Source organism: Semicossyphus pulcher, unplaced genomic scaffold (assembly GCF_022749685.1).
Source record: "Semicossyphus pulcher isolate SPU_LCO1_2020_fin unplaced genomic scaffold, fSemPul1.0.p SCAF_10, whole genome shotgun sequence".
NCBI classification, from domain to species: Eukaryota; Metazoa; Chordata; class Actinopteri; order Labriformes; family Labridae; genus Semicossyphus; species Semicossyphus pulcher.
This window is the reverse complement of record NW_027211604.1, coordinates 3,368,506-3,439,011: the sequence shown is the minus strand read 5'-3', so window position 1 is coordinate 3,439,011 and position 70,506 is coordinate 3,368,506. Positions and strand designations below refer to the sequence as shown.

The 70,506-nt window shown below is 43.4% G+C and overlaps 7 protein-coding genes across 8 annotated transcripts in view; 4 read left to right on the top strand and 3 right to left on the bottom strand.

The window, feature by feature from the left end:
- The window catches only part of serpinf1 (serpin peptidase inhibitor, clade F (alpha-2 antiplasmin, pigment epithelium derived factor), member 1), an 8,951-nt gene extending 1,176 nt beyond the window's left edge, over window positions 1-7,775 (top strand). Inside the window, exons 2-8 of the mRNA XM_069671705.1 lie at window positions 3,570-3,630; window positions 3,749-3,944; window positions 4,449-4,604; window positions 5,005-5,208; window positions 5,420-5,559; window positions 5,688-5,898; window positions 7,234-7,775. Of these exons, the coding sequence (XP_069527806.1) occupies window positions 3,571-3,630; window positions 3,749-3,944; window positions 4,449-4,604; window positions 5,005-5,208; window positions 5,420-5,559; window positions 5,688-5,898; window positions 7,234-7,484 (1,218 nt within the window). The 5' untranslated portion in view covers window position 3,570 and the 3' untranslated portion in view covers window positions 7,485-7,775. The remainder of the gene's footprint in view (window positions 1-3,569; window positions 3,631-3,748; window positions 3,945-4,448; window positions 4,605-5,004; window positions 5,209-5,419; window positions 5,560-5,687; window positions 5,899-7,233) is intronic.
- Window positions 7,776-16,369: 8,594 nt separating this feature from the next.
- slco2b1 (solute carrier organic anion transporter family, member 2B1) lies at window positions 16,370-42,157 on the bottom strand. 2 transcript variants are annotated; one of them, XM_069668159.1, is made up of 15 exons: window positions 42,073-42,157; window positions 38,852-38,965; window positions 37,885-38,022; window positions 37,390-37,552; window positions 35,528-35,752; window positions 34,285-34,383; window positions 29,387-29,517; window positions 24,429-24,516; window positions 24,017-24,181; window positions 23,710-23,899; window positions 22,844-22,988; window positions 21,022-21,182; window positions 18,900-18,964; window positions 18,500-18,620; window positions 16,370-18,065 (listed from the first exon to the last, which is right to left on the bottom strand). In XM_069668159.1, exons 2-15 carry the CDS (start codon window positions 38,936-38,938, stop codon window positions 17,870-17,872), a joined length of 1,974 nt encoding a protein of 657 aa, XP_069524260.1. In that variant the 5' UTR covers window positions 38,939-38,965; window positions 42,073-42,157; the 3' UTR covers window positions 16,370-17,869. The 2 variants fall into 2 exon arrangements, with proteins under 2 accessions (XP_069524260.1, XP_069524270.1); XM_069668169.1 differs by having other exon boundaries at window positions 22,844-22,985.
- Window positions 42,158-50,596: 8,439 nt separating this feature from the next.
- LOC138597938 (olfactory receptor 5B12-like) lies at window positions 50,597-51,526 on the top strand. Its single transcript, XM_069669542.1, has one exon. The coding sequence runs from the start codon at window positions 50,597-50,599 to the stop codon at window positions 51,524-51,526; it is 930 nt and encodes a 309-aa protein (XP_069525643.1).
- A 3,220-nt stretch (window positions 51,527-54,746) lies between these two features.
- On the top strand, window positions 54,747-55,697 carry LOC138598529 (olfactory receptor 52E8-like). The gene has a single exon (XM_069670327.1). The coding sequence runs from the start codon at window positions 54,747-54,749 to the stop codon at window positions 55,695-55,697; it is 951 nt and encodes a 316-aa protein (XP_069526428.1).
- A 4,250-nt stretch (window positions 55,698-59,947) lies between these two features.
- Window positions 59,948-60,922, top strand: LOC138597962 (olfactory receptor 8G17-like). Its single transcript, XM_069669579.1, has one exon. The coding sequence runs from the start codon at window positions 59,948-59,950 to the stop codon at window positions 60,920-60,922; it is 975 nt and encodes a 324-aa protein (XP_069525680.1).
- Window positions 60,923-61,910: 988 nt separating this feature from the next.
- On the bottom strand, window positions 61,911-65,573 carry or6at1 (odorant receptor, family 6, subfamily AT, member 1). Its single transcript, XM_069671449.1, has 4 exons — window positions 65,531-65,573; window positions 63,692-63,879; window positions 62,944-63,606; window positions 61,911-62,075 (listed from the first exon to the last, which is right to left on the bottom strand). The coding sequence occupies exons 1-4, from the start codon at window positions 65,571-65,573 to the stop codon at window positions 61,911-61,913; spliced, it is 1,059 nt and encodes a 352-aa protein (XP_069527550.1).
- A 3,437-nt stretch (window positions 65,574-69,010) lies between these two features.
- On the bottom strand, window positions 69,011-69,955 carry LOC138599656 (putative olfactory receptor 52L2). Its single transcript, XM_069671411.1, has one exon. It carries the CDS (start codon window positions 69,953-69,955, stop codon window positions 69,011-69,013), a length of 945 nt encoding a protein of 314 aa, XP_069527512.1.
- Between the last annotated feature and the right edge of the window lie 551 nt (window positions 69,956-70,506).

Here is a 70,506-nt window from a genome sequence, read left to right as displayed (position 1 = left end):
CACTGCAAGCTGAATTCAAATTGTCAGACTTGATCCCACTTGACAGCTTTGTTGAAACCCTTAGAATGAAGGAACTCGAAAGCATTGGGCTTTGTCACTGTTTTTAAATTAGATGGTACGCTCATTTAAACTATCTGATTCTATATCTCAACAAGCTTTTACCTGGTTAAATAAAGGTTAAATAAAAAAAATAAAAAATGCAAACTAACACCAGTCGTGGGCAGAAACACAGCTGTGTCACTATCAGTGGGAAGCATTTGTTAGTTTGAGGTATTTGCAAAAAGGGGGAGGAGCCAGATGCAGAATATGCAGATTTATTCCAACAAAAAGTCAAAATCCTGAAGGCAGAAGAAAACAAAGTTAGACTTTGTTTTGCTTTTTGGATTTTGTCCAAGAGATGCAAGCGAACAATATCCACCAGAAAAACAAGGTCCAACAAAACAGATGAAGAGCCACGAGGAAAATCTACACCACGAAGTTTCGATGAACGACAAACATGCATGGAAAGAGACTGAATACACACAGGGTGATCAGACACAGGTGAAAACAATAAGGTGGGACACACAATCACAAAGGCAGGAAGTGAGCAACACAACAACACAACTGTGTACGTTACATTCAGACTGAGTCTGAACAGACACACAGAAATGTGTCCACCATCAGAGATCTTCGAGGCGTCCGTCCCTTTAACACCTCTGATTGTTTGAGTTCAGCTCATCAGGACTTTGTGTGTGTGTGTGTGTGTGTGTGTGTGTGTGTGTGTGTAATTGTCAGGCACTATATTCAGTGGATAAACCAGAACCAGACATTTCCATCTCAGTGTAATTTTCAGAAAATGGTTGTTATAGTGATTTCAGATCTCCAGGCCCGCACTCATCGCTGCTCCCTGTGTGCTCCAGTCGGCCGGAGACATGTCCTTATTTCTGAGGTCTAACTCTTTAAGTCTAACGTTTATAACTCTTTCCTTGTGTCATTTTATTCATCAGGAAAATGCTGGAAGCTACAGGCTTCTCTCTGTGACACATGCTAAGGCTCTGCTGCAGGAGGATGTTGGGTCTCTTTAAATCTTCTTAATTGAAGGTGTTGGAGGAGGAGGCATCAAGTTGTAGATGCCTTGACTGATGACTATGTGACCCAGAATATGTTGACTTGTGTCTCTAATTGTTTTGTATTGTTTGTCTGTAACTTTGTTAAATTGTGCTGCTTCAGCTTCAGAGAGTTTTTGGAGATGATGGAAAGAAAAGATCAGGAGAAAGAAGAAAATGCTGTTTGGACGACACCGGCCTGCCGTGTGTGTGTGTGCATGTGTGTGTGTGTGTGTGTGTGTGTGTGTGTGTGTGTGTGTGTGTGTGTGTGTGTGCGTGCGTGTGTGTGTGTGTCTGTGGTCCAGGTTCAGATCGCAGACTTTTGTTTTGGTAAAACCACGGTAACCAGGTCCAGATGTGTGCAGAGGAACAAAGGAGGCATTGTGTGTGTTTAACCCAGACTCAGTCTGCAGCAGTGCGGCGATGCAGAGCTGATGTCTGAGAGGTGAACGCGGCGACCTGCTCACAGCTGAGATGATAAACTTCTTACCTTGTTACAGGTGAAGCTGTTTGTCAGAGAATCCTTATGAAGTCCTGTGTGTTTGTGAGCTGGTCTTTCTCCTGGTTTGTTTATCAGTGTCAGCTGCTTGTGTAATTTTCTGGCGTTTCCCTACAATTATAGAAAACACTGCTTTGAAACGATGTGGCTCCGACCGTCCTCATTGTCTCTGACTCTGAACGTTTCACAAAGATGGCTTTCCTCTCAGTGTGTGTCTTTGTGTTTCATCTGTTTTAGTCGTCTTGGACGCTTAAGGTGAAGTTGGGAGCGTGTGGTTTGATGCAGCACATACTGTACATTTCTCCCTCTGGGTAGGGAGCGAGTCTCTGATCCATGCGAAGGAGTTCATGTATCTCGGGGTCTTGTTCACGGTGAAGGGAAAATGTATCGTGAGATTGACAGCTATGGTGGTGAAGAGGGAGCTGAGCCTGAAGGCAAAGCTTTTATTAAACAGTCGATCTCCGTTCCAACCCTCAGCTGTGGTCACAAGCTTTGGGTAGTGACCGAAAGAATGAGATCGCGGACACATGCAGCCCAAATGAGTTTCCTCTGCAGGGTGTCTGGGCTCAGCCTTAGAGTGAGGGTTCGGAGCTCAGATATTCAGAGGAAGCTCGAATTAGAGCTGCTACTCCTTCACATCCAAAGGAGCCAGCTGAGGTGGTTCGGGCATCTGATTAGGAGGCCTCCTGAGCGCCTCCCTGTGGAGGTTTTCCAGGCACGTCCAACTGGGAGGAGACCACGGGGCAGACCCAGAGCCCACTGGAGGGATTATATATCCTGTCTGGCCTGGGAAGGCCTCAGAATCAGGAGGAGCTGGAAAATGTTGCTGGAAAGAGAGACGTCTGGGTCACCTTGGTTAGCCTGCTGCCACCGGGACTCGGCCCTGGATGAGCGATAGAAAATGGATGGATGGAAGCCAGCATCAAATATCTGTTGTGACTTTTTCTCTGAACTGATACTTTATTTACTGTAACTGCAAATTTAAAGTGGCTATAATGGATATTATTTAAAATAACAGTGTGTGGAGTCTGTTGTGTGTCTGAGTCTGCAGCTTTATGGAGCTTTATACGGAGGTTCAGCTCTATGTTTAATGTCAACCAACCATATTTTATTTATGAAGTGCAAAATCACAACAAAAATTACCTCATGACACTTAAGATCACGTCTAGACCGTACTCTTTATCATGTTATTTACAGCGACCAGACGTTAATCCACCACGAGCAGGAGAAACCTCCTTTAACAGGCAGGACTGGACTCTGGAAAGAGCTAGTAAAATGTATCAAAGGGACATAATAGCATACGGATAAAGGGAGAGCGGGAGAGAGAGGAGCTCGGTGTCTCAGGTGCCCCAGCAGTCTCAACCTATAGCAGCATGACTCTGGTCTGGGCCCAGCCTGAGCCAGGCCTAACTATAAGCTTTGTCACTGAGGAAGGTTTGAACTCTTAAAAGTAAAGAGGGTGTCTGCCTCCCGGACCCTGACTGGTAGATTGTTCCAGAGGAGGGGGCCCTGATGATTTAAGGCTCTACCTCCCACACTACTCTTAGAGACTTTAGGTACCACAAGCAGACCTGCATCCTGGGAGCGCAATGTTCTAGAGGGGTAACAGGGCGCTATATCCAACCTAGGAGTAACGAATGCATCGACTAGTTTTTCTGCATCGTTTCGGGACACAATGTGTCTGATTTTAGTTGCCAAGGTGAAAAACGGCTGTCCTCGAAATGTCTTTTATTTAGGAGTTGAAGGACAAATAGAGCTCAAAGTATAATTGAATGTCATCTGTGAAACGGTGAAAGCCTTGGAGTGTTTCCAACCGAGAACTTAAGTCGCCCGAGCAATGAACCTTGGGGAACTCCATGACTTACTTTTATTTGAGGGCGCTGCCTCCCATACTACATTTGGAGACTCTAGATATGACACGTTTACGCTTCTGTCTCAGCGCCCTCCTTCATCATCGTGTCTTATTGTTTATGTTTGTCTTCCAGGATGAAGCAAACAACTTTCCTGCTGGTGTTTGGAGTCGTCTTGAGCTTCTGTCAGGCTCAGGTATCTGTTTCCACATCTCAAGATTCAATAAGTGTTATTGTATTTCTCTTTCATGTACACATATATTTGAATACATCCAGATGTCAGCAGTTCATTAGACTTTATTCATCTGTTACAGTCCGAGACAGGAGGTGAGGACACAGGTGGGGACGAGGAACATGTGGAGCTCTTCACCACACCCACAACTAAGATGGGCGCCGCCACCTCTGACTTTGGCTACAACCTGTTCCGCGCTCTGGCGAGCCGTGAAGCCTCCACCAACATCTTCTTGGCCCCGATCAGTGTGTCTGCAGCGATGACGCAGCTGTCCATGGGTGAAGACATTAACACACTACAAACTAAACCCAAACTGCTGCTTTGGTTTTGACTAACACAGTGTGTATGGGCTAAACAGGTGAAATGTGTCTCAGTTTCTTTTGCCCCCCACCCCCCAAAACACCGTCAGGGGGGTCAGCCGTTTCACGAGATTCATTTTGCATCTCATGTTCAACACGATCACTTTCTTTACTTGCTTATTTGGAAGTATCGGAACTATTGCAGTGAATGCTTTAAGCTTGGAATAGTGTTTTATAAAGGGCTAAACCTCTGAGCCTGGAAGCTTAAACTCTAATCTATACACAGATATTGTTGGTTAGAGTCAGGACAAGAACCTGCGAAAAGTAAAGATCTTTGGATTTATGGATAAAGTTCAAAACGAAAGTTCAAAAATAGTTTAAAAAGTTGGGAATGAAATGCAGTAGAAGTTTTCTTAGTGGTTGTAGTTGTTTACCCCCCTCCACCCCTCAAAAGAATACTCATAGACTCTTTCTATCCTCCAGGAGGGTCTGAGCGTGCTCAAAGGCAGCTGTACAGGGCCCTGAGGTACCACACCCTGCAGGACCCGCAGCTCCACAGCACCCTGAAAGACCTGCTGGCCTCGGTCAGGTCACCTGGAAAAGGCCTGAGCACCACTGCCCGCATCTACCTGGCACGACGTGAGTTCATGTGTCGGAGGTTTGGGCGACTGGATGTAAACATCAGGGGTCTACATGTAACTATGTCACAAGAGTGTTTGTTGGTGGTCCAGATTTTGCCCGTGAATGCTGAATGTTCTTATCAGCTGGTGTTCTTGTCTTTCGAACTCTTTATCTGATTTCCTCTGTGTGAGACCTGAGGGTGTAGGTGGATGTTTGTTTAAATAATCACATACTAATGACCTGTTGACTGACCAACAACAGCCTTACAGGTGTTCTGATTGGCTGCACTGTAAGAAAGTCATAGAGAGGGGCAAGACATCCACAGTCTCTCATAAAAGACATGAATGGGGGTGGACTGTTTTACTTTATCTTGGTTGTGTTAACTTGTAAGGTGTGAACCTTAAGCTGCTGTTCCCAGGTATTCGTGTGAAGCCGGAGTTCTTCACCCTTGTTGAGCAGCAGTATGGAGTTCGTCCGAAGGCCTTGCAGGGAGGACCAAGAGATATGAAAGAAATCAACGACTGGGTGTCTCAGGAGACGGGCAAGAAGGTCCTGCGCATAATTACCAAAACCCTCCCCAGGGCCGTCGGAGTGAACGCTGTGAGTGCCGCCTACTTCAAAGGTATGTCAACTTTTTAAGGATCTTCCCGGAGCGGGGTCGCCAGCTGTTGGATTGGTCTTAACGTCAGAGTGCTGCTACTTGCATTTGGGCAGTTCAACTTTGATTGTTAGATTGATACCCAGTTTTCATTCACCGTAGTGTTTTCTAGAAGTTCAGTAGCTAGGTGTAGGTGCACAAACAATGAATGATACAATTTACTGTCTGTAAACAGGGAAGTGGGTGACTCGCTTTGGTCAGACTGGAGTGTTGGAAAACTTCCAAGTGGATGGCAAGGCACCCGTTCGCATTCCCATGATGCAGCAGGACAACTACCCCATGAAGATGGGCGCTGACTCTGATCTGAGCTGCACGGTGAGCATTAATGACTCTGAAGCATGTCATCAGTACGTGATGAGCTTTAAACAAAATGTACTGAAATTCATTTCTCAGAATCCAATCACTAGCTTGTTGACCTCTCTCCTGAATGTTCCCACTTCCAGATCGCTCAGATCCAGATGCAGGACGACATCAGCATGTTCATCTTCCTGCCCGATGACGTGACTTCCAACATGACCTTGCTGGAGGAGAGCCTGACTGCTGAGTTTGTTCAGGACCTCTCCATGACACTCCTTCCTGCCAAGGTGTCCCTCACTCTGCCCGTCCTGAAGCTAGGCTACTCCACAGACCTGCTGCCGCTGCTCGGCGATGTGGGTGAGTCCAAGTCTGCGGAGCCAAATCATTCAGCCTGTTTTGATGAGTTATGTTGTGTTGTGTATCCATGTCCGTTCATATTCCAAATACTAGATACCGGCAGGGAACACTGAACAACAGTCTGGTCATAGATTGTTAAGTTGATAAAAAGTGTTCTAGCCACCTTTTTCAGACCTTCTCACTTTAAAGTTTTTTCCTTAAATTTTCAGTGATCTCAAGAAAGACCGAAGGCAACAACGGCTGTATCCTCAATAAAAGCAGTAGAACTCCATCGTTGTCCAAACTCTATTAAATACACATCAGCCTTGGTTCCAAACCTGACCTTGGGGTCGCCAAACAAAAACATATGCAAACGTCTTGCCGTTATAATGTTCACTATGCGTACAGTTTTTCTGTACATTTTTTTCTTATGCACTGAATATAATAATAATAATATATCAATAAAATATGTCTCTTAGGGATCTTGACAGGCTTTTTCACAAATTGAAGGGGATCCCTGAAGGAAAATGGTTGGGACCAGTGCATGGGAGCGCTGTTTCTCAAATGGTTGTACAAATACCCCTAGTGGTACTTTGGAGAACTGCAAGTGGCACTTAATCAGAGGCTAAAAAATATTACAAAGGGGAATATTGTTGAAAAGTTTTATAACCACTGCACAGAGCACCAAATGTGGATTAATTCAGCGTTGAAAATTGTCACCAGCAAATTCCCTATTTCGTCCTGTTTGATCAAAACTACAGTGAGTGGATGACGAAGCAATCTTATTTAAACATAACATCCGATATGTGAGAGATTCTTTCCCCAGTCTTCAGTAGAAACCGATAGGCCTGGAACTCACGCCACAGACAGGAAGTAAGACAATATTGAGGGATGGATTTTTTTGTTGTTGGTCACAATAAGATATTCAATTCGCAATAACATAAAACAGAGAAAACCAGCAAATCCTCAAATTAAAAAATCTGGAAGCGGAAATATTTTGCATATTTGGTTGAAAAAATACCTGTGGGACATAATTGATGATTAAAAAAGGTGGTTATTAATTTTCTGCTAATGAAATAATTGAGTGGCTCATTTTTTTTCTCAAGTCGAATATCGTCTGCATACTGGTTTATAAATGATGCAACCCATGTTCACTATGTTAGCTGTGTATGGCAGGGCTCACTGTCTGATCCCATCACTTCTTTCATCTTCTCCCACAACATTCTTGTCCTCTTTCTTATCCCTCCTTCTTTGTCTTCCTACCTCCTCTCCTCTTTCCTTCCTCCCTTTACTGCTGCTCTTCTTTTCTGTGTTCTGCTCGTCCTCTGTTTTTACTCTACTTCTTCCTCCCTGCAGGTCTCTCTGAGTGGCTGACGGACACAGACATGGAACAAATCTCAACTCAGCCCATTAAGCTCATCAGCGTCAATCACAAGGTCGTCATGGAGACGGCACCCGAGGGGAACCAGTACCCAAGCACGACCTCGGGAGCGAGCCACCTGACGTACCGCGTGGACCGACCCTTCCTCTACCTGATCCGAGACGAAGCGTCGGGGGCGCTGCTCTTCATCGGCAGGGTGGTCAACCCCAAGGACCTGTCGATATAACCCACACACACGCGCGCACGCACACACACACGCGCTCGCACACACTCTTAACAGGTCCTAGGACGGATTTCAGGTGTTTGCTTTGCGTTTGTGGTGGCAGATTTCTTCGAGGATATTTGATTTTTAATTTGATTTTACATGATTTTTTTTACTTTTCATGTTGAAACATGTTAGCATGATCATGTTAATCTGACCTGAACACAATGACGACACTCTGAGCTCACCAAAGGATTATTTTTTATGGAATCAAATATTGTCATTTGTCTCATTAGAAATAAACACGACAATGAAATAAAACTGTTCGTTTGGTGATTTCTGTGTTGTTAGTTTCATTGATGTCTTTTATCATTTCCAGCCCAGTTTCTCTTCATTCTGCAGACACACCTTAAATACCAAACATAGTGTCACATGTGTGTGAGGGGTGTGGAGGTCAGAGTGTTTCAGCTTCAGGGAGCCGAGTTCACGTCTCATTTCAGAGTTACACATAAAAAAGTGTTAAATATTAAAGCACACAGTAAAGACGAAGAGATGCAGAAACATGTTTTATGAACCATTTGTTTATCACACGAGTGTGTTTGTGTCTTAAAGATTTCACTATAAAATTGTCCCAAACTTTGGAGCAGCAGTGTACGGAAGCCCGAAGTGGACATGCATCCATACATGTTATTTACTCAGTTTTCCTGCGATAGCGACTCATTTCAGTTGGGTTTTTTTTAGATCTCGACTTATTTATCTCGTAATTTCAAAACCAAAAACCGGAAATGACTCGTTATCACAGGAAAATGGAGTGACTAAAATGTACGGATGCATGTCCACTTAGGGCTTCCTTAGCAGGGGTTGCTAGAGACTACATTTTTTTATACCTTACTTTATGATATGAAAACATTTTATTTTACAAACCCTTTTAAAAACAATATTAAAAGTGCACAGATGTTGTTACGAGCGTAGGAACATTTTGAGGTTTTCCTGCAGCTGGAAAAACACTTTGACTTTAGCTCTCTGTGTAGATTCAAAGGTTCAGAGCAGACACACTTTAACATCAGAAAAAGATGCACATTGTGATCAGCTGGGGAGAAGACAGAACAAGAAAGTGAATCCAGAAACCCTAACAATGCAGAGAATGTGGATTTTATTTTGTGGTTGTTTTTTAGGCAGAAAACACTAAAGACTGTAATTTAATTCAGATGACTCCGACGTTACTCTGTCCAACATCGCCTTCATCCTGCAGCCAGAAGACAACGTAAAGAATCTCATCCAACAGTCTTAAACTGGAGTCTTTCTGCAGACAGAAGCAGCTGCTCCGATCCTCTCTGAGAAACTGATCACATGACTCTTCTCCCGAGTTCAGCAAACACTTTCTTCAGGAAAATATTCAGCAATTATGTCTTCTGCATTTCCCATGATTCCTCACTGAGAGTAAACGCACAAAATAAGGATTCAAATCAGGAAGTATTGGATGAATTAACAACAGAAAGAATCTGAACCTAATGGAGATGATTGTCGTGTGTGTGTGTGTGTGTGTGTGTGTGTGTGTGTGTGTGTGGCGCACATGTGGTGTCAGTTTTCCTCACAGTCAGAGATTCCTGAGGTTCCTGAATCGCTGCCCAGGAGAAAGTGAGCTGCCGGAGAGGAGAACTAGAGACAAAGAAGAAGACGAGGAATCAGACGAATCTTCTTCATGTGTTTGTGTCTTATTTCGTAAAGCGGTCAGATGAACACGTAGAACAGTAGAAGTAGAACGAGAAGAAAAGACTCGACTAAGGTACAAGGACTCACGTTTGTAAATGTCCTTCCAGCGCTGTTGTCCCTTTATAAGAGCACTGACAGAGTTCAGAGTTACACTGAGGTACGAGCTCACAAGAGGGAGACAAACTCTCAGTTAAAACTCTTCAGGTCTCACCGTGAACACACCAGCGTTTAACTTCAGCAGCTCTCGACTTTAACACAAATACACCAATCATACGTTTTCACAACAACAGGTGATAAAACAAACAGATGTTGAGATTTAATGACAATAAACAGGTTGAAAAGATGCTGAAATAACTACATCAGGATGCTCTTTGTAAAAAGTTCATGCTTTGTCAGGTCTGTCTGCAAGACGACGTGAACACTTTAAAATGCTTGTTTTTTTTAATGGGGTTTGGTTTGCTGATTTTTAGATGTAATGTCAGGACGTCTGAGAATCAGGAGCAGATCTGGTGATTGTGTGAGTTGCATTTACTTTTTTATTAAACCAAAATGTCGCTTATCTTTTGCACTAAACACCTCATTTTTATAATTCTTTAAAATGTTTCCACAAATCGGAGTCTCTGCGATAAATACTCCTGAAATCCTCAAAGTAACAGAACATCTACATTAGCACCGCTCACTTCCTCTTCTTGTATCAGCAGACTCTTCATGATGAAATGGACCTTCAGACTGAAACACCGCTTCCTGTCTGTCTGTGACCCTTCACTTTACGAGACGTCAACGTGTTAAACTGTTATTTATAAAAATGATGAAGTGTGCGCCGGATGATGTGGTTAAATCATCACATCAACACAATTCAGTCGACCTGAAGTCAGTCAGCCTTTTCTGTTTAACCAGACACGACCTGCGTTCTCTGAGTCGTGGTCCGGGTACCATCGGATAATCCGTCCTGTGATCAGATAACTCAAAACGAAACTGCTGAAATGGTACCGGGACCAGTCGTCCTGTTACACCTTATGTTTAATGTTTAATCCATGCACTGACATTAAACTAAATCATGTGGTTGTTACAGCGTTTCTCCGTCACGCGGCTAACGGGAGCTGTTTTTGCTCCTCCTGTCACACAGCTGCATCTCTTCTACACAAACGGAGACCTGTCTGTCTGTCTGTCTGTCTGTCTGTCTGTCTGTCTGCCATCACAGTGCAGGACTGACTCATAAATACTGTGATGAACACTGTAGGAACTGTGGTAGAAGTTCTCTGCCTCTGAGGATGAGGTTACGCTGAGGCCTTCGGGGTCAGGATCAGAGTCACCTCTCACTCCCGTCACTGTAACTCACTCACCCGACGGCTGCACAGATAACGTTAGCTGTTTCTAAACCACGGCTACCGTCAGACTGCCCATCATTCGGCCTTGGGTTTATCTCCACTCACAGACAGAGAGGCTCCAGGCTCACATGTCTTGTCCGTCAGTGGCGTGTAGGTTGGAAAGTGATCGTCTTCCCGGTGTTTAGCCATTTAACATCTTGGATGAGCGTGTTTCAGACCTGACTTGGCATTACACTGTACGCACATGTGCACTGTTCATGTCATTTCTTCTCGCTCAAGTTATAAACGACTTCAACGTATGCCATCAGTCTCCTGAGTCTCAAGCTTTCCTCAACAACTTTGCGTCACAAACAGGATCTCAACACAACAACGACTGGTAAGTGCAAACATTTTATTTTTGTAATTACCACGTCAGAGTTTGACGAGATCCAAAACCAAACTGTGTGATCAGGTAAAGCTCGACTCCCGTTCAGTATCTGTGTTCGCCGGCAGATTAGTCGTCAATAATCGCTCATTATGTGACACGAAACCGCAACACGCTAAAGAAATGAAATCAGATCAGTGACAGTTCAGAGACTCTTGATGCAGCTGAAGTGTTTATGATGTGCATGTTTGTTTAATGTCTGTTGTGCTCGGTAAACACGCGCTGTGTTTTGGCTGATTTGAAGTGTTTGCTGTAAGGATGGGTAATCATCAGTCCACCACAGCAGGTAAAGTAAACCTGAGCTCAGTCCTCCCAAACGTCAAGGTCTAAGTCATTGATTTGTGTTTAGCTTTCGTCTCTGTTCTTCTGCATCCAGACAGCCAGTATCTGTTTGCATTCACATTTAAAGGCCGTCAGCTGACTTGGACTCTGCTGCCATAGGACGGTTGAGAGCTCCGGTGTGTACACTGCTGCGGTAAAGCGTGATCTACAAGATTTACACCTTTCTGGTGGAAGAACTCTGCTGCAATATGTTGACAATTTATTGATCGCTGCCCCATCTAAGGAAGCCGGCGACATTGACTCTGTTGTGCTCCTGAAAAGCCTGGCTGAATGTGGTCACAGAGATTCTCTGGCAGAGCTGCAGTATTGTGAGCCTGAGGTGACGTATCTGGGTCATGTGTTGAGGGATGGACCGTGTCTTTTGTCCACTAAGAGAGTGAAGCTTCTAATGATCATCCACCAAAGACTGAGAAAGAACTCCTCTCTTGTTTTGGCATGACCAATCACTGCTGCCACTGGATTTATGACTGTGCTCTAATGGATTCTGGTTTGGGTACGGTGCAGACAGCCCCTCCTACCGTGCGGGGGACGGAGAGCATGCACAAAGTTTTCCAGGACTTAAAGAGCATCCTTGTCTCGGCCCCCGCTTTGGGGCTGCTGGATTATTCACAGCTGTTCCACCTCCATTCAGAAACCGGTCGCATTGCCATCCGGTGGTGTATTACTCTTCAGGCTCTCCTCGGTAGTCCTTGGCATGCCGGGTTGTCTCAGGTCTGTTGTTGTTGCAATTATAATTGAAAATGATCCCATTGTACTGGCCAATGACTGTGTTGTATTTGTTTCACATTCAGGGTTGCACATTTTAAATACATCTGCCACCCGACACACGACAGCTGCTCGTCGATCAGGTTATGAGGCAATGACTTTGTCCTGTCCACACGTCACCTTACAGCGGTCACCACCTTTGAACCCTGCAATGCTCCTCCCACACACTGAGACGGAGGATGAGGATGAAACCAGATTAGAGGGACGATGTCAAAACAGTCACAAATGTTTGATAAAAAGACATGGTCCCTCGTTTCGGGGTGCAACCCACTAAACCAACAAAAGACTTTCAATAAAAGATAAAAGCTGAATAAAATGTTCTCAGAGACCAAAAGAGTTCAGCTTCTGCTGCAGATGTAGTCTCTGTGGTTCCTGTTTTACACTTGACTCCATGTTTACACCAAACTTCAGCTGAGAGTCAAATACTGTTCACTGTATCTTCTATTCAGACATCTTCTCCATGGATCATGCTGGCTTCGGGTTTAAAACAGTCTTCCTAAATCATCATTAATTCCTTAGTTTTTGTCACATTAAGATCAAGGTAGTTATGCTGATAAGGCACCGTCCTGACCTGATTCTTAACCCTGAAGAAGTGACAGCAAGGCGGTTCACAAGATAACTGCCCTCTTAGGAAGTCCTGCCGCTGTCTGTGTACATGATAATCAGAGTCTTGCAGCAGTGCTTGGGTTTCTGTTGCTGTGTGTTCATGCACAGAGCTCAGGTCAGGTGAAGAGAAATGTGGTTCCTCACTTCCTAGAGTAGGATTTCTGTTAAACGTCCTTTGAGGCCTATACGGACTCAGAGGTCAGGCTTAGGGTCATAGGTTTCTCCAGAGACATAATAACTACCACTTATTCAAGGTGAGCCCTCATGATGTTTAGATGGGGAGGCCGATGTCCACAGGGGCAAGTCCACCTTTGACACCCCACAAAGCTACCTTGTTATTGTTACGGCTGGCTAGTGAACCCAAGTGCAGAAGCAGAGGCTGGAGGCGGAGAGCAGGGCAAGGATGTTAGTTTATATAGAAGCCTGAGTATGAGCTGCAGGGGTCCAGTGCAGAGGGAGCCAGGGGAAGGAGCAGAAGAGGAGGGCAGCAGGAGGTCTGGAGACAGATGCAGGAGTCGGCTGGAGAAAACTGCAGAGACAGGAAACAGGAGTTAGGGTACGGAAAATACTGGCAAAAAGAGGAATACTTTCTTTCTTTGGCTTGAAGGTGACTGCATAAACAAAGTCTACGATCTGGCAGCTTGGAGGAGTCAGGAATGGATCTTTATAGCAGGCTGGCTCCCGCACACCTTTTATTTTTTATTTAACCACATGTAATTATTATCTCTTTTTAATCATCCATGTAAAGGAAGGAGACGACACACTACCTGGTCAACCTCTGAGCCAGTGACCTCTCCAAGGTGAGCCCTCACCTGTTGGCAGAATACAAATGTTTAATGTCTGTAGCAGAACAGATGTTATCTCACGACACTCTTTGTGCACGCTGAGCGAACACACAGGATGAAGAGGAAGACGCCGTCCCTACGACCTCGGGGGGTCGGGGGGGTGACTGAAGTGGGGAACATGTATGATGATTTTTAAACAGATAATATGTTGACTTCTATTATTGCATTGATTTTTCATCATTATCATGTTGTATTGTAGTTAACTGTATAGCATGTGTTACTGTTGGAGTCACTGTGCTCATCATTACTCAATAAGGTGTTTAGATTCTGTGTGTTTGTAACTGACAGAACGTCACCTGAGGTTTCACCTCTGGTTCTGTCTGGATGTCGTCCTGACGCTCCTGGTGTTAAAAGAATCTTTACCCTGATAGTCGTCCTCCCTGCGGCCCCTGTTGGTCCTAAAGGCAGAACTTGTAGGTCGTAGGTGTTCTGGGTGAGACCTTAATCTTTGTTATTTAAGGTAATCAATAATGTTTGGTGCATATTTAGATGATAGATTGAAATTGGAAGTTAGTCAGAAAGTCACTTTTACTGATTTCTTTTCCATCTGGTTTCATTGTGTGAACTTTCTATTCTCCGAACATGGTTTCAGTTATTGACCTGCGTTTGTTTTGAGGTTATTAAGAGTTCTTACTGCAGGTTGTTGTGTGTTCTTTAGTGTCTGCTGTTAAATCAGAAATATGTCTGTAACACAGAACGAGTTTGAGTTTGTGTTTTGGGATAGATTTCACTCTAAATGTTTCTCATGTCATTTCAGGTGTATTCGTTTCATTCCTGTGGGACGTTCATTAAAGCTCCTGTGAGGAACTTTCAGTGTGTGTAGCTGTTGGCGCCCCCTGTGGACAAAGCCGTACCTCTTATCTGTTTGCTGATTTTGTGCTGTACATGCTTCGGTGTGGTTTGTATGTATCACTCACTTTACATATTTGCACTGAAAAATGTAAACAAAGGCAGCATGCAGGTAAACGTCTGACACCTACCCCCCCCCGCCAGCAGCTTCAGCCATTTAAAAAAGCTACACAGAAATAATCCGTCTGGTCGCTGATGGTCTGCTTTGCTTTTGTAGCTCATATAGAGGCATCAGAATTACTTTCAGTCTGTTTCATCTGTGGTGGAACTTCTCTGCCTCTGAGGATAAGGTTACACTCAGGCCTTCAGGGTCAGGCTCAGGTCAAAGGCTTCTCCAGGAGCAGAGTAACCTCTCGCTCTCTTCACGGTAACTCACTCACTGTGCTGCGAAGACACCGCTGTGATGGAATTTTCCTCATTCTTAGATCATTCCTTGGAGTGAGATATGTGAAACATCCACTGAGGCCCGAATGGACTCAGAGGTCAGGTTTAGGGTGAGCATGACCTCCAAACACTCTGAGTCGTAAATGCACACTGTTAATCATAGATTCCTTCTGTGCGTGAGGAAGCCTCTGGTCCTGTATTCAACCTTCAGGTTATCTGTTGTTGGGGACAGAGCGGCTCCAGCCTCGCACGTCTTCCATCTCCGGTTGTCAGGCTTCACGGATTTCCTCAACAGCCACTGAACCCAAAGGCTGCACAGATAACGTTAGCGGTTTCTTAATCAAGGCTGCTGTTAGACTGCAATCATTCGTCCTCTGGTTTACCTCCTCTCACAGACTGAGTGCAATGAGCACTCAGGGAGGGGGAGGAGATGTAGAGGTGCAGGGAGAGCAGAGCGGGGGAAGCAGGCACACACGCAGACAGTGACCTCGTGGAGGATGGGTCCCCCACACAGGTCTCTCCCCCAGCATGTTTTAGATCGCTTGGTTTTGTTGTTTTAGTTTGGGCTGGAGATCTCAGGTAGTCTAGTTAATTCGTCTTTTCTTTTATGATATTTTTTTCCTGTTAGTTTAGGGGGAGGTGTGGGAGCGACGGTCCATCGCGTGGTCGGCCCAGCACCTGCCATTTTTGTTCATTTTGGCCGGGGTCTCCGGCTCCTTTTGTTTTCTCTCAGTTCAGTCGGGATCATTTTCAACATTTTTGTGAATAAAAAAAACTGTGGGTTTAAAAATCTTTTGTGTGGCGTCCTTCTTCAATATGTTGCAGCCCTTTAGTTTCTTTGTCTTTAGTTAGAGAGGCTGTAACAACAGGAAGTCTCTGTCAGAACTGACTGGCATCACACCGTACAGACATGTTCTGTTTGTCATTTCTTCATCATGTTAGATAAACTTCTTCACCCTAAGCCATCAGAGTCTCCTGAGTCTTCTTCACCTTCTGCGGTGTCACTCTTTTATTTAGTTTGTAATGCTAACACAGCTAACGTTACAGCGAGCAGCTGTGGACATAATCTGCTTCTGCTCCTTTTTTCTTCTTGTAACTTTCCACCAGGAACATGATGGTATATTTTATTATATATTTACAGACTACAGCTAGATCCCTGGTTTTGAGAGATCGTATAATCTGTGACTGAAATGTCTTCGTCTACAGCCATGCTAGCTGCTCTGTGATGCCGTGTATAGGCCACGTTTCCTCTTCAGAAACAAGGAACGATATTTTAGCCCTAAAAGGCTTCTGGGGGTTGTATTTAGCCAGAGGACTTTGCAGCGCTGAACATTCTGGTACATTCTGAACATAACTCGTACAAATAGCTGTCGCTCTTCATATTTAAGAAATCATTCCTTGGACTGACGTTTTTGTTTTCAGTCTCTCGTGTCTCATACTCAGAGTTCATCCTGTGGTCAGCTTTCAGACACATTTCCACTGAGACGAACGACTTCCTGGAAACACGAGCTGCTGCACACGAGCAACTTAAACTCTGCTGATGAATATCTTTGCTTGCACAGAAACAGACAGCTGGCTGTGTGACAATGTGAACAGGAGGGATATCGTTGATCGTGACAATAAACAATGTGGAGGAAAAGAAACATACTAAAGTTCATCTGTGTTCAGAGATTTATTAGCATTCACTCAGACTTATTTTCAGTTTTAAGGCTCAGTTTTAGATTTATAAAGTTTTATTAAAGTAAAAATCACACCAGCACTCACGTTCAGCTCAGGACGAGGAGCAAAGATCCAGAAACACTTCAGACTGAAGCGAATAAAGCTTATACACAAAACATGCCCATAGGTTTGTAGCTAGCCTGTAAGCTAGTTAGCTTCTCTTTTAGAAAACAATCCACACAGTTATATTTCAGTAAAAACAATAAGAATATAAAACAAAGGAACAAAACCAACAAACATCTGACCAAAAACAAATCATGTCGTTTGATTTCATGAAACAAATATTTTTGTTATTTATATTTAAAGATGCTGAAATCTTCAGGATAATACAAAAGTAAATTAATCTGTAAAAAAATCTTAAAAATATATATTTGTGATCATTTCAAAGTAAAAGCTCTGTTTTAATAATGTACAAAATTATAAAACACAAAGAAAAAAAAAAGTGCTTTTACTGCCGAGAAACAAAACATTTCACATTTTTGGTTCTGAAATAAGTCTGATTCTATAGAGGTCTATGAGAAAGTGCTCCTCCTCCTCTCCTGATGTATTCCCTCAGTAAACATGTTCTAATGAGTTTATGGTCTCAGTCTCTAGTTTCTTCTTCAACACAGCATGATGTTCATTTAGTCACTGATACTCCCATTTAGAGTCACACAGACCAGGAAGAGGGGAGGGGTTAGGGCGGGGCTACCTGTGATTGACAGGCTGCTACAGCAGTGAGCTAAAGAATAACTTGTTCTTTGCACTGAAAGACTCTGCGGAGTCGGTAAGTTTTTTGTACAAGTTGTACTTCGTTTAAAGCTAGCCAAGTTAGCAATCAATTAATCTCACAGTTAGAGTGAATTACACTATGCTAAAAGGCTAGCACTAGCATTAGCTAAGAACTTAGTGCTAGCAAGCCCCTCACTCCTCTCTAGCTCCGCCCTGTTGGTCACTCCTGGCCGAACAAACGTCCCTCTGAACAATAAAAACTTCTCCACAATGTTTAAAAGCTTTAGTAAGTAAGATTATTAATACAAGTTATGATCGACTGATATACTTTAATGACGATGGTTATAATAAATGAAGCCACCCAGCTGTATATAATGTGATTAACATGAGCTCCACCTTAATGAGCTGCAGCATTAAAGTGATATTATGTATTTTATTCAGCTCAATGACTTTTGTTTTTAATACGTTTGTTCTTTAACGTCACAATAAAGTGTGACCACACGGCGGCTTTGCATCTGTTACTGCAGCACCTCTCCCACCTCGGATGTGTCAGCAGAGCAGCTACAGGATCATACAGTTTGTGAGCCTGATTAACAGGCAGACTGCTCCTTTAAATGAGAGGAAGGAGAAACACTCGTCACACTCACAGCTTTGGCAGCTCTTTTTGAACCTTCTCTTCCTCCTTGTCCTGCCTCTCTCTCTCCGTCTGTGTGTTGTCTTTCTTCAGCTCTTGGTTCCCATCTGTTCTTTCTCTTTGGTCGCAGAGTTCTCGTGTGTTTTCTGCCCGTTCACCAGCTCGTACCCCCCCTTACAGCCCGGCTGGGGCTCCTGACCTGTGGCCCTCCTCCGCAGGACGACGATGGTCAGCAGGAAGCAGAGCAGCCCCCCACACACGAAGACCACCTGCAGCCCCAGAAACCTGCACACAGACACACAGACACTCATCATGTTTTTAAGTTTCATGTCTCCAACACTTCATCCAGTTTGTTCTTTTTGCTTCCTGAATTTTCAGTAAAAAAACTATCATCGCCAATTCTTCCTGCCCGTCGTCCGCCGTGTTTGTTTACTCTGAACTCTCGTTTGAGTGCCAGAGATTTTGTGAGATTTCCAGCTGTGCGAGTCGGACTCTGCTTGTTGGTGAATGAACCAGTTAGTGTGTGCTGTTTGGGTCAGATCGTTGCTCTCCACACACGACAGGAACAAACCTGTTCAACCTATCATTATGAATTGTCATGTTTGGACTTGCTCAACATCTGTTAAGATTTGAAAAACCTTTTAGTGTGGGCCAGGCTTCAGTCACCTGTAACAGGTGTAACGGAGCGTTCACAGGTAAAGGTCATGTAATCCTCTCACCTCTGTCTGAAGCGGTCCAGGTTGTAGTAGAGACAGGAAGTCTGCTTGCCGCACTTTCTGCCCCACAGGAGGCAGGTGGTGTCGATGACACTGCCGTACAACACCGGGCCGGGCATGAAGGCTACACACACACACACACACGGTGGATAAAGGAATGGTAGATGGTGTTCGATGGTTTAGAGGCAGTAGCTACATATTTACATCCCCTAGCTCGCAGGTTTAACAGTTTTGTAGCTAACAGAGCTAATGTTAGCATTCTCGTTCTTAGCTTAAGTAAAACAGGAGACGTTGAGACTCAACAGATCTAACATGAACGTAGAAAAAAACAATCAATCTGGAGAAGACTTATGAGTGAATACAACGTGTTGACGGATGCTGCTGCCTCGCTCAGGCGACTCACCGAGCACTCTGAACAGCATGTACTGAACTCCCACTGCGAACGACTTGTCCTCCGCGGGCACCGTCCTGCAGCACACACACAAACATCACAGACATGCTCAGTATGATGGCAGCTTCAGTGTGTGATGTCTGCTGCTCTCATTTGTGTGTGTGTGTGTGTGTGTGTGTGTGTGTGTGTGTGTGTGTTTGCTTTGATGAGGAGGACCGCTGATGATTGATGGATGATAACAGCAGTGATAAACATCGACAGCGTTTTGACTCTGCATTGCATTGTGTGTGTGTATGTGTGTGTGTGTGTGTGTGTGTGTTGACACGGTCAGCAGGTGGAGCTGCAGCTCGTGGAGGAGATGAAGGTATTTTAAAAACACAGTGCGCCAGAACTCATGACTCAGTCACAGTCACACAGCCTCTCAGGCTGCCTTCTTCTTCCAGAGGACACATTGTAACTTTGCGGTTGTTAATCTGCTTGTTATGATCAAATTAAAAAAGCTCCATATAATCAGAACTCCCCTCAGAGTCATGATTTTAAGTTTTCTTCAGTATCAAAGTGAAAGCTACATTTTGAGCGCTGCACATGTAGGACACAGAAAACAAAGCTCTTGTGTGGTTCACAACTGAATTCCCAAAACTCATGGCAACATTTCACTTCCTGTTTACATTCTTTTATTATTATGGGAGCAGCAAAACTCAAAGCATGATTACCACCACATAGAAACATCGACCTGTCAATACTTGAAGCAACCTTTAAATCTGACAGTAAAGTTCACTGTTTCAACTGAAGTCTAACATCTGGATGAAGACTGAGAGCTTGGGGACACAAATGATCCGACGGCCTGCGACAGCTGGCTGCTCGTCACTCTGATAGAATGAGGAATGCGTGAGGCAGCAGCTGAGGATCACGTGGCGGACGGGAGAAGGAGGAACTTATTTCCGATAGATCTTTAAGGCTGAAGTAAAAAACAACCTGAAGTGAAGAACTGAAAGGCTCTAAGCTTCTCTTTCTGCCTCTCTTCTTTCGTCCAGAATCATTTCCAGATTCTTTTCTCTTGTCCAACACTTTCCTGGAGCTCTCTCACCACCATCTGGATCTTAGTTTAGCGTCCTGCAGCTCTTGGCAGCTCCTCCACAATGAAACAACATGTGTGTTAGCCTGCATGGGGACTTTTTATGTGTAATTCTGGTGGTTAAGAGTTTATACGTCTGTTTCCAAGAAGGTAAATCTAATGAAATTTAATGTAGAAAAATCTGCAACATGTCAATTATCCTAAAATTCCTTCTAAAGCTACCTGTGGGACAGCCGGTCTGCTGTCCATCATTTTTGATTTGTTCCTTTGTAGTCTTCAGTCGTAGCGTCAGTTAGGATCACAGACTGTATAAATAATTAACATAGCCACCGTGATGTCAACCACTGCCTTCGTAAGGCCTCGACTTTTGTATTTTGGTCACGGCCATCTTGGTTTTCCGGACCCAGAAGTGACCATATTTGGACGAGAGGGTGGAGCTGTAGGGGTTAGCAAACGTCATCTGTGGTCATAGCTGACCCACCCAACACAAATAAGCAAAGAAAACAGTTGGACTGTGACTGAGTGTAAGAACAGCGTGTGAGACGTGTTGGACGGTCTGTTCGTCCAATAAAGCGCACACACAGATTATCTGTCTGATATTTACATGAACAAATCTCCAAAAGGCTCCAACAGCACAAACATGGCCCAGAGGTTACGTTCAGTGACTGAGTTAGCTGAGGGGACACCTAGCAGACAGCTAGCAGCTACCAGCTGTCACTCAAAGAGGTCACGCCCCTAATGCTGCATCACTGTAAGCCTTAATATAATGTAAACAGGTGAGCTGTATAAAGATTCTCCCCGTACAGTTGTCATGAAGAGAGAAATGAGCTATAGAGACCCAAAGTGTTTTTTGTACCAGGCTGTAAACATGTTTATTTCTGCTGTAAAGTTTAACATGGGGCTCTATGGGGACTGACTCACTGCTGGAGACAGCCTCAAGTGGACACCAGAGGAACTGCACTTTTTAGGCCTGGAGGTTGGCGCTTGATCAGGATGCAGTGTGTCAGTCTAAAATTTCGTCCCAACTTTGAACTAACTAAATGTTTGATTGTTTGTTACCTGAGGATCATCATGTATGACGGCGTCTGCGAGAAGGAGGCGACGAAGCTGGTGAGGCCGAGCAGAGCCATGAATGGGAGGAGGAGGTGGGAGCATCCGCTGCCGCAGGTCCCGGGGGAGGCGTAGCCGAGACCCCCGACGCACCGACAGTCGGTGTAGTTCTGCAAACACACACACACACACACACACACACACACACACACACACACACTTTTAGGTTCGAGGCAGAGTTTTTGTTTGTGTTCTTGTGTTGCTTCTGAACTGTTTAATGGCCGAAGACAAAACAAACCAACAGATGGAGGCAGCAGTGGAAATCTTAATGACTGTTTTAAACAATGGAGTCTCCTCTGGAGTAAACATGATGTCACTTCCTGCACATCTGGCTGGTCTGGACACTTTTACTTTTGTTTTCAGGTTGGCAGATATGAAAACAGGATCGTGTTTTTGACACACCAAAATGACTTTTCAGTGTCACTTCGGACTAAAAGTTTTTATGTTCTAATCATTTTCTATTTTTAACTTTTAAACTTTGATTTCTGTGTCAACAAAAGCACCAATCAGAGGACACCTCTCCAAGCGCTTTGGTTTCTGGACAGGGTTGCCATGTCAGGTTTGTTTCTGTAAAAATAAAAGTATAATATTCTTGTTCTTTAAGTGAAAGAGTTACTGTCAACATGAGAGCAAAGTAAGATCAATACGATGTGGAATATATCGTAGATACTCTAGATGACTTCAGGACCCACTGCTTTGCTTTAACCTCCATTAGGCCACATTTATTTTCCACATCTGCAGCAGAGTGTTTACAGCTCCTTGCTGCTCTGTGTAACATGCTCATGTCATTTTACAATCACAGTAAAACAGCAGTTTGAGCATCTCAAGCGTCTGAACGTGGACGTCCTGCAGGCATAAACAACAATACTACACGGCATATCTTTCACACCTGACCTTACGGTCGGGTTGTATAGATGCTGAGAAGAGAGTTTAAAGGGTTAAACTGTATAATAGCACGTTAGTCAGAGTGAGGCTGAATGTGGGTGGGGTATAATTATGAAAGGGATTTGATTGACTCAACAGGGATTTGATTTATTACCTCGAGTGGGCGGGGCTTAGTGACCTCAGACAACCAGGTTAGGAAAACAGAGTGCAGAAAAGCTGCTGCATTTTGGTGTGTCCGCCCACAAGAAGACCACCGTGGTTAGGAGTGCTATAATATTCATGGACGTGATATAATATCTGTCAAAGCCTCAAATCTATCTTTTACTCAACTACAAATTTGTGGTACTTTTTCTGAACCATGAGAGAAACATCGTATGTTTTACAGGACAGCTGCAGTTTGTTTCTGAGAACTTTCCTCTCAGTCTCTGATGCCCCTCAGATCTATCTAGTGACCTGTCTGAGGGGCCCGACCCCTATGTTTGGAACCACTGATACTTGAACTGCATGAAGCTGAGAATACTGCAGTACTTGTTTCTTGTGAACTCTCCTCCTGCTTCCTGCAGCTTTCTGACTAACTGAGTCTTTAACGTGTGATTTAATGTTGTCTGTTTTCACTCAAGACCACTGACACATAAATAGTTGTTGGGTGAAACGTTGGAATGCAAATCAGTGAAGACACAGGGAGTGATTGTGGGAGAGGTGGTGAGAAGAAGAGTGGGAATAGAGCCAAAGAGGAGTAGAGTCTGCAGCTGTTAATCAAAAAGAACTTTCACCAGAAGAGAAGATTGACGTCATCCAGTTTACTAAGAAAGACACGCACTCAGACAGCAAAGGGATGTGCTCTCTGTTACACAATGATTTAAAGTATTGATTTAAAAATACTTACAGTGGCTTTTTTGTTGGTATCTGTCTCTATGCTGTTACAGCCAGCGTGGCAGGGGGACCTGAACTCTACACCATCTGAGCCACAGACCGGGTTAAAGGCCTCCTGAGGACACCGACAGCCAGCGCTGCACGACAACGCACCACTGCTGAAAACAGAAGAACATGAAGTAAAAGTTTGTTTTAAAGAGTTGTTGTTATAAAACCTTTCAGAGCTGGAGCAGGCTCTGACATACGAAGAAACCCAGAAATTAGTTCACTCTCAGTGGTTGTTAGTGTTCAAACACCCCTTCATGTCCATAGTACGATGAGTAACTTGTGATATTAGTTCCCTGTTGGTGATCAAATTAGTTCCCTGTCCATAGTGAAACTGGTTCCCTGTTGGTGATGAAATCTGTCTCCTGTTTTTGGTGAAATGAGATCCCTGACATAATGAACTAAGTTCCCTGTACCTGGTGGAGTGTCTCCCCTGTCTATGTTGAAATTAATTCCCTGTTAGTATGAAACTAGATCCCTGTCTCCAGTGCAATTACTTCACTGTTGGGTCTTAACATTAGTTCCCTGTCCATAGTGGAATTAGTTCCCTTCTCACAGGAATGGTTTGATCTTCTGCAGTCCACATGTCAAAGCGTCCTTGGACAAGATAACGGACCCACTTCAACATGAGGAATTAATAATTGTTAGCGGTGAAATAAATGTTCTTTACGTGATTAACTGTTATCTGTGAAATCAGTTTCCTGTCTGTAGTGATATGAGTCAGATGTCTACAGTGAAATTAGTGGTGAATCAGTTTAATCTCAGAGGTGTGATTAGTCCCTCAGGCCTGTGTAGCCTGTGGACGTGGTGCGAGTAAACTGATGGTGCAGCTACCTTGGAGGAAAGATTTCGGCGACCTTCTGTGTTGGACAGCCAATGAGCAACAGCGGCGAAGCAAAGAACAAGCCGAGCAGGATGGCTCCTGTGCACAACTTGCTGGCACTGCTGACCGAAAGATTCAACCTCCGCATCAAAGCTCCACCCAGGACGGTGCCCAGCACGGCCAGCGGGATACAAACTCCACCTGGAAGGAAGAAATCAGGAAGACTTCAGTTTAATACCTCTGTACTTGCTACAAGACATACAATACATTCATGCACATTACTGGAGATGAAACCCCACAGACAGTTTGCACTCTCACCTATCATCATGGTGGAAAAGGAGACGGTCTGGCTGAACTGTCTTTCAATGAACTTGGCCATAAATGTGGCGAGGCCGGCCAACAGCGCTGCCAGGTTGACCTGCGCCAGAACCACCAGCAGGTAGATGGGGCTGCGCAAAGTCCGCAGGGCGATCTGAGGAAAACCTGAAGGACAGTGGTGGACAGCAAAGGTGAGGAGGTCAGATGGATGCAGACATGTAACCTTATGGAAGAAGAGAAGCTGCTCCTGAAGGGGTCGTTGGTGACTCAACTCAATTATTGTTACTTTAGTGAACTGACTTTAAACTTAAGCTGGGTTCAATTTCTCAACTGATGATGAAATGAGAGTCTTGTGGCCCCTTCACTGCTGCCTCATCAGACAGGAAGCAGCAGAGGAAAAGAGGACTCTTACTTTTAAGGAACTGAAGGAGAGAGAGTTCCTGGAGCGGGTTTGTCTGCTGCTTGCTGTCCGGTCTGGACTCGACATCGTCTGCGTCGTCCTGGACAAATATGGAAGAAAAACATCACATGCTGGACTTAAGCAAGTCCCCCTTCCTCACCCCCCCAGTCTGCAGACCGTGCTTCCTTTAGCGAGTCTGCTGAGACCCTGCATGCTACAGAGGTTTACACTGACAGCCCTCTGAATGCCATGCAAGTGCTGTTAACAGATCATAACACATAGCACGCTCTGCATACTACAGTCCAGAGAGCACTGTGGTTGAGAGCAAGTTAGTCATGGAACAAGGATTTGTTTATAAGTGTAAAATCCTCCAAACATCCACACAGCTTGTTTTGACATGAGACATGGGACAGAAGTAATCGCAGGTACATAACGGGAATTTGTAATCACATAGCTGGAGTCCCGACATGGTGGTCTGAGCTGGTCCTCTTTTCAAGATCTGAACTGCTGATAGTTTCTCATCAACATATTTAGACATGGCCAGGAGCAGCGCCTGCAGCTGAAGCTCTCGATTTATCAGCTGATCTACATTCCAGCGCTAACCTGAAGATAAGCTTGGAATGAAGATCGACTCAGGAGTTTTCTTGCCAGCTTGTTTGGACTGCGGCTTAGTTACAGCTGCTAATAAGTACTAATCAATGCCTTTAATGCCTTAAACCTGCATTCTTTCTAATGTGCAGCAGGGGGCGGCTCAGTCTGATCCTATAGAAGTCTATGAGAAAATGCTCCTCCTCTTCTCCTGATTTAGTCCCTCAGTAAACATGTTCCTAATGAGTTTATGGTCTCAGTCTCTAGTTTCAAGTCTTCTTCAACACAGCATGATGTTCATTTAGTCACTGATGCTCCCATTGAGAGTAACACAGACCAGGAAGAGGGGAGGGTTTAGGGCGGGGCTACCTGTGATTGACAAGTCGCTACCACAGCGACCTGAAAAATGTCTTGTTTAGCGTCAGTTGTACTAAAAGACACTCTGAGGAGTCGGCAACATTTAGTTAGGTTGTTTTTAGCTAGCTAACATTAGCATCCAAATTACACATACATTAATAACCGAGCTAGCACTAGCATTAGCTGATAACCCCTCACTTCTCTCCGGCTCCACCCTCTCATCCATATATGGTCACTTCAGGCTCCAGAAACACAAGATGATGACATCACAGTTCTCACATCCACATCTCATATTCGGTCTGTGGTTTACTCGACCCACCAACACCAGAGGGTGCTAACGACTCTCAGTGATACTAGGTCAACAGCACAGGTTATCGAGTCTCCCTTGATTACACATCTATTAGCACACTAATGAACTACAGAGGCTTATATTTGTAGCTTCGCCCACCAGTCGGTTTAGACCTGAAGAAGCCTTTCAGATGAGAGGTGCACACTGTGGGGGTCTCACCACTACATTAGGATTAAAACCTGTTGGGGGGTCTCTGATGGCGAACGCTGATGATCTCTAAAAACAAACAGTTATCAGACAGTTCACGATGAAGCTGCAATGTCTCCATGAGCAGAAGAGAAACATGTTGCAGTCTGTGGAGGAGTGCGGGCCACCTGTCACAATAAAATCAGTTCTCAGAGATATAACGCGATCAGTGCCAGCATGTTGCTCAACATGGAGCTGCAACTGATATCACTGAGTTCACATACGCACAAACACACACAGCAGCCAAAGTACACCGGGCCACAGTCCAACTTGGTGACACCCAACCACAGCTACTTTCGATTTGAAATCATTTCACGAGAGTTGATTTGTTCAGGGAGGATGAAAAACAGAAAAGTACTCAAACTGAATATTTAAAGGCTTCATTCAGATAAGAACACGGTGTCGTAAAACGAAAGCAAGTAAACCTGATTTAGCCCCAAACCCACACAGAGCCCTCTCTCATCCTGTCCAGTGTAGTTCTTTAAATCACAACAGAAAGGGGAGCATTAGAACAAGCTGGCAAAGTCAGATCGAGTTTCTCCCTGTGAAGAAGTCCTTCAGCGCTCTGAGAGAGAACTCGCTAAGAGACGTTTGTTTGAAACGTTTTCTCTTCTGTTGTATTTTTGCATATTTTAAACATGAAGCGTTTACTTTGTGGAGAAATGAATCAAAAGTGACACCAGGGAAAAGTCTCTGGGTGAAATAACTCGAAGTATATCTTCAGATTGTCACACAAACAGTTCATGCCTCGAATGTTGGTTAAAGTCTTTCACAATTATGTGGATCTGAGTTTATGTGACACCAAGTTTCATCTCAAGAGAGGAGATTCGCCCGATGATGTGAAGGCCTGTCAGCACTGAAGTTCTCCTGGAGTCCAAATGTTGCCACAGTTTTTATTTAAAGTGAAGAAAAGTGCTTTTTGTGTCTCACAGGCTGACAAAGCTTTTATTTTTACTCCTCACAACTCTGCATCATGACGGAGTTATTCGGCACCCCTTCGACCCGTTCATTGTACATAAATCACAGTAAAATCTATGTGTAAGATCTGGTTCTGCCATTTTATGTTTGTATCCTTTTGTTTGTTTACTGTGGAAATATTACAAACATAGCATCAACACAATGATCACTTGAAGACTTGAACTTGCTGTCAATCAACACTCACACTCTCACATTCGGAGACATCCTTCGTGTGAGGGGGGGCACTGTGTCAAGTATGTGCTGTTTGAAATACAAAGTGCTGAAGTTTGTCTGCAGCTCTGTTACAGACTGGAAGTGTGTTGTGCAACAGCTGGAACGCTTCATTAATCTGAACTCTCTTAAACTGAGTGTCTGAGTCACACGGCCTGACACCGATTCCTGTCAGCACTCGCCGAGTTCACAGGAAGTCAGTGGAAGAACTGTGTTTATATTCTGCATCCTGTCAATCTTAATTATCTTTGCCAACTTTAATATTATTGTTTAGGTATTTGATGTCGTTTGTTGCACGGTTTCACCACCCTGACTGAATTAACCCCTTACAGGCCGCACCAACACGCTGTTTGCTGTCCATTTGGATCATGCATAATGTCAATATAACACAGGTTATAATAAAGGTCAGAGGTTAAGGCTGATATCTGATATCTGGACCAGCTGTAGGTCATGATGCTGCTGCAATCAGGCCCTGAGGAGATTCTAGTTTGCATAATGCTCTTAATAAAAATGATAATAGGAAGATCATAAGTGACGAATCTGACATCACCTGTAGGCTGTAAAGATTTTAGGGATGTGAAGCAAGAAATTCTGAAAAGTGAAATAATCTGCTCACAAAAATCAGAAAAACAACTTCGAGACTGTTCAGAAATATTTGGCTCTCGATCAAAATGTTTTGTGTGTTTATTAATCAAAATGATGGAAAACATGCTCTGATATCTGATATATTAATTTACAACCCACGATCAATACTTATTATTAGGTTTATAGACTTACATAATGTTTTAGTGAATCATTTAAAGAAATGACATCACAATACTGACAGACTCAGTCTTCACAGCTCCTTCATAAAGTCTGTGGTGTTATACTGTAACATAAAGATACGTACAGCGCTCCCTGTGACCTCCTTTGAACCTGAACTGATTTCTGAGGTCAGCAGAGACGAGCCGGAGACATGAACTTGTTATCACACTGTTGTTTATTAACACACCGTCGCTCATGTGTTTGTGAACTCCTGATTAAGGATTAAGTATTCTCTCTCTTTGCTCTGTGTTTGTTCTCCACCACCTCCTAAATACACCACACAGTTCACCAGCATGTGTCTAACTGTGTCGGTCTGCTGTACGGCGGCTTTAAAAGAGCTGCTAGCTGCACATTTATATTGTCCATGATTCTAATGTTGTTTATTTTTCTTTAAAGATAAGCCAAACCTCTCAGGCTTATTTCCTGCTGTTCATTTCCAAACCTCCTTGAAAGCTCTTCCTCCTCCTCTCGTTTCTGCTCCCTGAACACAGGTATGTAATCATTTATGTGTCAGAGTGATAAAGAGAGGCTGGCATCAAGATGAATTAAGCAATAAAAACATAAAACACTTGGGTAAGAGTTCACAACTTCTAATGATTAGTTCCGACACTGTGAGACAAGCCGTGAAATCTGCTGTCGTGTTAGAGTACAGTTCATGTCATGTTAAAGGTGTAATTGTGTCAAAGAAACTTTCTGAACGTGAAATGTCTGAGTCCCCTTTAAACTATTTTAAAAAGTGCATAAAAACTAAACAAACATTGATGCCTCCCATCAGTCACCTCACCGAACAGTCTGCGTCACGTCAACGATGTTAACGGAGAAGAAAGAAGTTTAAGGGGACCTGAAGGTACTTTGAAACAGATTACAGGGCAAATCGACATGACCGAGCCATCGAGACCACATGAACCTTAAAGGTTAGCTGGTCGTCATCATGACGCCCAGGTTCAGGGCAGACTTAGTGGGTATGAGTTCAGTTTGTCCGAGCTGGATGTTGATCTGTGGTTGCATAGAGGGGCTGGCTGGGATGACAAGGAGCTATCAGCAAAGCATGATGAGATCCGAGCCGAAGCTGTAGTGTCGTCTGGTGGGAATGACAGGAAGAGCTGGGTATCGTCTGCATAGCAACAGAATGAGAAACCATAGGAGCGAATGACTGCGCCAAGTGAGGTAGTATATATTGAGAAGGGAAGGGGACTGAGCATTGACCCTTGAGGCACCCCTGTGGATAAGCTGTGGGGTTTGGACTCTAAAGATCTCCCTGAGAGGTAGGACATGTGTGGAGCCATATCTCACTGGAAGTGTTTGTTGTGTGTTATTTCTTAAAATGAAATGTAAAAGTAGTTTTTATCAAGGCAACAACTCCATTAAAAAATACACAGTGTGACCTTTGAGCACATGCAGGAGCCCACCTGGTCAATGAAGATCTTCTGACCGTAGTGAGGACCATTCACAGCAGCCTGTTTCAGGTTTTAGATCAGGTGGGACGGTTTGTGCTCACCTCTTTGGGCATTTCTCTGGGGAAGAAGAGGTAAGGCAGCGCAGTGAGGAAGAGGAGGCAGGACGCCACCAGGAAGCCGAGCCACCAGGCTCCCACCCAGCGCAGGTCCTTATGGTTCAACTCGATCTGGTCTGAAAGCACAGGAGAGTCATGAAACACAAACTGAAGTCAGAAGCGTGAGAAAGTTTCACTTTCACCAACTGTGATGAACTTTACTTGTGCATCACATTTCATGCATCAAATTCAGTGCAGAGTAAAATAATGAGAGTTTGTTGCCAAAGATCACAAAAGCTCAGTCATGATCTCGACACTCAGGACTCACAGGTTAGTCTGCAGGGCTTAAAGCTGTCAGATCCTCTACAGCATCAAGGCTCTCTAAGACTCTTTGAGCCCTTAATGCTTACTGTCTCTATTTCTGCAAGCCAAGGAAGCATTAAATACAGCTGTAGGTAAAATAGGGTGCATATTAGCTGTACTAAGCAGTACATAAAAACAGATTTAAGAAATAAAATCAGAAACATGAAAGCTATATTACAGAAATTCTTCTTTTTCGTGACATTTTGATAATTTATTTTGTCTTCACAAAAACAAATATATATTTAAAGTAGCTGGTTTTAGGCGTCTTTGTAGTGAAAATAAAACATGTTAAATAAAAAGTCCCAAACCCATAATTGATAACTTCATATGTTGTGATGTTTCCTTTCAAATTAAATATCAATATATGGAATAAAATATCAGCTTTTTTAACTATATATGGTAAATTTAGGAAACTTCTCAAGAATAACGGGAAACTTCAAAATAATGTTCTAACGCATTTAACGCTGCCTCCGATAAACAAACGTAAACGACATCCAGTCCAGTTTTATTCATACAGCACATTTAAAAACAACAGATGACCAAAGTGCTGCACAATCAAACACGAAACATAAAAAAAACATGCAATAAAACACTAAGACCAATGTGAAAACAACAGGACAATACAAATGGAAAAAGCTTTATGGGCTAAGAAGTTTATTTATCATATTTTGTTTTGTTTTGTGATTTGATGTCACAGTTTAAGGTTTCATCAGGTTACAGGAAGTACCTACAGGAAGTACCTATCAAATATCCTCGGCTACACAGAGTCGTCTACGAAGCCCAGAGAGAACGACATGAACGACAGCATTTCACACCTAAAACAGTTGCACCTGCACATGTACAAAACACCAATATGCAGCTGTTCACTTGCTGCATTTGAAGAGCAATCCACAGACGTACCGTTTAATGTTTTACTGCCAGAACAGACAAAGAAAGCAGCAATTCTTCCTAATTCTTTCTCCTCCTAAACAATGAATTGATTATATCTGCTCTAGTTCAAACATTTAACAGTTGTTCTTTGTCTCTGCATGGACCTCAGAGTCAGTCTGCAGAGAAGCTTAATATGCCAATAAAATAAAACAAGACTCTAACTGTTCATGAGTCACATAACAGCAGCAATAAGTAACTGGTTTAGCAGTAAAATACTGGTTTATAATGAGGATAAGGACTAGCTGAGCGACTCAATAATCCTGCAATCCTTAAGGTACACAAACATGCTCATACACACACACACACACACACACACACACACACACACACAGGAAAATGTATGAGACAAAAGAAGTCCTGTACATACAACCCCAACCTTTTAAACATACATATTACACACGCATGTTTAAGCACATACAAAGTCTTTTCGTGCACACGTACACACAACATGATGTAAACACACACACATTCTTGCACAATCACCTCCTCTCTACACTTACACGCCCGCACAGTAAAAGGAAAAAGGTATTTGTTTGAACAAGCCTCTACAGAAAGCCATGCTCCATTAACCTCAGAGACATCGAACCACCGACGTGTGAGTTTTATTCAACAACAACAAAGTGACAGTCAAGTCCTGGATCAGATTCAGATTTTCTGCTGGTCCTGCAAAGATAGCTAACATGCTAATCATCTTATTTCCATAAAAAACAAGGTTTATTCTGTCGGCTAACTCTCACAAATACAAGACGTCATTATCTTTCCTGTTCAGTTTGAAACGGTAAAAATCACATAACCCCCCCGCAGCACTACAATGCCGCTTATAATTTATCTGGACAATGATTCTGCCCATTAGCTATCGATCACTCCCGCGCTGTATGTTAGGGAGAGGCGTCAGGCTGTAGCTGCAAAGACCTTGGATGTAACAAATTGAGTAAATGTGTATCAAAACAGTTCTTTGTCCCGTTTCAAACGTTGCATCAGCATTGTTTGCCCCTGAGTAAAATACATTTCTAAAGGCTTCGTCACATTTCTAAAGGCTTCGTCACATCAGACTGCGAGCAAGTTGTAGAGAACATTGTGTTTCACTCAGTCTGAACAGTGACAGTCGAGTGCTGCTGTTTCCCACGAGGGAAAGGAGGTCAGCAGGGTGTGAAGTTACCTTTTGGATTAGTGAAACCTGTTAAACAAACTCTGAGAGGTCTCTGAACCAGTGAGGCAATGCTAAGGCTTAAAACCAAACCAACCTGCAGCCTGAAGGAACGAGGTCAATCTATCACCTCTCTGATGTTTGTTTGTAAAACTGAAACCAAACTGAGTCGGTCTGATTTCTAGGTGTTATTAATTCATGTTATATTTAATTTTTATTGTTTTACTGCTTTAAGTTGCCTTGTTTTCAAGCTCTGTCCTGAGAAGAGGTTTAATTCCAAACAAGACTCTACAAGAATACATGTTGTATATTTTTACATGGGGCTTATTATCTTTATTCGAGTGTTTGGTCCTTCAGTTTTGGAGCATGACTTATTGATTTCACGTCCAGATTGTGTCATGTTTTTCCTCCCTAGTGTCCCTGCTTGCACTTACATTCACCTGCTTGTGCTCAGACTGTCTGCTTGGACTTGGATACTTTATTGATTGCGCAGATGTTTTGCGCTCCAGCTGTGCGCTCCTAAGCACAGGAAATCTGTGCACAGACTAAATGTGAGGTCAAGCACAGAGTTTGAGCACGGTGCAAATCTAAGTGCAAGCAGACACAATTTGAGTGTGACGGCAGGTTTTTCATGGAAAAGCATGAAAATCTGAACCTGAGAGGAATTTTATGCTCTCAAGACTGAAGAAAGAAGCAGCAGTTTTAAGCAGCAACTGTGTCAATTAAAATTAAATCTTTTAGCTACTTGTTTTAGTGTTATAGTTGGGTTTGTTTGAAGTGGGGTTGTATAAGATACTTATCAATAGTAAGTGTACTACATACAGTGGATGCCGATCAGCACGGCCCCTGTGTTTGGAAATTGGCTGGCACGGAAGCTAGGTTATATGCTGCTGATAGGTGTTGCGCCTGGAGTGTGGATGTTTACATTTAGCAGAGCTAGCCACCGCTCAGTAAGTGTCTCATACAACCCCACTCTAAACAAACCCAACTATCCCCTTCATTTGTTTGTTGACTCAACAGGAAGCAGCTTGTGTTTGATGTGACTGCAGGTGCCGGTGTTTCAGAGTCCTGATATTGGCACACCTGCTCACTAAAACACTTTTTGATTGATTGATTATAACTGTTTAGTTGCCAGTCTTGACATGAATCTGGATTTTTTTCTCATTAATTTATGAAAAACAGTAATTAGACGTTTCACAGGAAGACACTCCCCTCTGAGAAAAAAGTCACACGACCTTCACTAAACTAATTCATGGAGGCGGCCTGAATAAAGAAAACCTTTTCAACACCCAGTGTGAACTGTGTTAAAGGGCCATTATGTTGCTTTTACAACCTGGGCCACATTTATTCTTTTCATATTTCAGGGTCTAAATGATGAAACGTACAGTTTAAAAACTACTCTACTCTTCAGAATGCTTCAGCTGGCAGCACAAAATAACTCCTCCTTGGTGATAATTACCAGGTAAATATATTCACTAAAAGTTCTTGTTGTTTCCACTGACAGGCTCAGATTGTTATTCTAAGTGTGTGACAACATTACAGAAAGGATCCCTACAGAGATAGACCTTTTTGTTACAGAGGAAGATGATTGTTTTAACCACAAACAGACGTTACATCGCTCTCTGCAAACACACCAGACTCCATTCATAAAAACACTGATTTTACTACTCACATCACAGAAGCTGCTGGTCTACTGCTTCTTGTTTATTTGTGTTATTGTGTGTTACAAAAATTTAGTTGGATCAGAATTCATCATTTATAACACCAAAGTCTCACAATTACACAAACAAACTAACCAATCGAGGCAGCAGAAGAAACGAGACTTCTGTGTTCTGTGAGCTAAAATCAGTGTTTTTATGAATGGAGTCTGGTGTGTTTGCAGAGAGCGACGTAACGTCTGTTTATGGTTAAAACAATCATCTTCCTCTGTAACAAAAAGGTCTATCTCTGTAGGGATCTCTGTCGGCTGAAGCAATCTACTGGAGGAATTCCAAAAGTTGTACCTGGATTAGTCATTCAAAACACACAATATGTAAAAAAGTTCAGCCTAGGTTTAAAAACACCAGAAGTGCCCGGTAAGCTGACTAAAAATGCCAAATAAATCAGATGTCGGATGACTTTACACCCAATGTACAAAAAGGTTAAGTGAGTTAAATCCTCTCTGAGCTTCTGTGTGTCACATTACATCTGAATAAACATGTTCTTTCTTTGTTGCTTTAACTCCGTCTCAGTGATTTGTCTTCTTCTGCAACCGCCCTCTGCTCTCATTTAATATCTGCAGAGGAAATGACCAACATTTATCAGCTTTTCTCTGTTTTCACTTCACACTTAGACAAACTGAACTCCGACTAAATATAAGTGTGCGCCATTTACAGGAAATCCTCCCCCTCCTTTTAAAAATAAGACAGGAGGATTGTACAGCGTCTCAGTCCAGCTGGGAGTCATCAGCGCCGTGTCTCCTCACCTTTAGTTAACGTGTTAAAGTCGACGTAGAAGCGCAGCATGAGGGATCCGGTGATGAAGCCGAAGGCCGGGCCGATGGAGGTCACAGCGAGGAGGATCCCTGAAAACACGATAAGAGAAGCTTCAGAACAACAGATAAATAAAAGGATAACAAGGTTGAAACAAGGTTGTTAACGTTAAAAACCTGTTAGAGTACAAGAACACCTCAGTGTGGCTCGTGTTCCTCAGACTGCTTCAAGGGAACACATGAGAACAGGTTTGTTACGTAAGCACATGCCAGGCTGCAGTGACCCTGCAGGACCTACACACACTGCACGGAGGCTGCAGAGTTACTGACACGAGCCTGTTAATGTGGAAATAAAACAGACCTGCCCACACTTTGTCTTCACGTCTGTCTGTCACATGTTGTCAGATGTCTTCTGACAGAGCAGAGCTTCTTTCTGCTCCTCACATCGTTTGATTTCTCATGTTTGTGTTGATAATAATTCATGCTCTGTGCGGTCATTAAGACCAGGGAGGAGTTACGTCATTACATCTGTTATGTAACAGTGGGAGGTCAAAGAGGCAGGAAGTGTGTGAGGAGCAGGAAGTACAAACATGAACTACTTTTGTCTTTAAAGAGTTTTTAAACATATTTTTACTCAAACAGTGTCTGAATGTGTTCATCCTGCAGCAGTGAAACAGGCTGTAATGGCTGCAACATAGCCCTTGATGGGTCAAAGGTCGTCCACTAAAAGTTCTTGTTGTTTCCACTGACAGGCTCAGATTGTTATTCTCAGCGTGTGACGACATCATGATTTTTGTGTTGTTCTTTGTGTTTTTACTCTTCACTGGAACTTTTCATGGTCAGACTTTTCCTGGTAATAATAAGAGTCATTTTGTGCGGCAGACTGAAACAATCTACGATCGTAAACTATGTTAAATAGGGCCCAGGCTTAAAATACCATAATATACTGTGAGAATCTGGATCCCAAAGGATTGCACGCACACACACACCCCGGATACACCAGTTTCCAGCTGTGAGTGGTTCCAGTTGTTCCAGTAACGGTTATAAACACTCCGTCTCTTTGCAGCGGGCAATGTGACTCAGTGTAAAGAGGTATGTGTTGTTCCACACCTGGTGGATGTTCTCTTCAGATCTCTGTCATGTTTATGTTTTACTCTCTTGGTGGAAACTTTGAATCTGCCTCACTTCACATCACTGATCAGGACCAGCCTGTATAATGAATCCTCTGTGGGCGTACCGAGGTACAGCGGTGAGTTCTTCTTGCTGGCGTAGTCGTCGATGTAGGAGATGCCGAAGGGCTGGATGGGGACGGCTCCGATACCCAGAAGCAGCTGACCCAGCAGCAGCATAGGATACACCACCTTCTGGGCGGGGCTCTCCTGCTTGCTGCAGCTCTGATTGGAAGATGAGGTGGTGAGGGTGCTCTCTGATTGGCAGAGGCTGGAGCTGTTATCACCGGAGGCTGTTTGGAAACACAGGAGAAGGAGTTCAACACATAAACATAAACCCAGAACCACATGAAAGTTTATCAACCTCCAAATGTCTCATGAGCCCAAAATCACGTCTTAATCACTGGTGTGCAAAATATCTGAAGTCTGTCCTGAGGTTGCTCACAAACGTAAGTAGTGTATCATAAGCAGTGTTGGGGGTAACACGTTACAAAGTAATCCATTAGAGTACTCCGATTATTTATTTGTTCTAACGAGTAACGTAACGTGTTACTTTTACAAGTCAAGTAATCCGTTAGGAAAAAAAAGGTGTATTTCTCTTTTCCTTTTGTCTCCACATAAAACAGAAACTCCCTCAAGCTCTGTTTCTGTTTCTCTCCTCCTTCTTGGCAGGTAGCTGCGTACCAGCAGAAGGTAAACACAGTTGTATCAGTGCCCATGTGTAGCTAGCTAACTCAGCTAGCGAGCTGTCAGAGAGGACAGCGTTTACTTTGTGTAAATATTCACATTATTGTGCATGTTTGGGTGAAAGGGACGAGAACAACATGACGGTGAAATGTAAGCTGTGTCTGAAGTGCTCGTCAGCTGTGAAGAGCTCGACTTCAAACGTGAAGAAGCATCTGCAACTAAACACAGCTCCACAACACTGGTGGGACTAAGAGCCTGTGTTGTGTTGTTCTCATGGAAACAGCTGTGCCTAATACTGTATGCCTCTGCCCAGCTCACTGTCAGACTAATAATTAAGAGCTGTAAAGGTTATACTGCGTCTGTGAGTCCTGTTATCAGGCTGCACGCCCTCCTGACGATATAACACACATGTGGAACGAGTCACAAAAGGGTTTAATTTTTGGTAACACAAAAGTGATCTAACACGTTACTCTTCTCAGGAGGTAACGCTGTAGTTAGTTAGTTACTTTTAAAAGGAACGTTTGGGGTTTTCTGGAGCCAGAAGGGACCATTTCTGGACAAGAGAGTGGATGCTAACTGCTACATCTCTATTCCCTAGCCCCGCCCTAAACCCTCCCCTCTTCCTGGTCTGTGTGACTCTCAGTGGGAGCATCAGTGACTAAATGAACATCATGCTGTGTTGAAGAAGACTTGAAAATGTTTACTGAGGGAATAAAGCAGGAGAGCAGGAGGAGCATTCTAGGACATAAGAAAGATGCAGGTTTAAGACGCTTCCTGTTTGAAACCAAGAGGCTACGTAAACTTCTCATATACAGTCTGTGTGTAAAGTTAAAGTATATTCATTCACTACAGAGTGTACAACTTTTCACCTCCTTTTAGTGCTGTATGAAAAGTCAGAGTCACCAGTGTTCTTGAGGTTCATCGTGTGGGCCTGCATGTCTGAGCCACATCTTAATCCATCTGACTTGTTGTTTAGGGATCAGATCCAGAGGTTGAGAAATACTTTCACAGAGGCCCTTTGGGACAATGAAACTGGATCTGTTTGTGTGTTTCTCAATGATTTACCAAATTAATATGTTGTGTCAGGGTAAGGGAAAGCAGTGCTTATGTTTTAGGCTAAGGGTTAGCCTCCAGGAAATGAAAGTAAGTTAATGTAAAGTCCACTGAAGTGATGGAAACAGGACTGTGTGTGTGTGTGTGTGTTTGTGTGTGTGTGTGTGTGTGTGTGTGTGTTGGATCTTACAGCCGATGCTGCCCGTGTAGTCGTACTCTCCGCTCAGGAAGTGCGGCATGGCCATCAGCAGCGACGCCAGGCAGGCCAGCAGAGCGCCGCCGCCGATGAACCGCGGCCGGTGGACTCGACTCCCGAAGAAACTCACAAACACGATGAGGACAGTGTTCCCCACCTGTTTGGTGTTTGGGAGCAGAGGTATGTCAGGTGTGTGCTGCTGTCCGTCCACATCAAAGTTTAAGGTTCAGATTTTTCATTAGATTTTAGAATAAACACAGAAACACATCGCTCTGTGAAGTTTGCAAGAACACAAGACAAAAGATCAAACGATCCGGCAGGTATTTTTTTGGGGAATTGGAGCAGATTTGGAAAATAATTTCTGTCAATTATTAGGAAGAATTGGGATATGAATTCTTGGTAATTACAATCAAAGAAAAGACTTGCTGAAGTCTGAATGCAAACATCTGATGCAGAAGTGAAAGACAGAACAAAGCGTCTCGCACTGACCTCGTTGAAAGAAGCCAGGAGCCCAGACTTCTGGCTGGAGAGGCCGTAGCGTCTCTCGATGGTGGAGATGGAGCTCTTCATGTAGCCCGACACCAACAGCTGCGCCAGCTGCAGCAGACTGTGGCAGAGAACGAAGAACTGCAGAGAGGAGGAGAAGAAGAGGGAGAGGAGGAGAATGGAGAGAAAGCACATTTAAAGCAAAGCAGTGAGACAGAACAAACAAACAACACAACAGGCGCTGTTCAGGACGAGGGGCCTTGACCGAGGAATAGCAGTCACCTCTAAGTGTAAGGTTAGAACGGGGGGCTGCCAGGAGGCCGGATTGGAAGCTGGTGAAGAGAGGCTAGAACTCTTCCCGGAACCAGTCAGAGCCTGGCTGCAGCATTTCGGACCAGCTGCAGGCGGGACAGGGACGACTGGCTGATCCCAGTACACAGGGAGTTACAGTAATCATCTGAGTCACTGAAGGAGAAACTGGACCCAACATGGCTGTAGGTTTGGCTCTCTGCAGGCGTGATGCTCTTTGTGTTCCTGGTAAATAGATCAACTGTGCATTGACCAAACTCCTGATGACACGTGAGTATGGAGGGCAATCCAGAAAGAACCAAAACAGAATGTGAAATATTGAGCGATTTACGACTGAGCTCCTCGGAGTAATGTGACACGGCCTGTAGAGGAAATGTTTACTGAGACCTCACAGAACAATTCCAGGATGAACTTCAGGAAGTGAAGTTTTTCCTCAAACCTGCTGCAGGTTTCTGCAACAAAACACGAGGAGGGCCGAGTCCCGGTGATTACAGCTTGTGTTTCGAAGTTATATGTCGAAAAATCTTTAAACTTCACTGTAATTTCTGAGGAAGGATTGGAACCACTGCTGCTCTGCTGCTGTCACAGAGGGCTGCAACATTTATACGACATATAAACCAGGTTGAGATCATCAAACTCTGGATGTGACACAGAAACAGACCTTGATGCTGTTGAAGGGACTCTGGCGCCGTGTGGGAGGTCGTGACCCTGCTGGGTTACAGGTCACGGCTGGGTCATTTGCCCCCATGATTAAATTTTCACCACAGAACGAAACCTGCAAAATACAAACACACAGTCAGTCACCAGTTAAACCCAACTGTCCGTACTGTTCAGCACACACCGTGAAATTAAAGAGAATCTTACTGGAAGTCAAACTGGTCGTCATGTACTGCTGCTGTCACTCAGTAACTTTTATAACATAAAGGCCTCAACATGACTTCAGCTCACAGACACAGAGCTGCAGAGTTTCTGCTCGTTTCACACCATTAGTCGTCCTGTCTAAACACTGCAGTTTCCAGAATCTCTGAGAGCATAAAGGACGTGCGAGCATGCGTTGTATGTTTGCACAAAGAGTGAGGTCGATAAGGTGAGAGCGAAAGCTGCTGACTGGAACGAGGACAAGACGATAACAACGAGGGCTACAGCTGGTACAACTAAAACACAGACACATTTTTGAGAGCATTAGTAATCATAATTTTGCTATCATGTAATTTGTCTTTCCCTCTAATCAAGAGGCGGAGCTAAATATGTGCAGTTTTCCCAGAAAGAACAGGACAGATACCTGCTAGCTGTTGGACGGTCTGCAGATTGTATGTCTGATGTTTACATGAACAAATCTCCAAAAGGCTCCAACAGCACACATACGGCCCAGAGGTTACGTTCAGTGACTGAGTTAGCTGAGGGCCTAATGCTGACGCCCCTAATGCTGCATCACTTTAAGCCTTAATATAATGTAAACAGGTGAGCTGTATAAAGATTCTCCCCGTACAGTTGTCATGAAGAGAGAAATGAGCTATAGAGACCCAAACTGTTTTTTGTACCAGGCTGTAAACATGTTTATTTCTGCTGTAAAGTTTAACATGGGGCTCTATGGGGACTGACTGGAGGCAGCCTCAAGTGGACACCAGAGGAACTGCAGCTTTGACTATTGGGTTTTAGATAGATACTATTAATCCAATATTATCTGAATAGTGGACTAACCAGCTAACATTGCCTGCTAGCAAATACATTAGAGGCTTTTATCGTGAAGGACAGACAGAACTGTAACTTTTTAAGGCACCCGAAAAAAACAGTGAAAAACAAAAAGAGAAACAAGGACAGAAAATGTGGAGCATAAACCTCAGAGGAGGAGGAAGGAAGAGGTTTCTTATCAGCTGAGGAATGTCAACAAAATAAAGTAAATAAAATATTTTATCTGAGGCCAATTCAAAACAGTCTGATCCCTCCTCACTGAGCGACAGCAGAGGGTCAGAGCTGAACACTGTTGCCTGTCAGAACACTTCTGCCTCTGAAAGTTTTGAGTGCAAATGTAAAATTAGCAACAGATGATGTCATTGGTCGCAGTATAACCAAAATGAAGTCATGTGCCGACCCCGTCCTACCAAACCAAAGATCCAGCTTCCTGTTCCTTCCTCGTGACACTATCAGAATAATTAACACGTCTCTGTAATGAGGTACTTTCCCTTCAGCTTTTTCTGAAACCTCGGCTAACGAAGCCTGATCTATACACTCGTGTCCTTTCTAATTGCAGCACTATCTCTGATCTTCATTTCTTCCATGTTTATGAGAAGATTGTACTCACTATTTCACCCAATACCAATAATTAACAAGATAAATTACATGGTTATTGGTCCGACCATGGCGCTGGAACCTGAGATCATTGGAGAACATCGGATACAGTTGATTATTTAAATGTATTGCCTTGGGAAGCGGTTGGGACTCTTAGAGGGTGCTCACTGTTTTGCTCATACTTGGTCTGATAGAAACCTTCTTGTTCGTTTATGTAACTCTGTATGAATCGGCATTCCTCAGGGAAGCATTTTAGGTCCTCTAATTTTCTCCTTCTGTATGTTCTCTTTTGGTATTGGTCAGAACAATGTCCAAAATAACTGCTGATAATATACAACTATACATCTCTTTCTCACCAGACAGAGGTCCTTAAATGGTCTTTTTTCCTGTTTGGAGAATATCAACCTTTAGATGGAAATCACTTTGGAACTTGTAACTTAGAAAGCAGACCATCAGAGACTAGAAACACGTTCTCTAAGAATTCTGATATGATTTAACTCTCTGAATTCTATTTGTTATTTTAACGTCACGTTTTTTAATCTGAGGAATTTCGCCAAAATTTGATAATTTTGCCTCCGATTGATGCTCAAAAGTTGTCGCATGCTTTCATTACCAGTTTCTTGACTCTTCTCGCAACTATTTTCAAATTTAAAGTGATTTAAACTATCTGAAGAAAGGAGGCCATGTTTCCCATCAGATTTCATCACTTCACTGGCTACCTTTTCATGTGGTACAAATGAAATAATTGGACGGGCTTATTAAAGGCCAGAGACAGCGACAGATGCTTAAACAATACAACAATATACTACTTCTAAAATAAGATGCCTACCCCAGCTTTGATTGTTTTGCTCCTAATAAGTGAAAACATTTGCTGTGCTCAAAGACTTTTCTTAATTTCGTCATTTCAGTATTTTTATTTCTTTAATTATTTAATAAACTTCAGTCGAGCGGCGTCTGGTGGCCATCACAGGACCTGCAGTGTGGTCTGTGGTCAGCCTCGATGCTGTGAAAGTATTTACTATGCTGATGGAAACTTGACCCGCTTGTGTAAGTCACTCTGCTGTTTGGACGCTAAACAGATGCTTTCTGTGATCAGTGAGCACGTCTGCGGGCGCAGGATGAGTCTGACTTCTGCTGATCTCAGCTCAGTTTGGGGAAGCAGTTTCACAAACCATCTTTTTTTAATTTAGCTCCACGTGGTTACAGGTCATTAAGACAAACTGGGTCAGTGTTGCTCTAGAAAAGAAAGTGGACTTATTTAATACCAACCATGAGAGCACAAAATGTCTTGCAAACTTGATGCAGAATGTGTTTAAATCAGAAATAAGGCTGAATTAAAGTAGTGCAATGTAATCTCCAGCACATCAGCAGCTTTCATTCATGGATCAGAGCAGCAGAAGTGTCAGGATGTAACTCAGCAGGACAGTCAATAAAACAGACTCTGCATTTCAGGAGTTAAGTTTGGAGAACCAGAGACTCTGCTGCTTTAACAAACCAGCTGTAATGAAGCTGGTGGGTCCCATTCTAGTCCCAGTAAAGAGCCTGGACAGTCCCATTCAGAAGAGATAAAAAAAAAGGTTCATTCAGACTCACTGTGCAGCAGCAGGTCACCTCAGTCTCTCTGATCTTCTCTCGCAGTGTTTAATCAAACCATCCAGTCCTCCAAGCTCGGGCCTCACAGCGCAGGGAGGAGGAGTTGGAATTTGAACCCTCGGTGTAAAAAGGCAGGACTTGGATCTTGTAAAGAAAGGAGGAGCAGGAAGAGGAAGAGCGAGCCACAAGAAAATGTCAGACCCACGTGTATTCTCTTACAGCCTAGGAACCGAACAGGTTAGCTCAAGACAAAACAAAGCATGTTCGGTTCAGGGTTTGTGTGACACTTCGGACCCCCCACAGAGAAATACCACATGTGTTACATACGCCTGTCTCATGTCATGTTCAGGCACATTTCCCTTATTAAAAGAAGGCCGAATGAGCTGTTAGCAGCTCCTGTTTGCAGTAAACATATGGACGTACAAACAAGTGTCACTGGATTCATTTGAGACTGAAGAAAACTTAAAATATGAAGATTCTCAGGCAGGTTCTGCAGGTACGAGGAGCGTCTAATTTAGAGACTTTCATTGGTGAGACATCTGAGATAACGATGGATTAAACTTAATTGGTGAGGCTTTGGACAAACAACACATGAAGTCTTTGGTTTACCCTGATCTGATGTTCCCTTTCTCACACTCAGGTGAATACAGGCGAAATAGACATAATAATGTTATTACTGTTACAGTAGGGCTCTTGCGTGTCCAGCAGGTGGAGCCAAAGTCAAACACAATGTTCTTTAACCAGCTGGAACCAAACATCAGTTCAGGACTTTTTCCTCTGAGAGAGAACAAGAAAAAAAAAAGACCTCTCCTTCTCCAGCCTGCATCTGTGGAAACAACGTGGAGGTTGTCAGGTCCTACAGGTTCCTGGGCGTACACCTGGAAGACAGACTGGAGTGGTCCACCGACACAGACGCTGTCAACAGGAAGGGCCTGAGCCGGCTTCACTTCCTGAGGAGGCCCGGGTCCTTTAAGGCCTGCAGCAAGATGCTCAGCAATGTTTCACCAGTCTGTTGTTGCGAGCACGTCTTTGCTGTCGGGTGCTGGGCTGCAGCATCTCAGCAAAGGAAGCCAATAAAAGCTCAGACAGAAGGCTGCTGTGGGCCTGCAGCTCCTCAGACTGGAAGAGGCGGTTAAGGCCAGAATACTGGAGAGAAAGTGATCAGCCTTTAACGCCTGCAGCAAAATGCTCAGCATGTTTTACCCGTCAGTCGTTGTCACTATCATGGACAATGACCCCCATCCCCCACCCCCCATAACATGCTGGATACATAAAGTACTAGAGGGCTGAACCTGTTTCAGTTCCCACAAGAACACACAAGAAGACAAGGTCAGAGCTCTGATAAAAAGACTTTTGACGTCATCATGCCAACCCAGTAGTTTGTGTAAAAACCTACAACCTACAAAGACTGGTGTGGTCACATCTGTTGGCGGACATGTTGGAAAGCAATGTGCTGATTTTCTATATTTCGAGCCGTGCCTCACTCACGTCTGTGCAATCATGTTTGTCCAGATGTGGTAAAGGTGCAGATGTCATCTCCTGCTGAGAGTCAGCGTCTGTGATGACTCGCAGACAGGAAGCAGAAGAATATCTGGGTTTCTGTGTTAGTGTGCTCTTGTTTACATCAAAGCAGAACAAACGTTCAACATGAACGAGAAACCACAAGGTTAGGTGGGAGTTAGCCACGCTTGCTGAGACTGTGAGTGTGAAGCTGACCTCCTGCGGTTGAAACTGCTGTTCTGGGTTTTAGTTGCTGAGTGATGAAGCAGCCCGAGGACAGAAACCAGCTGCAGCAGCACCTTGTTGTTTGTATTCACACTTTGTCCACATAAAGACCACTAACTAAGATTGTATAGAAAGGGGCGTGATCGTTGTAAACTCAAACACTCCACGGCTCCGTTCATCCAGCTCTCAATCCTAACTTGTAAAATGAAGCTAACTGTGGCGGTGCTTCAGAACACTGTATGAACCTGCAGCTGTCATTTACACATGCTGAAGTCTGATGTGATGTAATGTAATCACATCTCTACTTACCTTCTAAACAGCAGGTTACTAACAGACAAGACTCTGTTATATGTTGGCCAACAACAAAGCAACATGTTTACTGTAACACGTCCCTGCTCAGTGGGCAGTATTTACCTGAAGTACAGGAACGTTGGCCGTTTGTCTGTCAGTGCTGAGCAGGTCTGATTTGTGGAGTATACCTGCAGCATTTAAAATCATTGTCTTGTATAGTTACCCACAAAAATGAGGTGCAAAAACAGCCGTTGCTTTTTCATCATCAGTGGTGTAATTCGTCTAATCATAGTGGGTCTTTGCATCACAGTGGGAACAACACAATACTACATTTAGATGGCCCTCTGTGGCTGCAAAGTTTTGAAAGCAAACCGTTTCACAACCATCCTGCTCGGCTTCTGCTCTTGTGGTGAGAGCTTTAAAAGAGTTTGGTATGGTGGAGGGAGACTGGGCTGTTATAGCCGCCTGTCGACTTGTCTTTAGCTGTTTTGTTTGCTTTTGGGCTTTTAGAAAGGAGAAAACCCGACATGTTCAGCTCCATGGATCAGCCAACACTTGAGCTACAGCTGACCCCGGCTCTTCTTGTCTGTTGGCTCTGTCTGATCGCTCTGCGAGGCAGAGCCTAAAGGCCAGAATACACCATAAACATAATGTACTCTGGCCACCACATTTAGGGAGTTGGTGGATGCTGACAAGTGCTTTAAAAGATCAGCTTCTCTCCCTGCAGCTCCTGAAATAAAGAACACGGGTTGTTGAATTTGTGCTGCGATATAACAAAGGAAAGGGTTTCTTGTCTTGTTGTTGAGAGGAGCAGGGTGCAGCAGAGGAATGAACACTTTCTGCCTCATTTAACTTGTGAAATTTCCAATGAAACATATTTGTTCTGTTTTTGTTTGTGGTTAGAAATTCAGACTTTGTTTCAGCTGTTGCATGTTAGGAGCTCAGGGGACCACACTGCCCCCTGGTGGTCCACCACTTTCATCACTGTGTGTTCCAGTTACCACAGCAGCCAGTAATGAGTGTTAATGTATCTGAAACAGAGGCGACTATTAATGAGGTCCACTGTGAGCTGCTTCACAACAAAACACTTATCAACAGTTTCTGATGGTAATTAGCCCCCCGGGAGCTCATCGATGTTTATCAGAGCTCAGAGGGCAACAAGTCAGTAATGAAAGCTCCTGGGGTCGACAGGAGCTAAACTCTGCTGATGTTCCTTCACTGTATCAGACTGTAAAGAGACTGACAGGTAGCTCCAGCAAAACACAAAGCACTGAAAGACTCGTGTGCTAAAACCACTTTAAACTGAGGAATTGTTAGCAGTTATAATGTTCATGTCAGCAAGCACCATCTCTGTTTGTGAACAGGCCAACATTTGCTAATAAGCAGGCACATGTCTGACTGAAAACTATGAAATTACAATTTTTTAAAAGTGCATTATTTTGGAAAGAACAAGGTGACATGATATCAGACAGCCTAGCTTAGCACAAAGCTTAGCACAAAGCTTAGCACAAAGCTTAGCACAAAGACTGGAACCAGTGTTTATCTTTTGAACAGATCCTCTCCTGATTCCTTACATCCTCCTTATATCACTGTCTTACTCACAAACACAATACGAACCAAACGTGAGAGTAAAGACAGAAGGCCGGCTGCAGGCTGAAATGTCTCTAGAGAGAGAGCGTCTCCCTGTCCGACATTCCCTGAATGCCTCACTGCTGTCTTTAATCCTATTAACCTGCTGGTCACTGAGACACATGGGAGCTCTGGGGCCTCCAGGACATTCATAACGGCCCAATTATAACTCAGTTGGGCTACACAAGGACCCCGAAACAGCTGCTTAGGAAGCAGTGATGGATTCTGGGATACTTTTCTCATTTTCACCGTTTCTCTACGCAGATACGACAGCTGTTACTTGAAATGAAAAATGAATTCCATGCTGACCTATTTGCCACCAGTCTCCTGCTCAACAGGCAGAGTTCAGGCCCAGATGTAGGCTGCAACTGGGCTGATCCAGGACAGCCAATGGGGGCGCTGCCAATTTTGGACTAATTTCATAAGGGCCCCCCAAAAGGTAGCCCAGATGGGTTGATAAAGGGCCCTTGGTGGGCTCCATACACGGCCCATATGGTGAGAATGTAGCCCACTTGGGGACTATTCAGTAGCCATACCTGATGTCCATATAGTGAGCACATTTTTAGCACATAATCTTCTTGGTTGCCAATGTGGGCCTCAACATGAAGCGACTCAAAAGCCAGTTCTGAGTCCATGCCCGACTACAGCCCCCATTCGGATGTTGGCTGGGTTCTGAGCACCCGTCACTTCCTGCTCTCTACCCTCCATTTTTATGAGCTCGTCTCCGAGTTTCACTAAGTATCGTGAACTCAGCTTGTGGTCATTTGCTTTTAGAAGGAACGTGCACCTAAAACTTTTTGAACACAGGTTGCTTGTGAAAGATGTTTCCAGGATCGATGCAGTTGACATTGTGTTCACTGTTTGCATGTCAAAAGATATAGAAGATATGTTCCTATAGAACCAGGGAGTGCAGGAAGACTCGTATACTAAATGTAAAGGGTGTAGGTCAATATGAAAGTTGTTTATTATTTCGAGTGTTAATGTTGTCTGAAAGCCTCAGAGAGGTTCAATCCAACTGGTGACTTCCTGTTAGCCGCTGAAGTTGAACACAGAAACTTTCCGCTCTAAAGAAGCCTGTTGATGAAGTTCAGCTGCTGTTGTGGTGGGAGGTCGGCATCCTCTGAGGCCTCCTGCAGAGTCACTTCGTTTTATGGAACTAATTAACAAATTGTCCTGTAACAACAGCAAACAAGGAATTCATGTTTACATGATGATGCTCAGCCTGGGAGGCTGCATTACAGCAGCTCTCATTACACAGTCTTTATCCAAAGCTTTTTCCATTACGTAAGACGGCTCATTAGCAGGAACAATTTCATGTCCACAACAGAATCTGTAAGCACTTAAAGTGATCAGTAGCGCCCAGTGTGTACCACACGGCGCCAGGGCAAGTAAGGCAGCAGGCACACGGGGGCGTATCATTATTTTATCTTGCTTCACAAAGCTAAAGTAAACCACAGGAAGCGGGGGCGTGTAAACACGCTCCTGGTTTCTGAACATTCCTGATTGGCTCAGACAAAATGAGTGAGACGGCGATGAATGAAAAGACATCTGTAATGCTCCATGTCAACATTGTGTCCAAACAAAATCACAACCAAAAAGACATCATGACTCACTGTCAACAACAAACCATAGTAACACAGAGACCATGGCTGTCTCCTACAGTTCCACTATTTGCTCCTCAGTACAGAAGATCATTGTACGCAGAGCGATGCAGGTTTACCGCCAATAAGACCTCTCTTTTTCTCCAAACAAGTGAACCCAATGATTTTAGGTAATAAAAACAGTGAAGAAAGTTTCTTTAAAAAAAATATGTTTCTCCAAAGTCAGGAGGGACAGCATGAAGAGCTGCCACCAGGTCATCTGTAGGTGGTCACCAAGTTAGGATTACTCCCTGGAGATTAAACCGCCAAGCTCACTGAATAAAGCAGCTTCATAATAAAGTGATTGTGTCTGCAAAGCCCTTCCACAGCTTCCCGAGCTGCAGCTTATCTTACGAGCCGCCTAAATTCTTCACTCTTTTAAATGATATCGTTCAAACACCACAGATTTGTCTTAAAACTGGCAGTAACACAAGAATTTGGAATGGTAGTGAACTGAAGAAGAACAAACTGTCAAAGCTTCATAATAAAAAGAGTTGGTCACAGCCCTACAAAAAGCACCGCATCACTTGTATAATGACACAATATCTGTTGTGGACCCGGCTCAGACTCAAACACAAAGGTTGAATGGAAGCTTAAAGTGGGGCCAATGGTTAACAGGCAGGAACCTGTCACAGAGAAAGCAAATGAGTTATATGTGCAGCAAGACCGGTCAAGGACCAGGGGGAGTGGGCTGTGGAGAAACCTCTCTGATAGGGATCAGGAGATGTACAATATTGTGGAACAGGAGTTGTTAGTGCAGAAAGGTTTTTAGGCCAGATCAGGGGCTTGATAGAGAGTTGAGGTTATTAATCCCAATCAAGTGCAACTGGGCGCCTCAGAGGAATATAATCTGAAAGTGAGCTAAGACTAGCTCAAGGGCAACTTAGCTAAGCCCAGGATGTCAACTGGCATCTCTCAAGCTATCATTCCACACCTTGTGCTCGCTTGGAGCCTGATTCACACCAGCTACCCTAAAGCTCCAAAGGCCTGAGCTACTGCCACCCAAGAAAGTAGTTTCCCACCCCATAGTAGAAAACTGATTCTTTGTTTACAGATGTCTTAGTTGGATCAAGTGCAGCTGGGTGCCTCAGAGGATATAACCAGACAAGTTTGGGGTTTAAAGAGTAGCTCAAGGGCACTTCACCCAGGAGGTCAACTGGCATCTCTCAAGCTACCAGTATACACTCTGTACTTGGTTGAAGCTGGACTTACACAGAGACCCTTCAATTCCCAAACAATATCCCCACTGACTGAGATACTGCCACCCTAAGCAAGTAGTATCACTTCCCTTCAGTTGTAGAGGACTGGCTCCCTTCTGTGCAGCCATCTTGGTTGGTCGGAGTGCAACTGGGAATTGGCCAACTGTGTATTCTGGAAATGGGGGTCTAATTGGTGAACGACAAACTGGACTGTATTAATATTGTACCTTCATCCAATGATCATAACACTTTGCCCACAATTCAGAATAATTCAAAGAAACTTTCCCTAGAAAGGAAACATGACTTGCACATGCAGTTGCCTGGTGACACAACAAGTCTGACAGTGTCAGACTGTGCAGCTCATAAGAGGTGTCAGCTCGCCTCAGGTCTGAGCAGAGGAGCTTCATCTCAAAGAGGTAACACTATCATGTCACGACATATCACCATCATGTTTTTTATCTTGTTGCAAAACTATTCTAAAGAAAGAGACCAACCTATGTCCTACAGATCAGTCCTAAGTACCAGTCTGTGTAAGCCTAATGATTCTGATTGTTTTTCATGCATCTGTGTTCCTCAAACACTTTCATCAGATCAAACCAATTTGATTTGTTGCACTTTTTTATCACCTGCTTCTTTGTTAGTTTTATAACACACGATTAGATTGTAACTATTTCACTCTGGACCAAATAAGATCCATAAGTTCCCGATGTAATGTGATTCTTTATGTGTCTGTTTGTTTTGTGAAACACTTTCTAACACAGGTGCTGGAGAAAAAGTCGACTAATGAAAGTTACGGTTACTTGGTTCAGTGTATGTGATGTGTTCTGTGTGTGTCAGAACGCTTCAAATGCAGTCTTGAAAACATGAAGAGAATTCGTTGCTTTGTTACGTATGAGAGGAAACTTACAGAATGAAACCAGTGATGAAACATTTTGTTCTGCAGAAACATTTATTGTTGGACCACGTGCCACTCAAGTTTATCTTTACAGCATTAAGTAACATTTTAATTCTGTGATGTACGAATGTCATCAAAGCAAATCTGTATGTTGGAGTACAGTGAAAGAAATTCAATCATTCAGTAAAAGTTTGACTTTTATGTTTACATGTGTGGGACATCACTGGCACACAGATTCCTAAAGTCCTTATTTGTTTATTGGAGGTCCTCCACAACATGTTGTCACTGCTGACACAGTTTAACTCATCTGATTCATCATTGAACCAAATACAAGATGTCACAGAAACATGCCTGTTGTAGTGAACCTCTGCTGACAAGAGAAACACATTTAACGTATGTTCGATTAGTGAAACCCAAAAGTAGTTTCCACTTCTTTTTTTAATTGTTGCATTAAACGTTGAATAACTGTACTTGTTTAAAGAGAGCGCCTTGGAGTCGTGCCTGAGGAGACGAGGCTGCAGAGTCGCTTTTATGTGTGCATTGTTTGTGCATTCATCTGCTCCTACTTCTGACATCATTTTTGGCTTTTATTTTATTTTAATTATTTTATTTATTTATCTATCTCTTTTTCATTTCATTGATCCCAACCTTTTTGTTCTCACCTTTTATCTTCTTCCATTACTTTTATTTCTTTATTTATCTCTTCATTTGCATTGCTTATCGCTCGGACTTCCTTTGTTTCTGTGTTGTCACTTTGATTCTTGCTGACCTGGTGTTTGACCTGAGTTCCTTCTTTTTGATGACATTTCTTCAGCACTCTGTTTGGCCTCATTGTTGGAAGTCTTTCATCTGTTTTGTATTCTGTAATCTTCCTGCCTTTGCTTGTCTGTCAAAGCACTTTGTAAACATTCTATTTTTAAAGCTGCTTTATAAATAAAGTTATAATTATTATTATTACATGTGTGCCGATCCAAAGAGCACCAATCCGATCCAATGTAAATTACCCATTTATTTTTCATCTTTAAAAACATGCATGTAAAAACTATAAGATTTAAATGTTTAAAGAAAAGAAAGGAATGAAGCATTCAGTGCCATCTCTTTTTCTTTCTCCCATCCTCACAAGGCTTAAATCTCCCCTCTGCATTATGGAGAACCAGACTTTAAATACAGACTTTCTCCTCGTGGAAGGGTTAAAGGTCACCCCCCAGTCCTCGGTTCCTGCCTTCATTCTAATCCTCCTCATCTACATCTTCATCATGGTGTCCAACATCGGCCTGGTGGTTCTGATAACCATGGAGAGGAGCCTCCACCAGCCCATGTACCTGCTCTTCTGCAACATGAGTATTAATGACGTGTTCGGAGCCACGGCCCTCATCCCTCGCCTGCTGAGTGATGTTTTTATTCCAGACACGGAGAGGTTCATTCATTACATCGACTGTGCTTTTCAGGCCTTCTGTCTTCACCTTCATGCGAGTGCTTCTCACACGGTGCTCATAATCATGGCCTTTGATCGCTACGTGGCCATCTGCAACCCCCTGCGGTACGCCACCATCATGACCCGCAGGATGGTGGTGAAGCTGTCGGTGTCAGCCTGGTTAGTGTCTTTCGTAATGGTGTTGATCCTCGTGGGCCTCAGCGTTCGCCTGTCACGCTGCAGGATCATCATATCTCACCCCTTCTGTGACAACGCCTCCCTGTTCAAGCTGTCCTGTGAAAGCGTCCTCATCAACAACATCTACGGCCTCGGCTACACGGTGGTCCTGCTGGGCTCCTCCCTCGGCAGCGTGACGCTCACCTACCTGAAAATTGCCACAGTGTGTGTGCTCAGTAAGAACAAGTCCCTGAACAGCAAAGCACTGCAGACCTGTGTCACGCACCTAGCTGTGTATATCATCATGTTTATGTCGGGCAGCATCATCATCATCCTCCATCGTTTCCCTCATTTATCACACGAAAGGAAGCTGGCGTCCATCTTGTTCCACGTGGTTCCTCCCGCTATGAACGCCGTTATCTACGGGCTGCAGATCAAAGCAGTCAGACAAAAGCTCTTCATCCTGTTTTTACACAGGAAATGACTATGAATCAAATAATTGTTCATAATAAAGTTGTACATATTTAACTGTTACATCATGCAATGATCTTTTCTTCTTACTGCAATCAGTTCAAACATAACTGTCCAATAAATAAATTGAAGTGCATTTAAAGTGTCCAAATGATTTCAATGATAATGCAGGTCTACTTAATATACAGTTAAAAACCTTAGATATACTGTAGCTGTCGAGCTGTAGTCCCTGTTTTAAATAATCTGACGACATGTTTCCATTCATGCAAATTATAGACACTTACTTTTATAATCAATACGTACAGTATGGATCAAATATTACATAAATACAGGACAATAAATGCAACGTTACTTTGTAGAACGTTTTTATAAGAAATATTTTCACCTCAATAAATCAATTCATCCTTTTCAGTTGTCTGTCTTGTGTCAGTTTAGGTTTAAGCTCCCGCTAAGTGACAAAATAATATATATATATAATAACATAAATATGTATAATATAAAAGCCAAAGACTCAGATTTGAAGGCTGAAACAGGCGGGGAGAGAAAAGCTTGTTCTGACCTGTTCATTCCAAAATAATGTCAACATGCCACAGCAGACGAGTCAGACGCGGAGCAGAAGAAATATTATATATATATATATATGTTTACATTTTCAGACTGACCTCGTCTCGCGATAGTTTGCTCAATAGTTTCAGAGTATATCCACTTTTTTGTGTCAGTCGTGAGTAATTTCCAACAAATTTATTGCACCTGGAAGTAAATTTAGTGCCTCAAAGCATTTTGCACACAGATTATGTTGCACATGCGTTGCAGTATTTTCCCCTGCAGCCTTCAGGCCTCTCTGCCCGCAGGGTTTCACCTCTCAGCTAGGAGACCGCTGCTGGTGTCCTGTGTGAAACATTGATATCTTATAATCCAAAACTATCTTCTCTGAAAAGTTTTGGTGCCAAAGCCAAAAAAATCTGTCGCACTTTGGTTGAGTTACGAGACCAACATTAATTGGTAAGTTAAAATACGGCTGCTTATAGGAAAACTGTCAAAGAAGGTAAAGTGACAAAACAAATGTCTCATAATCACTTCGTACAATTCTTATCATACAATATAATGTTAGTGCAGTAAAATGCACAGCAAGACAGATTACCTGTCTGATATGTGAAAAATTCTCCAAAAGGTGCGATGACTCCCAAAAACTGCAGCGAGGTGAAGTTCGGTGACTGAGTTAGCAAATGTCAACGACAGGTACAGAACATGCTCAGAACAATACAAAAGTTGTTACGGCTGTATGTGTTCCCTGTTCTGTTTGTCCCTTCTCCCTTTGTGTTCTCAACTCTGCAGGTGAACCTCATTGCTGATGAGGTGCACCTGGCCTTGGATCAGTGGCCTATTTGAGACAGCAGCACTGACATGAAGAGCGGACTGCAGAGCTTCTGCCTCTCACACTGGGATTTTGTTTTGTTGTGATCTCGTTGCTTTTGTTGGCCTTCGGTTAATGATTTGGTTGTTTGATTGAATCGCAGGTATCGGAGTGTCTTAAGGTGTTCACGTGGTTATATTTGGGTCGATTGTGGATAGTTGTTAGCCCCATAGGACTGCCTCAGGGTGGGGCGTAACAATGGGAAAAATAATAATAAAACAGGAAGGAAGTTACATGTAATGTTGAATAAATATGTTTCCAACTGTGGTTTAAAAATGGTCACTGAGTTTGCTTCTCTTAGAGCCTTTAGAGTTCAAAGTTCAGAGTAAGAAACGAGCTCCAGTTTGAATGAATGTGAGCCAGTCTGAAACCATTAAAAACACAAGTACAAACACTTGGACCTGGACATCTACAGCTTGAGGGGTTAAAGGTCAGCACCAAGGCCTCTGTTCCTGCCTTCATCCTCCTCCTTCATCATCTTTGTCACAATCCACTTAGTTTGTAAGTGGGGGAAAGTTTGTAATACCAACAGTTATTACAAAGTGAAGGCCGTTCATCAGCGGGTCAGCGAGGTACAATGACCAATGTTTTAACCAGTTCAACAAAAGAAAGTGTCTCAACAGAAATGAATCTGAGAGACTGATTGGTCTCTGGCCAAGTGGAACGTCACTGTCAGGTGAACAGAGGCCGCTCAGTCCGCTTATATAAAAAGTCACAGGTCTGCGTCTGGTCTGTGTGGAGGAGGTTCCTGTCCAATGAGGTAAACCCGTCACACACTCATGTTGGTGAACAGTGATGGTTTCCATTGTTCACAGATCGTTGAATGAACTGGGTCTCTTGTTAAAAATGATTAAACCAAATTAAAATGATCTGATCTGTTTTACAGAAGAAATGAGTTTGAAAGAATTTAACTTTATATAACTAAAGCATGGGGATTGTTAAAGAGCTGAATGTTCATATTTGTTTTATACAGATCAATATGATGATTTTGGCTGAAATGTTGGACAGTCTACAGGTCCTGTTGGTGCTGAGCGCTTAACTGTCAAACCTTTTATTACTCACTGCACACTGGACTGGTTGATCGATTAATGTTTTCATATCATCCTTGTTTTTTTGAGGCTTTTACACAGAACTTGTAATGATGAGGACATTTTGTGCATTCCTTCTTTGTTACATATAAAAGTCTCTAATTTTACTAACACGTCTTTCTGTGACAGTGCTGATGTGAGAGCAATTATTACTTTATTCTGTAACATGTTTGTGATATTACTTATTTTACTGCTGCCATTACAGCACATGAAAACATTTACAGTTAGTGAAAGCCTTGAAACAACGTCTACAATACCTCATGTTTCCTAGATCCACTTTGGTGTAAATTTAACCTCATTAAATATTCATTCAGTCATCACAACCTGAAACTGAAAGCATTAAAAAAATCATTTCAAGAAATAATTTTAAAAAACATAAAAGCAAAAATAAAAAAAGTGACCGGAGACACCATGAGAGAGAAACACGAGAGAGGAACACGAGGAACACGAGAGAAAACACGAGAGAGAAACACGAGAGAGGAACACGAGGAACACGAGAGAAAACACGAGAGAGAAACACGAGAGAGGAACACGAGGAACACGAGAGAGGAACAGGAGAGAGGAACACGAGAGAACAGCTGTTCAATCCAAGGCTTCTGTTAAATAATCTTTATGACTTTATTAAATGTTCTGTGGTCGATACATTCAGGACAGGGCAGTGGTTCTGTTTCATTTCTTTTGCTTGATCACTTTTCTGTCTGTAATCTATCGCAGGATCGTCCCTTTGCAGCATGGAGAACAACACTTTCAACAAGGATATTCTACAGCTGGAGGGGTTAAAGGTCATCCCTGACTTTGCGTTTCCTGCCTTCATCTTTCTCCTTCTCATTTACATTTTTATCGTGGTATCAAACATCGGCCTGCTGGTCCTGATCTTCATGGAGAGGAGCCTCCACCAGCCCATGTACCTTCTAGTCTGCAGCATGAGTGTTAATGACGTGTTCGGGGCCACGGCCGTCATTCCTCGCATACTGACTCAAGTTTTTACTCCAGTGACGAAGCGATACATTACTTATTATGAGTGTGTCATTCAGGCCTTCTGTGCTCACTTTCATGCAGGAGTGTCTCACACAGTTCTCATTATCATGGCCTTTGATCGTTACATAGCAATCTGCAGGCCCCTCCAATACACCGCCATCATGACCAACCGGATGGTGGTGAAGCTGTCAGTGTCAGCCTGGGCCGTAGCTTTCTCCTTAATCTTTGTTCTCTTGGGCCTCAGCGTCCGCTTGTCGCGCTGCAGGCGTTTGGTAAACAATCCGTTCTGCGATAACGCCTCCTTGTTTAAGCTCTCCTGTGAAAGTGTTCTCATCAACCACATCTACGGCCTCAGCAGCGCCATGGTCACGATGGCCTGCTCCCTGAGCAGCATCATTCTCACCTACATCAGAATTGGCATGGTGTGTCTCAGTAGTAACAACAAGACATTGAACAGCAAAGCACTGCATACCTGCGCCACACACCTGGCGGTGTACATCATCCTCCTCATGTCAGGGAACATCATCATCATCCTCCATCGGTTCCCTCACTTATCAGATGAGAGGAAAATTGCGTCCATCATGTTTCACGTGGTTCCTCCTTCCATGAACGCTGTTATCTACGGACTGCAGATGAAAGCGGTCAGAGAAAAAGTCATGACTTTATTCACCAGGAGTAAAGACACTGTGTCACAGGTGAAATGACCCTGATAAACCTCCTCTTTCTGTTTGGTGAAATACCGTGATCGACGTATTTTTTATTTAATGTCATTTTAAATATGATAATGAAGAATGATCCCACCAAACACAGAGTAAAGAGGTCTGTCAGCGTGCCGTGCAACACAAGTGGATGATGGAATCGTGTGGGGGGGTCGACGGTAACATAACGCGGGGAACAGCTGATCATTAGTGACTGATGGTCCTTCTCTTAGAATGTAAAATGGTTTTCAATATCGGTCATAGTCGGTTCAAGGATAGTTGCAGAGCGTCTCTCCATGCCACAAGTATTATACATGTATTTTTGCCCTGATTCATTTTATGTATATATCAGAAAGAAATTGCACAGTAATAAAATGTTCATCAAATTTTACTGATAAAAAAATAAACCAGAACCAGTATCAGCTTTTTGGCCAGGTACACACGAGGAATTTGACTCCGGTGTAACTTCTCTCTCTACACACAAACATTCAGCATTAGATATTAGATAAGTTATTGTTGTTATTGTTATTATTATTGTTATTAAACTAATATGTTCATGCTACGAGAGGCCACAGTGCACTGATGAGGAGTGCAAAGGCTGCTGAATAATATGAAACATATATAATGATGTTAGAGACGACACGAGGCAGATCGTTTCAGTATTTACAGTAAAAACAGGGAGCACAGAGTCGTGTCAGATGAGGGATGATAGTTCCATGATTAAAGGTGTGTTCATACAATGAGGTGAGCAGTTTTGTTTACAGGTGTGGATGTTGCTTCATTTGACGCTCTGTGACAGTTGTCATCAGAGTGACGGCCTGTGGGAACAGACTGTTCCTGTGTCTGGATGTTTTGGCGTACAGCGCTCTGTAACGCCTGCCGGAGGGGAGGAGTTTAAACAGAGTGTGTCCGGGGTGTGAGGGGTCTGCAGTGATGTTACCTGCCCGCTTCCTGACCCTGCACCGGTATAAGTCCTGGATGGAGGGCAGGTCCGTTCTGATAATCCTCTTGAACAATTCAACCGTCTCCTGCCTGAAGAGAACGGCGGGTCTCCCGCCAAGACCGAAGTGAGTGGAGTTTGTGTGCTCACACGTTGTGCAGTCAGGTGTCCAAAGTTGGCTTTCAAGTTCATTAACAAACACTGTCATGCCGTTAGCAAGTAGGCCAACCACTAGCTAGGAAGCAGACTAGCCTACGCAGCTCTGATTAGCAAACAGAAACTAAACTGACTGAAACTTTAGCAACATAAAACACTTTTTAGAAATGCTCCAACCGGCTCTCACTGTTAGTCCCGCCCCTTAACCAATCATAACTTAAAAAACGTGATGTCTCCCTGTACGGACTAATCTGAGGCAGAAAGCTGAAAAACAAGCAGCTCAGTCCGTCACACCTCATGTTTAGAGATGTACGTTTGTCCTCTCAAAGGGACTTAGCTTACTTAATGTAGCATCTGTAGGGCTAACTGCTATGCTCAGTTTAGCTTTGGGAATTTAACAAGAGGGATTAAATTATCATTTTCACTTTTCTGTTTACATTGTTAGAGTAACATTTATTTAATACAAGTTGCTGCTACCTCTTTAAAAAAATCAGTATGATGTAATAGTGTGTTGTTTCAGTCATAGGCTAATTTTGTGCTAATCCACAGATTATGCACCGCATTACTTTTAGATGACTGAGTAACATTGAGGAGGACATCATGATGCCAAACACGAAGATGATGAGGACAGTGAAGATCAGGACAGCCTCAACAAGCGGCATTCAAACTGTAAGTTAGCGTCATTAGCTGAAAGTAATGTGTGTCACTTTTGTCATGTGTGTCTCCGGCTAACGTTAACCACAGCTAGCAGGTAGCTGCTAGCTAGCAGGGTGTGTGTGTTGCTGTTTCATTGCAAGGTAAGATGAGCTTTGTTGTAGCCTACTGTTTTTTTCTCCCACAGCTGAAGTGTTGAGTAAATCCACAGATGCTTTTTTTGCTGGCTATGATTTGGATTTAAATTTTTCGTTGTGTGCGACAGCACAGGGAGTTAACGAAAACAGTGACGTTGTGGGTCTAACAGGTAAACAATGAATTACTTTAAAGCTCCTTAAAGCTGCAGCAGCTCCATGCTTGAAATATGGCATTGTGGCCATTACATCTTGATTTTTGGACCCAGATGGAGCCTATTCGGAGCTAAAGAGGAGCAGGCAGTACATGGTAAGTTATTAGCCATCTTAGTGCCAGCTTGGTTAGCAAGGTACATCTGTAGTTCATGCTAAATTTGACAATAATTGTAAAGCTAATTTTAGCAAGTGAAATGCAGGCTTTAAACAAACGAAGTAACCAGGGGATAAAATGTAGAGCCGACTCCCTGAACACCTGAGAGCTGAACAGGAGTATACAGGCTGCCATGTTAGCTGCTAATCTAAATGGGAACCTCATTCACAAAATGAACATCAGGCACTTTTACACTGGAAGGCTATGTCCACATGTTTATGCAGTCTAAATATCTTGATTACAGCTGCTGTGAGGGTAATTTAATCTTAATCTTATTCATGTTTTGTTCCTTCAGGTGTTGTACCAACTCAGCTCCAATCAGACCTCGCTCCCTCCTTGTTGCATCTGTGTCTTCTGCTGATGTTGATGCCAAGTTGTCAGCAACCGTTTCCTGGTGACCAACAGAGCAACAAAGCTTGACGAGCCTTGGGCCCCCGATGCAGCTATTTAAGATGTCAGTCAGTCCATGTCTCACCTGGCTGGAGGTGGTTCATGTCACAGAGGTAAACCTGACACACACACACCCCAACACAATGATGTCTTCTACCGTACAATGAGTGTTGAATGTGAATGGTATGAACAGTGGATACGCGACCATGCGAACTCTAATCTGACAGAACATTGGAAGGATTCAAAATGAAGTGGTGTGTTTGTTTCTGTTGTTGTTTAACATGTGTGTAGGGCTGATGATGAGGCTGCATGTCAGGCTGTGGTGTGTTTTCACTGAAGCATTGAAGGACATCAGCCTGACCTAAAACCATCGAACATAATCCCTGATGATAGAAGAGAACATTCCTCCTGATTGATATTTTATGATACGTTTATGAAGCTCAAACTGCCTCCTGTGTTGGTGTTGACACTTTGCTGAAGGTTTATTTGCAATTTGTTTCGGAAACTTTCGTTAAGTGCAGTGAAGTAACTGTTTGTCGCTTTTGCTTTTCAGGCTTTTGTGTCACTTCAACTTTTTATTTTTTACATTTTAAGACTCAAAGGTTTCATTTCTTTATTTCTCTACACGTGCCTACAGATATCTGCAGCATGAGCTCACATCCGACCAATGACAAGGGTCTGAAAATGACAGCTGTGCTGTAGATGTTGATCTAAATGTGTTTTCCCTGAAATATCTCTGCAGAAAAATAACTTGTGTTAGAACATGGCACAACTGTCCTTTAAACCACAGGATAAAAGCGGTTAACTTCATATCGATTGATGTAAATGAATATATACCATTAAAAGATGGTACGAAACAAGCATTTAAAGGACTTTGGCATTCAGTGAAAACTTCAATCATCTCCACGAGGTACAGTTTATTAGTCGGTTATTTTACTGGATAGATTTCTGTATTGTTCTCTTTGCTCTTCTCACTGATGCCGATGATGTCCCCGACCTCCGTGCACCAATCAGGACTCTGCATTATGAAACTCAAATGACAGGAAGTTCTTCATTTAAAGTTTGGATGTTGTTTTATAGAAATGTTTCGCACTTTGAGCGGAAGGACAGGGACAAGGTTTCCATGAGACAAATAACTTACTTATGTATGTACTTACGTATGACTTTGTAAAAAACGGTTCATCAGATCTAAATGACGAATGGATACAAAGGTTTTGAGTTGCTTCATTAGATCTTTGTGTGACTTGTGTTTTAAGGGTTCGTTTGGATCCAACATGATAGTCGTGTAACGTTCAATATCACCGACAAATTAATCAATTGGGATAGCAGCAGAGCAGCAACTCCTGCAGGGTAACATGATGTTTTAGTCAATGGAGTCTGGTGCCTCTCATGATGCCTCTCGGTCGCAAAAATAAGAACTTTTAGTGGACGCACTTTAAGCCATCAAGGATTATTACATCCTCACTGCTGCAGGATGAACACATCTGCTGGAGACATTTAAAACCTTTTGTAACTAAAAACACCTGAAAAACCAGAATTCACCTTTAATAATGAACACAGTGCTGACGGTATTCTCTGTCTATGATCCCTCCAGGATCCCTCCCCCTGCAAGATGGAAAACAAAACTTTGAATTTAGATATCATAAACATCGAGGGGTTAAAGGTCACCCCCCAGTCCTCGGTTCCTGCGTTCATCCTCCTCCTCCTCATCTACATCTTCATCATGGTGTCCAACATCGGCCTGGTGGTTCTGATAGCCATGGAGAGGAGCCTCCACGAGCCCATGTACCTTCTATTCTGCAACATGAGTGTTAATGACGTGTTCGGGGCCACGGCCATCATCCCTCGCCTGCTCGGTAACGTTTTTACTCCAATCACAGAGCGGTACATCTACTACATAGACTGTGTGGTTCAGGCCTTCTCTTCTCACTTTCATGCCGGCACCTCTCACGCGGTGCTCATGATCATGGCCTTTGATCGCTACGTGGCTATCTGCAACCCCCTCCGATACGCCACCATCATGACCAACAGGATGGTGGTGAAGCTGTCGGTGGGCGCCTGGCTGGTGGCCTTCGTTGCCGTGGCGATCCTCCTGGGTCTTACAATCCGCCTGACACGCTGCAGGAGGATAATCATCAACCCATTCTGTGACAACGCCTCACTGTTCAAACTGTCCTGCCAGAATCTTCTCATTAATCACATCTACGGCCTCGGCAGCGCCGTCGTCATCCTGGGCTCCTCCCTCGGCAGTATCACACTCACCTACCTGAGGATCGCCATGGTGTGTTTGAGCAGTAAGAGCAAGGTGCTGAACAGCCGAGCGCTGCAGACCTGTGCCACACACCTGGCTGTTTACATCATCATGTTGGTTGCCAGTTTTACCCCCATGATCATTCACCGGCGCCCTCAGTGGGCTGACAGTGGGAAAGTGGCGTCTGTCATGTTCCACGTCATCCCCCCTGCCCTGAACCCCCTCATCTATGGGCTGCAGTGCAAAGAGCTCAGACACAAGATCATCAGCGTGTTTCACAGAAACAAAGTCACGGATGCTAAAACGGACACGCAGGTACAAACGTTCAAAAAATAACTCGAGTAATTGATGCACTACATTTCTGCACCCTTCTGTTGTCTGAAACTTTTATGGATGATCATAAGATCGAAAGGATCCTGTAAATATTGTCTTAGCTTCCTTTTAATTTCTTATATTTCAGCAGACGTGTTCAAACTTTGTATGTTTTGTAAACTACAATGACATTTTTTTTCATTCTTATAAAAGTTCTGTTATATTTGGTTTGGTCACTCCTTATGCAGACGATGTATTGTTATTTTCATACGTTCTTAAAATGACTGTTAAAAACATATTGACCTTTTATTTGATTCATGTGGAGCCTTATTTATAGACATTAAAGTTTGGTAAACTCAAATCACCTAGTCACATTTAAACCCAGTTTTATTTTTATCACCCAAAAAGAAAACCCCAGTGTGATCTAGCCATGGATCATTTTCCTCTAATGTGTCAGGGCTGATGTGTGTTAATATGACAACAAGAGTGTGACTTTACTAAAGTACTGTCCAAGTTACTCACTAATAACATCCTGCACTAGATCTGCTCTCTACTATAGAAATTAAAATGGCTAAATAATTAAAAGTACACGTAAAAAGAGACCGTCCTTTTTAATCTTCAGTTTGTTAAATATTGAACAAGAAGCCTCATTGGGGCTCAAACAGTAAAATACAGTAAAACAATGTCAAAGGTTAAGAAGTCAAAAACATCTGAGACATAATCACATCATTTTTAAAACATAAATGTAATATTGGTTCATCCATTCACACGCAAAATGAGAAAGGGTTAATGATGAACACATCCAAATCAAAGGATCGTTAACAAGCTTCATGGATCCATGAATACAAGTTCAGCTACGTAAGGTTTGAGGCCGACGCAGCTGAAGCAGCAAATTATTGATACAGAATACAATTCAAAACGACTACTTCAAAAAACAATTGTGTCCATTTTTTTTAACCAAAATAGGACGCCAAGATGTCCGGTGAGCAACGCTGCAGCTTTCGTCTCCCCGTCAGGACACCGTGTTGACGTCTTTCCTTGGTAGCACAGCAGCAGGTGTGAGCCTGCTCAGAGTCTTCCTCAGGGACTCTCGCAGCTCCTTGTTCCTCAGACTGTAGATGATCGGGTTCAGGAAAGGAGTCAGGGCCGCGTACAGCACCGACACAATGATACGAACCTGAAACAAAACAACAAAATGTTCCTATAAATGATTGTGGTCCCCAAATTGTAAAGTAGCATCAACATCATCCATATGTAACCTTGTGTTACGTGCCCTTTCAACTGTCAGATCTACAAGGTAAGATATTTTAAAGAACAAATGTCCATCTGCTATCGGTGTTACAAATATTCTCATTCCCATCATGTTAAATACAGCCGCCATTTCAGGAGGAACACCTGTACTGTAACAGTTAGGATCAAGTGAGCAATAATAAGAGCGCAGCGTTCACTGACAAACACTCGCAGTTCTCTCTCTCTCTCACCAAACACGGTGTAACTCACAGATGAGACCACGTAACAAATGCACCTTATTTAACTAATGCAACCAACGTTACTAATGTATGAACATTACTGAAGTAAATCATGTTGGTTAAATTACAAAGCTGATAACGTCTGAAGGGTAAAAGTTCCTGTGAGAAACCAACAGTCAGTCACTTTCTTGTTCTTGTCGAAGTCCCATTTTTTTTAACCCATATGGTCACTAGAAGATCAGATCTAAAGGTCATTAGGTCATCTCCTGATTGGAGGTCTTCACTGATCCATGATGGCGGACCTGAACACTCATGGTCCTGGGTGTTTGCTCCAAGATCAGTTTCTAACTTACAAACTGAGGCCGAATGATTTAAGATGTTTCCATAAGCTTCATCAGCTTTTTGGAAGCACAGAGAAAGTTGACCTCATGTTGAGATGGTTTTGTCCAGGTGCTGTTCTGTTTAGTAATGTGTTGCTGAACAAAGCGCCATTAAACGTCATTTTAGGTTTAACAATGTGACAAGTGATGCACCAAAGGCACAGGTAGGATGAAAGCCAGGTGAGTAGTCACATACCTCTGGTGGAAAGTTTCCCACCCGGTACGAGATGTAAACAAACGAGGCCGAGCTGTACGAGATGGAGACCACCACCAGGTGGGCGGCACACGTCGTTAAGGCCTTCAGCCTTTGACCTACGCCCATCTTTGATATGGAAACACCAATCAGGACGTAGGAGGTGAGGATGAGGACTCCTGTGGTCAGTAAAGCCACCAGGGCAAAGGAAATGCCCACTATGTTGTCCACTGAGGTGTCGCCACACACCAGCCGCCTTACAGAGGACAGGTCGCACCAGCCATGCCTCACCACATTGTGACCGCAGTAATGCCGATGCCAGGCCATGGAGCAGGCCGGCAGCGTGCAGAAGGTGCCGAAGCCCCACGCTCCTGCGATGAGGAGCAGCCGCACGTGTCGGGTCATGATTACAGTGTAGCGCAGGGGGTTGCAGATGGCCAAGTAGCGGTCGTATGCCATGACGGTCAGGATAGCGCGGCCAGTAACGGCTAACTGAATGAAGAAATACATCTGAAGGAAGCAGCCGGGGGCGGAGATGGTGTTCATGTGTGTCAGGAAGCCGGACAGCATGTTGGGGATGGTGGTGGTGGTGAAGACGATGTCCACAAAGGAGAGGTTGTAGAGGAAGAAGTACATGGGGGAGGCGAGCTTCGGATCAGTCAACGCCTGCACATGTAAAAAACATTCTATTAATCCATCTGTCAATTCTACATTTGATTTTCATAATTGGATAAATGTCTTTATTTTGTACCACAAAGATGATCATGCTGTTTCCTCCCAGGATAACGATGTAACCCAGCAGCAGGACGACAAACAGGATCATCTTTTTCTCGCCCAGGTCGGCCAGGCCCTGGATGAGGAAGAAGGTGACGCCATCATGCTCCCAGGTGCTGTTCACAGAGCTAGATCTGTGATTGGTTGATGAGGGCAGGTGTGAATCTGGAAGGATGAGGTCAGTGTTTAATAGCAGGCAGGACATCAGAGGACAGAATGTTTCATCAGGTGCATGCTTCATTTCATACTTAGATTATTTATGAAGGTGTTGCAGTCGTGTGTTTACTAATGCTACTAAATGTAACTAAAGTTCATCATAGAGAGCAAATAATGCCACTCAGCAGCTCCTCTGGTCACAGGTCGTACGTTCATCAAACAGAAACATCAGCTCAGGTTTGGTGTACAGTGTTTATCAGTTACGTAAGGCAAACGTACGGCACAAGGATTACTTTGTTGGACAGTGTTACGTTCCCCTGAGTGGGCTAGGGGATGAAGGGAGTAACAATAAATTAAAACCCAGGAAAAAGAAGGGATGAACGAAGTATAGGAAAAATTAAAGGAATTTATTAACAAACTAAAACAAAAGTGAAACACAAAGCGAGCTTCTTCTAAACAAGAGAGAAGCTGTTCTATAAGACAAAGCACTGTCAACCAAAAACGGCAAATAACAATAAACAAACACGAAGGCCTCGAAGAAACGCCCTCCTCCCACTGAAGGAGTAAACCCGAACACGAGGACGTCTGTCACACACACACACAGCCGAATGGCCCACTGGCCCTGGCTGTCTCCTCTCTGATGCTCTTTATACTCCTGCCTGATTGCTGAATGTGAAACAGGTGAGCTTAATCACCTGCAGTGAAGGGAGAGCAGCATCTGAGGAGCAAACAGGAGAGAGACACACACAAAAAACACAACACAAAACTACGGCACGTAACAGACAGGTAGCTTCATGAAACTTTGTTATGAAGTTTCTGACCTGAGGTGAAAATGCTTACGTGGAGGATTCTGGAAGGTTCTGTGTAAGAGTAGTAAAGAACACCTTATCCTCTGTTTAGCAAGGATGTAAGGAGTTTAAAGAGTTTCACTCCTTATAAGGTGATGTATACAGCAACCCCCAGTCTGAGAGTCTGAGGGTCTCTGTCCTGATATGGTAAAGAAGAAGAAACATACACACACCCCGATCATATATAAGTGCATGTAGAAACGTGCTTCGGGGAGACACTATCTGGCCGAGGTGATCTCTCAGGTATTCATGAAGCCTGACTGATGCTGATTCTTTGAAATAAACCTGCTCATACAAACAAGTCGGTGTCAACGGAAGTTCTTTCATCATCTGCGCATCATCGATGTCTGAGAAACAACAGTGAAGACATAGCATGAACCCATATGACTAATAATATAAGCACAATATATTAGTTTTAGTATATTAATATAAAGTTTAAAATGTCATTAAAAAAATAAAAACTACAGCCTTCATTTTTCGCTCGTAATTCAGCTTCAAGGAAAAGACTTGAGATCTAAACCTGTCCTAACCAAAGCAACACCTTCTGTCAATCAATCAATTAATCTTATTTGTATAGCACCAAATCATAACCAAAGTTATCTCAAGACACTTTACAGACAGAGCAGGTCTCGACCGTACTCTGTGATATTAGAGAGAGCCAACATGAGTCTCCACGAGCAGCACGGAGCAAAGAGACGGACGATGTTTTATTCTAATCTTTCTGCACGCGTGCAGCTGCTTCCACAGTCACACTAATGAATACAAGATAACGAAGCACAGGATTTAAAACAATCAGTGAAACACTCACAGACCTCTGCGGCTGCCCGGTGAAACATCAAACATGAAAAGCTCCATCTCTCCTCAGCAGACAGATTATCTATAAACAGACAACAAGTGCACAATGTTTTATACTTTAGGAATAAAATGTTACTCCAGCTGTGTTACAGATGTTAATAAAAACACTTCCCCTGAACACACAAGAAACACCCCGTCTTTGTCTTTGCTCTTTTAAAAGTGCACGAACGTGATTTATAAAATATTACAGGAATAAAACAATCTTACCTGAAGGTGTGACTCGGACTTGCTGCTCCGTCAGGTTCAGTCACATCAAAGCCAAACTTAATCCTGGTCCACTTTTACCTTTTCAACTACCTGCCTTGATTAGTTACACAACTTACATCATATCACTAATATTAAACAGATAATTGTACACATGATAGCAAAAGAATTCAAAAGGGACCTATTTTTAGTTTCCTTTGTGACTATTAACAAGCATCTGAACAGAAAACACAGAGAGCATAATTGTCTTTGTTTCCAAGGAAACAACAGTTAGCTTAATGTTTGACCTGCTAATTAGAGATTCACTTCAGGAGCTCTTACTTTACTTTAATTGCTCGTGTATCTGTGTGTGTTTGTTTGTGTGTGCGTGAGTGAGTGTGTGTGTGTGTGCGCGTGTGCGTGCAGTGTATTGTAAGGAGAGTGTCTTTTGTTGATTCGTTGGGCCTTTCCATTACTCAAAACTTTGAGCTTCTGGGAATGACGCATGCACAGTGATCTAACGGATGGGACTGTCATTAGTTTAAAATTGATCATAAACCAAAGTACTGGACAAACTCAGGTGTTGACCTGATGTTGCGTTGAACGAAAAGTCAGAGAATCTCCAAAGCTGTGATTCATCCTCAGGGGAACATGAATATCGCAACCACATCACAACCTCTCCAACAGTCGCTGATATACGCTGATCAGCCTGAGCATCATGAACACTGACAGGTGAAGTGAATAACATTGATTATCTCGTTACAGTGGCCTCTGCCAGTGGGCGGGACGTGTCAGGCAGCAAGTGAACATTTTGTCCTCGGAGTCGATGTGTTGGAAGCAGGAAAACAAACTGGTAAGTTTAAGGATGTGAGCGACTTTGACAAGGGCCAAATTGTGATGACAACTGGTTCCGAGCGTCTCAAGACCTGCAGCTCTTGTGAGGTGTTCCCGGTCTGCAGAGGTCAGGACCTTCCAAAAGTGCTCCAAGGAAGGGACACCAGTGAACCCATGATGGGGTCGAGGGCGGCCAAGGCTCATTGATGCACATGTGGAGCAAAGGCTGGCCTGTGTGGTCCGATCCAACAGAGGAGCTACTGAAGCTCAAACTGCTGAAGCTTAAACCCTTCATGGAAACAGTATTCCCTAATGGCAGTGGCCTCTGTCAGCAGGATGATGCGCCCTGTCTCACTGCAGACATGGTTCAGGAATGGTTTGAGGAACGACGAGTTCAAGGTGTCGACTCAGCCTCCAGATTCCCCAGATCTCAATCCAATGGAGCGTCTGTGGGATGTGCTGGACAAACAAGTCCGATCCATGGAGGCCCCATCTCGCAGCTTACAGGACTGAAAGGATCTGCTGCTCACGTCTTGGTGCCAGATACCTCAGCACACCTTAAGAGGTCTGGTGGAGTCCATGCCTCGACGGGTCAGGACCACACAATATTAGGCAGGCAGTCATAATCAGTGTTTCTGCTACATACATTTTGCAGCGGCGGTCCGCAAAACACACAGCAGCAGGACCAGTTTACTCGTCACAGTGTTCTAACGGCAAAAGAGGGTCCGACATCGAACGCTCTCTGTCCGCACACGATCATATGCAGTCCTGTTACGCCTCTCAGTATGTCCCTACTGTAAAGGCATTGATTGTTGCTGTTTATAAAGCTTATAAAAGGTGCAGATGTCATTCGATCGTTTTGATCGCTGCATCATTAATAAAGTCCCTCGTGCACACGCCGGTCACGTGCGGTGAGAACTGAATTGCGAGAGAAAATATTTAACTTTTTTAACTTAGACTGCTGATGAAGACAGTCAGAGCAGAGGTGCAGCTGCGTTGGGGGGACTGAAGCAAAGCAAAGTGATCAGATTATTAATTAATCAGCTGATTGGTGTAAAACTAATATGGATACTTTAAGGTACTGGACATATTCAAAACCTGATCAGAGAAACACTGTGATTCATCCTGAGGGGAGCATGGACGTCAGAACCACATCACAATCCATCCAACAGTCGTTGATATATTTGAGTCCAGAGAGTCATTCAGCTAAATTGGCAGAATTTCCCTCAGAACCAAAGATCTGGGCCTCATGGTGCAGCAGATATTAAAACATGATGGACCGCCTGTGTGCCTAACAAAGTGGGACTACAATCATTACTGTGGAAATATGAAACGTTAAAAATAGAACCACAGTCTGCATCTTTAATTTTCCTTAAACAAATAATTACTGTGTGTGAAAATCACATTTCACGTATTAAAGTTCATGTTTTATTTTTGGTTCTGTTCAGCAGTTTAATCAATCGTTATAGTTAATAATAGAAAGATTTGTGATCCTCTCCTTGAACACATCAAAGGCTCATGAAAACAGTGCAAATACATTTGTGTCGTAAAACATGAGCGACTTATCGAGTTTGCTTTGTTAATTTGAATGTTTATTAAACAGCTAACATGTTATAGTTATATTAATCATATTTATGACTGCAACGTGCATTTCAAGAACTGTTTGACAAACGAGCATCTTCAGGAAAAACGATCTCGACTTCTTTTAATCATCGTTAAAACATTCGATCACGATATCAACATGATTTTACATCTTTACGTGATGTTCATCTTCACAGCAATCAGGAACGAGGAAAAGACGTCAAACAACAAAAGGTTCAATAATCAAATAATTCATGCAAAAATGTGTTTTTTTCTTTTGGAACAAGTGAAAAAGTGTGTCCATAACTTTTCTCCAATATTATGAATGTTCTGTTTGCTTCAGTGGACAACATGCATCAATAGAAATGCAACGTAATGAATGTAGACTGTGAACACTGAAATACATGACAGAACCATTTAATTGTGCTGCTTCGTAAAACATTTCAGTTCAACATTCATTCAGTATGTCTCACATCTTAACATTTTGGATTCTTTTTACATTTCTCTTTAAAAACAAGAACTAAGGATGTAATTTGGGAAAACTTCAAAGATACAAGGATCAATAAGAAATGGCTGCCGTGCAGGACGGGGTTAATGAACACGAAAGTGAAGGACAGCAGGGACGCATGACATCTCAACACTTGCACATGTAGTGTTCATATTCACTTTGAATAAACTGGTTCTGCAAACCTTTCATGTTAATCGATTAATGTAAGGGTCAATGATTATGATTATCCTACTACTCTTATGTTGACCTTTAACCTCCACGTGGTCTCTGTTTTATATCACATGAAAGTAAAGACGTTTTTACAGTTGTCATACTGTAAAATGATCTCCAATTACAAAGACGGTGTCACTCTTTTGATGCGGAAAATCTTCCACAAACTTTTGTGTATTTCCTGCGACTGCAGCCCGTAGATGACCGGGTTCAGGCTGCCGGGGACCACGTTAAACAGAATGGCTGAAATCTTCCTGTACTCGGAGTACTCGGGGAAGCGATGGAGGGCAATGAGGACCATCCCACTGATAAGCATGATCATGTACAGGCACAGGTGAGTGCTGCAGGTCTTCAAGGCTTTACTGTTTAAAGACTTATTCTTATTGGTCAGACAGGCTGCTGTGATTTTTGAGTATGTGAGGATTATACTGCCGATAGAGGCTGAGAGCAAAACGACCGTGAAAGTGAGGCCGTAGACATTATTAATGAACACACTCTCACAGGAGAGCTTAAACAAAGAGGCGTTGTCACAGTAAGGGTTTGTAATCAGAGTCCTGCACCGGTTCAGCCGGATGGTCAGACCAAGAAGAACCCCGACCAAGACAAAAGCCACCCCCCAGGCAGCAACCGTCAGCTTGATCACCATTCTGTCAGTCATTATGGCTGCATAGTGCAGAGGATTGCAGATGGCCACATATCTGTCAAAGGCCATGATCATGAGCACGGTGTGTGCGTTGGTGCTGAACATGTGTGTGGTGAAAGCCTGCATCACACACTCGTAGTAGTGAATGAGGCGCTCAGAGGGGGGCACCAGGATGTCCGCGAGCACACGGGGAACTAAGAGAGAGTTTCCCATCACATCATTTATCGACAGGTTACAGAACAGGAGGTACATCGGCTGCTGGAGGCTTCTCTCCGTCCAGATCAACACCACAATGCCCACATTGGCTGTTAATATGAACACGTAGGACAAGAGCAGAAAGAAAAACATCGGGTACTTGTTCTTCTTATTGACCCTCAACCCCTCAATCTGAAGAGTGAGGCTGTTGTGTGTGTAGTTTTCCATCTGCCTGGAAAAACAGATGAAAGAGAAGAGCAGCCTGTGAGAGGAAGCGTAAATAATATGAGTACTCTTTAGGTTCTGATTAAAAATGAATTCACAGTAAAGTAAACACAAAAAGTTATGAATGATTCCTTTCATAGAGAAATAAACGTTTCTCCTTTACCTCCGGTTAGCAGCTTTAATGAGTCGTGTCAAAAGGCAGCTGAAGAATGGGTCACGACAGTTTATATGTTCAGGATCACACTGTGTGTCCGTCTCTTCCCCCTTCTCTCTAAAGTGTAATATTGTACAACAGTTATACGGAGCTGCTTGTCCTCAAGGGAAGCCTTTATTCATCAGCTCAGAAGACGTGATGTAATGTTCATGGGGGAAAGGAAACTGTCAACAACCTCATCAGGCAGGAAAACGCCGTGCTTTTGTTTCCCATGTTGGAAACTGAGTGGTTCAATGGCAACATCAGTAGCAGAACACTTTGGGAGCAGCGAGTTCCTGTAGTTCATATTTATTTATATTGCACTGATCAATAAGAGCACACGGGGCTCTGAACTCCTCCA

Coding starts and splice junctions, on each gene's coding strand:
- LOC138597962 (XM_069669579.1), top strand. CDS start 59,948: ATGGAAAACAAAACTTTGAATTTAGATATCATAAACATCGAGGGGTTA.
- LOC138599656 (XM_069671411.1), bottom strand. CDS start 69,955: ATGGAAAACTACACACACAACAGCCTCACTCTTCAGATTGAGGGGTTG.
- LOC138597938 (XM_069669542.1), top strand. CDS start 50,597: ATGGAGAACCAGACTTTAAATACAGACTTTCTCCTCGTGGAAGGGTTA.
- LOC138598529 (XM_069670327.1), top strand. CDS start 54,747: ATGGAGAACAACACTTTCAACAAGGATATTCTACAGCTGGAGGGGTTA.
- or6at1 (XM_069671449.1), bottom strand. CDS start 65,573: ATGGAGCTTTTCATGTTTGATGTTTCACCGGGCAGCCGCAGAG. Junction 63,607..63,691: donor ACAGCATGATCATCTTTGTG/GTACAAAATAAA, acceptor TTACATGTGCAG/GCGTTGACTGATCCGAAGCT. Junction 62,076..62,943: donor TGGGAAACTTTCCACCAGAG/GTATGTGACTAC, acceptor GTTTTGTTTCAG/GTTCGTATCATTGTGTCGGT.
- slco2b1 (XM_069668159.1), bottom strand. CDS start 38,938: ATGGGGGCAAATGACCCAGCCGTGACCTGTAACCCAGCAGGGTCACGA. Junction 34,384..35,527: donor GAACTCACCGCTGTACCTCG/GTACGCCCACAG, acceptor TCGTGTTTTCAG/GGATCCTCCTCGCTGTGACC. Junction 18,965..21,021: donor TCATACATGATGATCCTCAG/GTAACAAACAAT, acceptor TGTGTGCTGCAG/GACGGTGCCCGCGGAGGACA.